Source organism: Zootoca vivipara, chromosome 14 (assembly GCF_963506605.1).
Source record: "Zootoca vivipara chromosome 14, rZooViv1.1, whole genome shotgun sequence".
NCBI classification, from domain to species: Eukaryota; Metazoa; Chordata; class Lepidosauria; order Squamata; family Lacertidae; genus Zootoca; species Zootoca vivipara.
This window is the reverse complement of record NC_083289.1, coordinates 11,691,350-11,748,354: the sequence shown is the minus strand read 5'-3', so window position 1 is coordinate 11,748,354 and position 57,005 is coordinate 11,691,350. Positions and strand designations below refer to the sequence as shown.

General features: G+C 44.5%; 1 protein-coding gene across 2 annotated transcripts; it reads left to right on the top strand.

The window, feature by feature from the left end:
• Positions 1-10,014: 10,014 nt before the first annotated feature.
• On the top strand, positions 10,015-53,188 carry LOC118092615 (tropomodulin-3). 2 transcript variants are annotated; one of them, XM_035130886.2, is made up of 10 exons: positions 10,015-10,127; positions 22,426-22,631; positions 23,935-24,091; positions 35,487-35,609; positions 35,992-36,081; positions 39,164-39,294; positions 40,240-40,347; positions 41,648-41,791; positions 43,429-43,573; positions 48,782-53,188. In XM_035130886.2, exons 2-10 carry the CDS (start codon positions 22,506-22,508, stop codon positions 48,814-48,816), a joined length of 1,059 nt encoding a protein of 352 aa, XP_034986777.1. In that variant the 5' UTR covers positions 10,015-10,127; positions 22,426-22,505; the 3' UTR covers positions 48,817-53,188. The 2 variants fall into 2 exon arrangements, with proteins under 2 accessions (XP_034986777.1, XP_060138669.1); XM_060282686.1 differs by lacking the exon at positions 10,015-10,127 and adding an exon at positions 12,111-13,305.
• Positions 53,189-57,005: the final 3,817 nt, after the last annotated feature.

Here is a 57,005-nt window from a genome sequence, read left to right as displayed (position 1 = left end):
CATTTTTTTAGATTTGCCTTGAGAGAGTCTTTGAACCTCTTTTGTTGACCACCAGCATTACGCTTCCCATTTTAAAGTTTGGAATAGAGTAGTTGCTTTGGAAGACGATAATCAGGCATCCCAATAGTGGTTTTCCCAGTAGTGATGTATGGAAGTGAGAGGTGGACCATAAAGAAGGCTGATTGCCGAAGAATTGATGCTTTTGAATTATGGTGCTGGAGGAGACTCTTGAGAGTCCCATGGACTGCAAGAAGATCAAACCTATCCATTCTGAAGGAAATCAGCCCCGAGCGCTCACTGGAAGAACAGATCCTGAAGCTGAGGCTCCAATACTTTGGCCACCTCATGAGAAGAGAAGACTCCCTGGAAAAGTCCCTGATGTTGGGAAAGATGGAGGGCACAAGGAGAAGGGGACGACAGGACGAGATGGTTGGACAGTGTTCTTGAAGCTACAAACATGAGTTTGACCAAACTGCGGGAGGCAGTGGAAGACAGGAGTGCCTGGCGTGCTCTGGTCCATGGGGTCACGAAGAGTCGGACACGACTAAACGACTAAAGAACAACAAATCAGGCATCCGCACAACATGACCAGTCCAACGAAGTTGATGTTGAAGAATCATCGCTTTGACACTGGTGATATTTGCTTCTTCCAGTACACTGGCATTAGTTTGCTTGTTCTACTTCACTCTGTGAGATAGGTTGGGATGGCCAACTTTGCCCGGCTCCCTGAGCTCCTGTGCCTTTAGCAGCTGCATCAGAGGCAGGGTGTGTGTGTGTGTGTCCACCTTGCTACCTCTATATGTCTGATGGACTGGGGAAGCACACCTAATGGGTTTTTACATTTTTCTTTTAGTTGTATAGAAAAATCATAGGATTGGAAGGGACCCGAAGAGCCATCTACTCCAACGCTCTGCAGTGCAGGAGTATATTTATTAACTTCATTTGCATTACACCTTTTGCTCCAAAGAGCGTACAGGCTCCCTCCCACCTCTCCATTTCATCCTTATAACAATATAACACCACCTTGTGAGGTAGGCTAAGGTGACTGGCCCATGGTCACCTGGTGGCCTTCCCTGGCTGAGAAGGGATTTAAACCCTTGCCTCCTAGCTCCTAATCTTGACAATCTAGCCCAGGGGCAGCCAACTTTGTGAACTCTGCATGTTGTGGTCAAAAACTCCCATCATCCCTGACCATTGGTCCAGGGCCAGATTAAGACCTTTCGGGGCCCCAAGCTCTGAAAAGATTATGGTACCTCCCCCCTCCCAATTCAAAATAAAATAAAATAATTCAGAATAAAAACAATGCTATAAGCCACAACATAAACTTTTAAAACAATAAAACATAGATTTACTGCAACACGTAACAAAATCTGATTTCCTCGCGTTATTTCAATTTGTGTTAAGAGGTCAGGGTGCCTCCATTTCCACCATTCTTATTCTACACCTACTTGTAGCCTTGCAACTGGGGATTATTTTCAGTGGTTAGAGGAACGACATTCTGCATATGCTCAGAGGAGGACAAGGCATGGCTGTCATTCAGCCCATCATGATTCGAGCTGAAGGTCACATTGGGAAATTGCCAGCCCTACTTGGAGCTGCCAGGGCATTCCTGCATGGCAGGGGGTTGGACTAGATGACCCTTCGGGTCCCTCCCAACTCTACAATTCTATGATTCAAGGGATTGAACCTGGCACATTCTGTGTGCAAAGCAGATGCTTGACCGCTAAGCTATGGCTCTTCCCCTATGGTAAGTCAAAATTCAGACTTCATGCCTACAACATCCAGCCTAATTTGTGTTGCTGTTCCCTTCCCCTCAATCCCTTGGTTTGTCGCCTGGCAAGAGTTACGGAAAACTCAGAAAGCTTGCTCACTCTTTTGTGACATTCCAGTTAGCCCCAATATCAAAGTATTGCCCAACTGTGGGTTTTGCAGGCTCATTATAACCAGAGAACTGGGTCCTTCTGGAGGAATAGTACAGTGGCACCTTGGTACCCACACGGGTGGCGCTGTGGGTTAAACCACAGAGCCTAGGGCTTGCCGATCAGAAGGTCGGCGGTTCGAATCCCTGTGACAGGGTGAGCTCCAGTTGCTCGGTCCCTGCTCCTGCCAACCTAGCAGTTCGAAAGCACGTCAAAGGGCAAGTAAATAAATAGGTACCGCTCTGGCGGGAAGGTAAACGGCGTTTCCGTGCACTGCTCTGGTTCACTAGAAGCAGCTTAGTCATGCTGGCCACATGATCCAGAAGCTGTACGCCAGCTCTCTGGGCCAGTAAAGCAAGGTGAGCACCACAACCCGAGTCGTCCGTGACTGGACCTAATGGTCAGGGGTCCCTTTACCTTTACCTTTACCTTTACCTTGGTTCTCAAACAACTTGGAACCCAAACACCACAAACCCGGAAGTAAGTGTTCCGGTTTACGGACTTTTTTTGGAAGCTGAACGTGCTCCGTTTTGAGTGTTACACTTCCGTTTTGAGTGCTACGTTGAGGTCTATCTGCTTTTGTTATTTATTTTGCCTTTTTGTTTTTGCGGCTCTTTTTTGGGATTGTGTGGAACCCAAGTTCAGCTACTGACTGATTGATGTGTGACTATAATAATAATAATAATAATAATAATAATAATAATTTATTATTCATACCCCACCCATTGGGCGGCTTCCAACAGAAAAATAAAACACAGTAATCTATTAAACATTAAAAGCCTCCCTGAACATGGCTGCCTTCAGATGTCTTCTAAAAGTCTGGTAGTTGTTTTCCTCTTTGACATCTGTTGGGAGGGCATTCCACAGGGCAGGCGCCACCACCGAGAAGGCCCTGTAGTACATTGTTTATTGCTTTCATTTTATGGGTCAATGGTCTCGTTAGATACCGGTAGTAAAATTCATGTTATATTTCTGTCTTAGGGGTTGTTTTTAAAAGTCTGGAACAAATCAATCCATTTTGCATTACTTTCTATGGGAAAGTGCGCCTTGGTTTTGGAACAGACTTCCGGAACAGATTAAGTTTGAGAAACAATGTTCCACTGTAATGTCCTAAAACACTGAGACTGAAGGGTGGGGACTGCCTCTCTTCCCCCCTGAACGACACACCTATCTGTCCCAGCCTTTCCTTGTGGGCAATCTTAGAAATTATCTTGATCACAAGTTCTAATTATAGTAGAGCACCATCCATCCAGGTCATGTAGAAGCACTTGTTAAAGAGGAACCTAACCATAAGCAGCAATCATGATTCCTAAGCTGGAACCACAAGAAAAGCCAGTCTAGTGTAAGCATAAAGTAAATCTTCCCCTGTCATTGATGTATAATGAACCATGCGCTCACTTAATTAAACAGTGTGCCTCTTTACAGTGACACATTTTAGGTGACTTAATTATGAGGAAGGTATTGGAACGTGTCATCCCAAGATGCTTAGCTCATTTCTGTCACCACCCATGAAGATATGCACTCATCAAAGGGCATGCATGTATGGGGCTGGCTCCCCACTCAAAAATGCACTCTTTCACTGCACCTTATTCCTACTATTGAAACAGCATCAAGATTCAGATCATGAGTCTGCATCTGTTCACCTAGCAAAAGCCACTGGTGTTTTTCTCATTGTTTGGTTGATATTTTATTTCTCCCAGGCCTTTGGCTAATTAAACAATCTACAGTGGTACCTCGGTTTATGAACACAATTGGTTCCGGAAGTCTGTTCATAAACTGAAGCGTTCATAAACTGAAGCAAACTTTCCCATTGAAAGTAATGGAGAGTGGATTAATCCATTCCAGACGGGTCCGCGGAGTACTTAAACTGAAGCGTTCATAAACTGAAGCGAACTTTCCCATTGAAAGTAATGGAAAGTGGATTAATCTGTTCCAGATGGGTCCACGGAGTACTCAACCTGAAGTGTACTTAAGCCGAAGCATGGGTGTAATTGGTTCCGGAAGTCTGTTCATAAACTGAAGCGAACTTTCTCATTGAAAGTAATGGAAAGTGAATTAATCCGTTCCAGATGGGTCCGTGGCGTTCGTGAACCGAAAATTTGTAAACCAAGGTGTTCATAAACTGAGGTTCCACTGTATATGGCCTTTTAAACTGGAGGTGGGAGGTATTTTTTTGTTTTGTTTACTATGGTATGTATTTTTGTACTTTTATATTGTAAAATACCCTGTGGTGATATTATTATTATTATTATTATTATTATTATTATTATTATTATTCACAGGAAGGGTGCAAGTGTACTCCAACAAATGTGGGTTTAGTGGATTAAAACACTCTATTGATTGCCCTAGTTTAACAAGTCCATCTTTGAAAAGAAACAGACTTTCAGACTTTTTGCTGTTAGGAAAGAGATGGGGAAATGAATTCAAACATGTGGGAGGGACTAATGATTAACAGGAAGACATCTAAAAAGCACGCAGGCAAATCGGGATGAATGTTCTTTGTTGTATAAGTTCCCACAAACAAATCAAGATGAATGCTCAGCAAAGACCAAGCATAGTCTAACCCAGGGGTTCCCAACAAAATTTTCTCGAGGACCCCTCATCGAGCCGCTATTGTGACAAGGACCCCCATTAATTCCTAATCCTAAAATTAAAAAGTGAGAGCCAAATTAAGAGTCTTTTTATATTTTATATTTATACGTTTTTTACAGTTCTTCCTCTTCATCTGTAGCCTTTGTCGTTTTAACGAACCACTTTTTAACCAACGGTCAATTTTTAACTACGCGAACTGTAGCTTCCGCGAAAAACAACGCTTTGTTTACAAACACTACTGTTTTGCAAAGAGGCAGCGCACGCCAGGGAGGAGGGAGGGGAATGGAGAAGACAGGGTACCTGCACAGTAGCTCACAAATGAAGCTGACGCGCGCAAAGCATCTTGGGGAGGTGAGCCTTAGTAGAATGCGCGCGCTGCCTCTTTGCAAAACAGTAGTGTTTGTAAAGCGCCACCTAACGGCATACAGCAGAACTACTGCCTCTATCTAATTCTAGTTTTGCGCTAGACTCTGCTCATGCAGGAAGCGGCCAAAACAAAAAATCTGTTATCATACGAAATATATTTAATATATTTTTTATTCTAATAGCATCTTGCGGACCCCTCTGGCATAGCTCGCGGACCCCTGGGGGTCCCCGGACCACCTGTTGGGAACCACTGGTCTAACCTCTGCATAAGCTTTTTGCAAGCAAATCAGGATGAATGCTCAATGACATATGAGGAAGCTGTAGTGTAGACCTTCATCTGCCAAGGCATATGTATTTTTTTTTCTCTTATCCTCTCCCAAACTCAAGCCATTCTATGATGAGAACTCCAGGTTAGACAAACAGAGCTAGTTCAAGACACATGGAGGCCAAGGATGAGGTCGTTCCCCCCACCACCACCAATTGCCACATATAGAATCCTACTGGATTGACAGCTGGCTCTTCAATTTTGTGATAGAACCACATCCTCCACTACCCCTGAGAGTAGTAGCCCAGGTAAGGGGATGCTGTTACAGCTCTGTGGAGCAAACACCTCTGTTCTCCTAGAGAGGAAAATGGCCCAGAGATATTGGAAGCAATGGCAAGGATGGGATAGGACTACTGCTGCTGCTGCACACGCACTTATTGTGTCAATCAAACAATTTATTGGGTCAATGGGGTCTCCCACCCATTTAGAGAAATCTTAGTCAATTAATCCTATGCTACTTTATTCATCCCTTGTTGCGAGAAGCCAAGTTGCAGGGAACCAGGCAGAGGGCCTTCTCGGTTGTGGCTCCCGCCCTGTGGAACGCCCTACCATCAGATGTCAAAGAGAAAAAACAGCTACCATATTTTTAGAAGACATCTGAAGGCAGCCCTGTTTAGGGAGGCTTTTAATGTTTAATAGATGATTTTATTTCATTTTTCTGTTTAATAGATTATTTTATTTCATTTTTCTGTTGGAAGCTGCTCAGAGTGGCTGGGGAAACCCAGCCAGATGGGCGGGGTATAAATAATAAATTATTATTATTATTATCCGTTAAACCTGCACAAATATGGGTTGATAATTAAAAGTCTTGGGGAAAATGAGAGGGTGGGAAACATGTACGCCACCTTGAGCTCTATGGAGGAATGGTGGGATATAAATCTAGTAAATAAATAAATGAATGGTGGAATGGAGTCTTCTGGAAAGGGGTGTGACTTGCTGGCTGGAATGTGAACAGGAACACGGTGCACTCCTGCGTTTTGTTGCAGCAGGTCCCGCTTGTTCTTATTAACAAATCACAGATTCCCTCTTGCAATGTTTCATTCGGCTCTTTACTTGAGTTTCTGCAAAAAGAGCTTCTTTCTGTCTTTCTTCATCTTTCTTTCTCTCTCTCTTTATATTTCTTAAAGACAAAAGCACTGCCAACTACTCATCTCTTCTGTGTGTGTTTAAAACATTTTGCATTTCCCCGAGAGCTGGTACAATTTAAATTTCTGTTTCAAGGTAGATGTCAGAGGTTAGGCTACTCCTCTGAAAAGGGAGTTTTACTATTACTTTTTTAAAAAATCTCCCTTGCTCAAGCATGTAGTTGCAAGTTTGGGAAAAGACTCGCCTTCTAAGGAGCACTGCAGAATTATAATAGACCTCTGCTCAATGGCAGGCATACTCTTGAGCATACAAAAGCCTCTCTTCATCCAAACCATGGGCAAGGTGCCAGAAGTACTCAACTTGGCTTGGTGGCATCTCTCACCGCTCCCGCCCCCCCCCCCTTCTGCCCATCACACTCTGCGGAAACTGTCACAGCCATTATACAACTCAAGCAGATCAGTAGCAGAAAACTTCCTGGTTTAGCATAGAGGGTGCTTTTCATGGGATTGAACAAAGAGCTCTAAGATAGCATTGTCTTTCATGTGGGACTCTCCCATCCCAAGCCCCCAAGAAGTGGGGAAACAACAATGGACCATAAGTATAGTTAAGGCAAGCGGTAAAAGCAAGGCTACGTCATAGAAAAGCTTTGTAAAATTCTACCCGATGTTCACATGAGGTCTGAAAAAGTGCCAGATTCCAGACTGATCTGATAATAATTGCCGCCGAAGCCACAAGTGACACTTTGGCCTTGTTTTCTCAATTAAGAAAGCATATCATTTATTTAGGGGACGCGGGTGGCGCTGTGGTCTAAACCACTGAACCTCTTGGGCTTGCCGATCAGAAGGTCGGCGGTTCGAATCCCTGTGACAGGGTGAGCTCCCATTGCCCGGTCCCAGCTCCTGCCAACCTTGCAGTTCGAAAGCACGCCCCAAAAAATGTGCAAGTAGATGAATAGGTACCACTCTGGTGGGAAGGTAAACAGCATTCCCGTGAGCTGCTCTGGTTTTGGTGTTCTGTTGCGCCAGAAGCGGCTTAGTCATGCTGGCCACATGACCTGGAAAAAATGTCTGTGGACAAACGCCGGCTCCCTTGGCCTGTAAAGCGAGATGAGCGCTGCAACCCCAGAGTCCTCTGCGACTGGACTTATCTGTCAGGGGTTCTTTACCTTTTTTATCTTTATCATTTATTTATTTCCAATTTTGGGGGGAAACCACTGGTGCGTTTTATTCAGGCTTGTAGTTGACCTGACCTTTTCATTGGTCTGATGAAGTTCTGATCAGCAGTTTGAAAGTTATTAAGGTTTTTCTACCCCATATTAAGACCTATGGCAAAATAGGTTGTGTCTTGGCAATGGACCACCTAGGTATGTAGAACTCTGTTTCCCATGCCTGTTTCCCATGTGGTGCTTCTGCTTATTCTGGGCACCATTCTCTATCAAAAATGTACAGTCATACGTCTAGATACGAATGCTGTGGGTTGCGTACAACATGGGTTACGAACGCGCTGAACCCGGAAGTAACAGAACGGGTTACTTCCGGGTTTGGCAGTTTGTGCATGCGCAGAAGTGTCAAATGACGTCATGTGCATGCGCAGAAGCGCTGAATTGCCATCCGCGCGTGCGCAGAAGAGCTGGCGCAGGTTGCGTACTGCTCTGGATGTGAACGGAGCTCCGGAACGGATCCCGTTCACATCCAGAGGTACCACTGTAATAGACTCTTCCATGCATTATGCAGTTCTTAGTAATACATCAGTTCAGGACCGAATCCTTTTCTTTATGCATCCTTGAACAAGTCGTCTTGCAGGTGTGCCTTCCTGATCATCCTGTGCTTTGATGGCAAATGATATCAAAGGCCTTCCATTTTTGGGCAAAATCTCTCTTGTCCTGCCACCACTATAAACAGATTGATTCATGTGCTAAAGGCATGGGTAGGAAAACTAAGGCCTGGGGGCCGGATTCTGCCCGATCGCCTTCTAAATCCGGCCTGTGGACGGTCCAGGAATCAGCATGTTTTTACATGAGTAGAATGTGTCCTTTTATTTAAAATGCATCCCTGGGTTATTTGTGGGGCATAGGAATTCGTTCATTTCACCCCCTCTTCAAAATCTGGTCCTGCCCCCAACAAGGTCTGAGGGACAGTGGACTGGCCCCCTCCTGAAAAAGTTTGCTGACCCCTGGGCTAAGGTGAGTGGTTGCTCAAAACTGAACCTGGTTTGAGAGAGGTAGTAAAAATGATGACCCTGTTTTTGTCCACTATCGTGGATGGTGGTGGTGAACTGAAGTTGGCAGTGCTCTGGGTGGATACAGAAGACCTGGCATTTCAGTGGCAGAGACATTTCTGACTGTTAAGTCAAAGATGCTGCTTTATTGCTTTGCTACACAAGTTCCAAAATTTCTGTTTCTAACTTGCAAGGCTAAGCAAAACGTGGAGGCGGGGGGGCGGGAATGATGGCTGGCTTCTTTTTAGAGCATAGTATGAGTACTAAGCTGAAACTATTTTTTTTAAAGAAACATGCACTTTAAAATGTATGTTTCTTCCCTGTTCCCCTTATGTCAGCTCAGATAGCCAGTAGAGCATAAGACACTTACCGTAATCTCAGGGTCATGAGTTTGAGCTCTAGGTTAGGTAACTTTCCTGCATTGCAGGAGTTGGGACTAGATGACTTGCATGGTCCCTTCCAACTCTACAATTCTGATTCTATGAACTTTAATTCAGAGAAAGGGCTGTAAAAGTCACTGCTTTGTAGGTTACAAGGGGGCAAGGGTCCTACCTCCCCCCCCCAATCCCTGCCACTCAAAAAACCTTTGTTTACACCTCCACCCCAGCCTGGATGAATTGGTGGGAGAATGTGGAAAGGAAATGACTGGCCTCTGGGTGGAGTGAGTGCCCATGATAAGAGTGTCCATAAGGCACTGGAATGGGAATGTCTGCAGTACTCTAAGGTGAGACATGGATGCTTGAAGGTTGAGTCTTGGATCCAAATGACTGGAAATAAGATACATCATCTGGAGCATGTGGATGTTTCGCATACTACTTTTTTATTTCTGCATTAGGCAGTATTTTCTCTCCCATCTAGTTTTAAGCTGTTAAATTGTTTTATTTGTATTGTTTTATACAAACGTATGGATTGTGGGTGTTTTTTTTTTTTTACATATATTGGTTGACGTTGTTGTTGCTGCTGCTGCTGCTATTTATTTTGAGTTACACCAACACCTTCCCAGGCAGGAAGAATACACCCCCCTCTAATCCATTTCATAAAACAATGTATTTTAAAAATAACAATAAACACAGGCACTCAAAATTTGCAGACAAAATGACAGTATTATTATCATTAAATTTATTAATCCGCTTTAGTGATTTATTTTTAATGGAGCAAGCAAGCAAGCAAATATTACATTACAATCATATCATATTAATGGCCCGCAGAAGTGGAATGCTGAGGGTAGTTAATTCGGTGGAGCGCGAGACCCTTAATGTCGGGGTCGCGGGTTCAAGCCCCACGTTGGGCAAAAGATTCCAGCATCGTAGGGGGTTGGACTAGATGGCCCCCATGGTCCCTTCCAAGTCTACAATTCTATGATTCCTGCAAAAGGATATGGGGCGGCGGCATCACGCCCGGGATTCTCCCCTCCTTCCGCTCCATCGCTCGAGCGAAAGGCTTCCGGACTACAGCCCAAATCAATGGCGGACTACGCCTCCCATGATCCCACGCGAGCGCCTCCTCGGAGCCAGTCCTGGGAGGGGCGCGCAGGCGCAGTGGCCGGGCGGAGAGTCGGTAGCCGCAGCCTTATACGCTTCCTTTCCTTCGAGAAGGCTGGGAGAAGTTCGCCTTCTGGCTGGGTGAGTCCTCCGGGGGCGACGAGGGTGGTCGGGGCGGGAAGGGCGTGGTGGAATTAGCCGGACCCGGGTGAGGCTCTTGCATCTGGAGGGGACGTCTGTCACTTTGGCCGCCCTTTGGGAAAAGTTGGGGGGAAAGATTCCTGCCTTGCCGGGGGTTGGGCTAGATGACCGTGGGGGACCCCTTCCAACTGCACAGCTCTAGGTGAGGCGGAAAGAGGAGGGAGCTAGCTGCCGTTGTGGGAAAGCAGGCGTAGCTTATTATTATTGATTATTTAAAAGGGTCGTATGCACAAGGACAAAGAGTCAGTTGAAGCTCTCTTCTGGTGGGGCAGTTGCTCTGCAGATCCAGCACCGCGGAGTAAGATTTGGAGTCGCTCCGCTTCCACACCAGCTTCAGTTTTTCCTCTGTGCCTCCCTTCCCCACAGCTCTTTTCCTCTGCAGACTTGATAAACTCACACCCAGGAAGCTCAGCTCCACCCCTTGTCGCATCGTGAATCTTACCCACCCTCCCTTCTCCGTCTGCAGGATTTCCTCCCTCTCTGACTACATGCCGGCTCCCCAACTCAGGGAAACTTCCTTCCTCTATCTCCTGGGGGGGGGGGGAGAAGCAGGGGGGAAAATGTTTTGCAAGTGGGGTTTGGTGTTTTGTTTGATGCTTTTGTCTCCCCACCCCACCTTGGGCATTTCTGCTCAGGGCTGTAGCGTGAAGAGTTTAGGATTGTTGGGGGGGGGGGGGTTGTCACCAATATGATTTCCCCATAAAGAGGGCATATGTGTCACTTCTGGTCTGCAGCTGATTAAAAAATGGCCAAGAGTTTAATGGCAGGTGAGGGTGAGCCTTGTTTTGCCATGGTGCCTGCCTCCCCTTCACTGTGGAACATTTTGTACTACGCCCAGCAGTTTGGTACAAGCGAGTTCTCCTTTGCTTCTCCGTGTTTTTCTGTTCCTGTTGCATGCAACAAAAGATCGCTCTTTGGTTTACATCTGTACTAAGTGTGCAGGATGAATGGAGAGGGAATCCTTTCTCACTGAGGTCCAGAGTGAACAACTTTTATTTTAGACTCTGGACTTTCTAACCTTATGCCCTCCCTGCTTCCCCAGTCCCGGCTGAGGTGGTAATGTAGGAACTAGGAAGTGGCCTTATAGTGACTCACACTATATCTTTGAAACACATTCTTTCCCTTGAAGAATTCTGGGCACTGTAGTTCTCAAAGGGCTGCTGGGAACGGAGACTCTGGAAGGGGTAAACCACAGGGCCCAGAATCCTTTAAGGGAAAGCATGTGCTCCGATTGTGCTTTAAAGGTACAGTGTTTGCATAGCCTCGGTTTGGACCACCCTATAATGGTCATTCGGATTCCACCAAATTTTCTGGGCACATCTGCAGGTGTGGATTGACATGCCCATCTGGGGGTGTGAGGTTAAACAACAGGGAGCTGCCCCTCTCAAAGAAGTACATTATATTTATTTTTATTTCATTTCCCGTTGAGTGGAGGGCTGTCCTACAGGCCTGTCTGAATGTTTGAATTGGCTTTGTGCTAGCATGCCGTTGAAAATGCTTTCGGGAGAGTAGGGTGCTAGAAATGAAAATAATACCGATGATCCATGATAACTTGCGTAAAGAATGTTTCTTTGAAATATGGTCAGGTGGTCTTAAAGGGAAATGTGCCATGGAAATCCATCATGTATGCCTCGTTGGCATCAGACCTTTCTCAAGCGGCTCACCAGGCTGAGGAAGGCTAGAGGCTCATTGCATGAGGCGACTAAAAAATACAGCAAATAAACAATCCAAGCCTATGGCTATCGGGCCAGTGCTTAAATAAAAGGCTGGTATATCATGGTGGTAGGGACCCAGGTGGTGCTGTGGTTAAACCACTGAGCCTAGGGCTTGCTGATCAGAAAGTCGGCGGTTCGAATCCCTGTGACGGGGTGAGCTCCCGTTGCTTGGTCCCAGCTCCTGCCAACCTAGCAGTTCGAAAGCACGTCAAAATGCAAGTAGATAAATAGGAACCGCTACAGCGGGAAGGTAAACAGCGTTTCCATGTGCTGCTCTGGTTGCCAGAAGCGGCTTTGTCATGCTGGCCACATGACCTGGAAGCTATACGCCGGCTCCCTCGGCCAATAATGCGAGATGAGCGTGCAACCCCAGAGTCGGTCACGACTGGACCTATGGTCAGGGGTCCCTTTACCTTTATATCACGGTGGCAGTTAAACAAACAAACAAACATCCTAGAATCATAGAATCACAAAATTCTGGAGTTGGAAGGGACCATGCAGGTCATCTAGTCCAACCCCCTGCAATGCAGGCTTCTTTTGCCCACGCTGTGCCTCGAACTCGCAACCCTGAGATTAAGAGTCTCACGCTCTGCTGATGGAGTTGCCATTGGCATCCGTTTGGCAGACTAGAAGAGTTCAAAGAATGTCAACAGTGTCTATTGAAGTATTCCCATATTTGTAACTGAGGGGGAGGTGTTGCTTTCAGAAGTTGGGGTTACCGGTATATCCAATGCTAGTCCAGACCCCATCTGCACTAAACATTTAAAGCAGTATCATGCTACTTGAAACAGTCATGGCTTCCTTCATTCTTGGGAACGGTAGTTTGTTACGGGTGATCAGAGCTGCTAGGAGACCCCGATTCTCCTCACAGAGCTGTAACTCTCAGAGGGGTTTAACAGTCAATCCCTCTTCCCAGGGAACTCGGGATTGTAGCTGCTTGAGGGGAACAGGAGTCTCCTAACTCTCAGCACCCTTGACAAACTAAATTTGAAGTGCTGTGGCAGTGCTTCAAGTGTATTGAACAGATGGGACCAAAGTTAATGAACATGACTAACTTCTGTTTAAGCAGATGACTAACTTAGGTCCAGGAATTTCACTGGGTGTACTATGAGCAGAACCTGGTTCGATACAACCTCGAGATCTTCTACTTATCCTTTTCTTCTGCTTGTATTATTGTGCTACAGTTTCAAACGAGCCGTTCTACCTTCCATGGGACTTTTTAAAAAGCTGCACAGGTATGTGTTGTCGTCGTCCTCCAGGTATCTCGACTCGGGAATGCTCACCTGATGTGCTGTGCCTAATAATAAAATGTTAGGTGTGCGCCGTCACTCTTATTAATGCAAAGCAGTTCCGGTGCTGAACGGCGTAGCTGCGTAGAAACAGGAAATAAGAGCATTTGAAAGGTATGTTTGGCTTCTAGAAATGGTACTTGAATGGCAGGGCTCCCTTCGGTCTCTAGGCTCTGTTTGCTATGTAAATGTGTACATACTCAAATTGTTTCCATAATGCTTGGGGCATCTCCTAGACCAGTTTGTTTGCTTTGGCCTCTGGGATATAAAGTTCAGCAGCGGGACGGTTGTGGAAAGCAGAGCGATTGTCTTTCTTCTTTTAAAGATAAATAAACAGTGGGAAGGGAACGGGGTGGCAGGCGAACCACCCCAACCTTAGTCCTTGTGATGCTGGATGTGTCCCTCCCAAGACTTTTTTTTTTTGAGTGGTGCATGCTTGGGATATCTTATAGCAAAACCAGATGTTGGCGTTTCGAGCTGATTCCCAAAGGGGACAAGTTGTCGCTGCTGGAGGAAAGGGAAGAGGGGAAAATTGGCTCAGGGCAAAATACAAATTAAAAAATAAATAAATCTGGCTTGGGATACCTAGAATCGCTGAGTTGAGAGGGAACAATCATCAACCAGAAATATCCATTAGGCTTACACTCTCCCCCAATCTACCTGCCTGGCCCTTGTGACTCTCCATGGACCCGTCACGCACCCGTTTGAACACTCGGCGAATGCTTTTCCTCTAGATGGAATGCATCTCTAAACCCTGATAATACTTCATTGTATTGTATTATTGAAGTTTTCACAGCACAATTCAAAAGAACAAACCAATCTACAAAAATTAAAGAAAATAAACCAAGGAAAGAAGAAACGGAAAAAGAAACTACAAAATCCTCTTTAACCCCTGTATCTTAACTTTCATCCCCTACAGAGGAAGGTGTGCTCTCCCTAGCTCTAACCTGGGCTTGTCCCTGTCTTCTAACAGCCTCCCACCCTGTGAGATCTCCCCTTACCCACCTCTCGCACAGGGTCCTCAAACTCCTTCTCCATCTGTATACAGTTCTTACTAAAATACAACGAGAAAGACAACAAGAACAACAAACAATTACCAAGGGAGAGAAAAATAGAGAGAGAGAGAAAGAAAAGACCACCAGCTAGCCATTTGTCAGTTGTGTATACAGTGGAACCTCGGTTTATGAACACCTCCGTTTACGAATTTTCGGTTTATGAACGCCGCGGACCCATCTGGAACGGATTAATTGACTTTCCATTGCTTTCAATGGGAAAGTTCGCTTCAGTTTATGAGCGCTTCAGTTTATGAACAGACTTCCGGAACCAATTACACCCATGCTTCAGGTTAAGTACTCCACGGACCCGTCTGGAATGGATTAATCCACTTTCCATTACTTTCAATGGGAAAGTTCGCTTCAGTTTATGAACGCTTCAGTTTAAGTACTCCGTGGACCGTCTGGAACAGATTAATCCACTTTCCATTACTTTCAATGGGAAAGTTTGTTTCAGTTTATGAACGCTTCAGTTTATGAACAGACTTCCAGAACCAATTGTGTTCATAAACCGAGGTACCACTGTACAATATTTCTTCCAAATCGTCAAATGCTCAATCTAGGTTATTCGATTGTTCCTTTGTTGGAAGTTGTTTTTTCAGCCTTCCACCTGGTACTGTCCAGTTCGTTTACGAAAGTGTAAAGAAGATTCTCCAGTTACTGCTTTCAGCATTATAAAAAATTCCCTCTTTATTCTTTTATCTTCTTCTCCAAAAAGAAAAGCTGTTGTTGTTTTTTAACCTATGTTGGTATATTAACACATAGTTGTTCAGTCACTTTTAAAATCTTCGTTCGTCTCCCAATCAATTTCCTGTGTCCTTTCCATCCGAATATCAGTTCTGTACCTGCTAATGCCTTCTGATGGGTGGCTGTGTGTAGGTACTAGCCAGCTGTACCAAGATAAAATTTCTTCCTCCACCCACTTGTGCCCCAGCCCCCAACCACCACTGGCAGGCGTCCCCCAGAAGGCAACACGGCCCCCAGGCTGAAAAGCCTTCCCCATTCCTAGCCTGCGCAAATTGAGCAGAGAACAATTGCACCACAACAGGATTGGGCCATCTCTGGGCCTCCCAATGTTGCCGGGCTACAACTTTTGTCGGCCCCAGCCAGCGTAGCCTGGCTTCTTGGACCTGGGGGGCGGGGCGGCAGGGGGTGGGGTGGGTAGAAAATGTGTCAATGTCTGGAATATAATGGAATGGAGAGTCGCAAAAGAATGCTGGCAGACTGTGGTTAGAGAGAGGAAATGGAAAACCACTGCGGGTGGGAGGGAGGATGCAATGGAGTGTCCTGGGAAGGGGATTGCAGGCTGGCTGGAAGACCGGACAGGAGAAATCCATAGGGGAACATTTTTGTTGAAATCCATAAGGCAGATTTTTATGGCACAACTGGAGCAGGGATGTCCGAACTGTTTTCCCGGCTGGTGAAGAGTTAACGCCTGCTGCCAATGTGAGGGTTCTCTGGTGAGAAGGTTGGAATTGGTCTCCCTTAAGCAGCTGGAACCGTTTCAAGCCTATGATTGATGGTGGAAAACTGATAAACTTTGCCTACAAAAGACCCTCCCTTCTCCCGTTGAGGTTCATCCAGAGGCTGATTGGAATAAGAGGCGGACCCAAAATAAGGACAATGTTTTAAGGCTTCTTAGCGTCCTGTTCCAAACCAGCTCTTGTTTATTTGCCTCTGATGTCATTTTCTATTTTGAAACATTAGCAATGGGGTTTTGTTTCGCAGAGATCCTCAGTAAATTTGGAAGCCCCACCCGCCTTCTAAAGAGAAAACAATTAGGACTCTAACTTTGCAGGTCACTCGTCTCCAGTAACCTCTTTGTAGCCTTGTTAGCGCCTGAGGTCAAGGGGTCCTGAGTGCATGTATTTTGCATGCCTCTGCTAAAACATTTATTTAGGTCTTAATTCAGGACAAATAGCAGCATTTCCGGTGCTGCAGGTAGGTAGCTCTCAAGTTTGCAGGCAGTTTGAAACTCTGGAGCATTGCTGCTAGTCAAAGTTCACTCTACATGAGTTAAATCATGGGTAGGCAAACTAAGGGCCGGGGGCTAGATCTGGCCCAATCAGCGTCCAGGAATCAGCGTGTTTTTACATGAGTAGAATGTGTGCTATTATTTAAAATGCATCTCTGGGTTATTTGTGGGGCATAGGAATTTGTTCATTTCCCCCCCCCCAAAAAAATAGTCTGGCCCCCCACAAGGTCTGAGGGACAGTGGACTGGCCCCCCTGCTGAAAAAGTTTGCTGACCCCCGAGTTAGATGGACTAATGATTGGTCTGGTATAAGACAAATATGTTTATCTAAAGCAAGTTTCTATCCCTCATTGTTGCAGAGGAATAGCTTGAATGTGCTATGCATGCAGGCCTCTGTTTGAATCTCTGGCATCTTTAGCTTTTGGATGAAAGGCCTCAGATGGATCACATGCTTTTCACGCCAGAGGTCCCAGGTTCAAATCCTGGCATACTCTGTCATTATTATTAGCGTTTTCATTGATGAATTGCTTTCCATAGTGTTTTAACAATGAAGTCATTGATGCTAAAAGCACATTAAAAAAAATATAAATCAAGTCTGGTACAGACAGTACTGTAGGATTTGGAAAGATCACAGCTTCCTGGGGAAGTGTAGTTTACTAAGGATGCCGAGAGTTGTTAGGTCACCTCTTTCCCTATCACAGAGGTACAATTCCTCGAGTGGTTTAACACTCAGTCCCTTTCCTGCTAAATGTTAGGTCCTTGGATTCTTGGAGGTGGGGAAGAAGAAGAGAAGAGTTTGGATTTGATATCCCGCTTTATCACTACCCGAAGGAGTCTCAAAGCGGCTAACAATCTCCTTTCCCTTCCTCCCCTACAACAAACACTCTGTGAGGTGAGTGGGGCTGAGAGACTTCAAAGAAGTGTGACTAGCCCAAGGTCACCCAGCAGCTGCATGTGGAGGAGCGGAGACGCGAACCCGGTTCCCCAGATTACGAGTCTACCGCTCTTAACCACTACACCACACTGGCTAATGGCCATGACTAATACGGCTTATAGTCAAAACAAAAAATAAAATAAAATAAGTTCGTCATTGGTATGAGCTTTTGTGTGCATGCACACATGCACACGAAAGCTCAAACCAATGACAAACTTAGTTGGTCTCTAAGGTGCTACTGGAAGGAATTTATTTTATTTTATTTTGTTTCGACTACGTCAGGCCAACACGGCTACCTACCTGTAACTGATTATAGTGCAGAGGAGCCCTAAGTTCCTGCAAAAAACTTGTAAGCAAAGCATCACCTGATCAGGGTTTTCGTGTGTGTGTGTGTAGGGGATGCTGTTGGCTGCATCTCAGTGTGACATGCAACCTCAACCAGTCTAGCGTTTGCAGTGTGTTCAAGCTGGTCAAATGGGCATCTCATAGGATGGGATATGCGGACAGACGAGGCGCATGAGGGAGCAAAAATGATGGCAGCATTGATGGCCAGATCACGTTGCAGCACAAGAGATGCTGTTATTCTACCTGTTTCCAGGTATATAAAAAAACAGTGCGGACCATGACTCACTTTGGGACGTTTAGTGATTCTTTGGAAGAGATGCAGGTGTAAGATTATGATGGAGCTCAGAAACAAACTAGCTCCTGTGATAGTCTGGCTTATAAACAGCCAGCTGTACCAATGCTTGATAAGAGAAAATAAGGAGGCCACAAATATCGATTGTGGCAACCTCCCTTTTTTCAAGTTGTCGGCTGTTTGTCTCCAGCCACCAGCACTCGTATTGGAAAAGGTTCCCTCCTCCTCCTCCCAGAGTATTGTGGTCTGGTCTGATTATAAACAGATTTGCACTACGCTGGGAGAGGGAACAAAAACACAGCATAGTGTTGACTTGGCAGATGGATACGCAGCTTGGCAGCCAGCTGCAGGAAGCCATTTCCCTTTTAAGATGCTGGCTCACATTGGAATGGGGGTTTGCTCGTCTGATGGGAGCAGGAACTTTTGTTTGCTTCCTAAGCTGTCCCGTCCCCCCCCCCCCCGAAAAAAAAATCTGGCAGGGATGTTGCAATGGCAGCAGCACCACAGTGTTGCAACGCTCGTGGAGAACAACCGTGGCCCAGTGGTTAGTGCATCTACTTTGCATGCCGAAAGTCCCAAAAATCTGGACGCTGCCTGTCAATATATAGACCAAGCGTCAGCAAACTTTTCCAGCAGGGGGCCGGTCCACTGACCCTCAGACGTCTACAAGCGCCCGCAGTGAGGATCCAGGCCAGGATCCTGGACTCCCCAGCTTGCACACAGCTCAGAAGCCAGCAAACGGGTGCCTTGCAGTGCGGTATCCTAGAGAGGGAGACAGAGTAAGGTGCCGTGGGACTCTGTGGCGATGTTGAAGTGTATAACCCAGTCTCCACGGCCGCAAAGTTTTAAGAAGATGGTGGGAAGGAATACAGGGAGGTTGAACGAAATAATTCCGAGTCTCACTGATCTGAAAAAGAGACCGCGTGTTCCTAAGAGAGGAATCACGCGGATGCCTTGACTTTAGACCTGTCGTTCATCGCAGATTCTCCACTGGGTGAAAAGAGGCGATACCTAGCGAACATGGAAGGTGATGAAATGCAAAGCAGGGATGTGGGACCTGTGGCCCTGTAGATAATGTTTGACTACAGTTCCCTTTAGCCCTGGGCATCATGGCCAGTGGTAAAGGATGATGGGAGTCGTAGTCCCCACAATATCTGCAGGGTCCCTTGTTGGCTACCCCTGGGTTGAGGCATCTCCAAAGGCAGGAATGTGTCCTCAGCTGCTGGAGTGACTCTGCCCAACCACACTGGCCATTGGCTCTCCTTAACAGGAGATGCTATAACAGCTTCCTGTTCAGACTAGGATGCTGCCTGAGCAGTTATCACTTTGCTTTGACTTCGGGCATGCTCACCAGCTCTTTCTCCCTGCATAGACCGTTGCTTCCCACTCAACAGCTGTCTCTGGTTCAGACCTGTTTGTATGCCAGCGACACTCAAATTCTTGTTTATATACCTGACACCTTTTTAAAGAGCTGCCGACTTTCACTTTGTATAGAAATTGGACGCAGCAATGTTTTATTTTTGCTGCTAATGGAAAAGTAGCAGAATGAATAAGCACATGTCTGTCACAAAGATGTTAGCTTAATGCTGATCCGTGGCTTACGTTCTTAACTGGTTTTTGACTTGCAAGGAGATGTCACAATCTTGTTATTTCCTGCCCCCTTCTCAAAATATAAAGAATTTACCGGCAACCGACACAGTTTTTGATATTTGCTTTATGTATGTTACGTTGATACGAATTCTATGTTTCGGAGCAAGCAAATGAAAGCTCCAACATTTGATCCCTGGAGTCAAAGAGAACGTGGCCCAGTGGGTGACATATTGCCAAGATCAAATAGTTAGGCACTTCCTTTAAAGTAAACAATGACGTTCAAAGGAATCTGTAAGCCGAGCTCTAATGGAATCTAGTAAGAAAGCAGCTTTGGACTTGAGTGAGCAGGATGTAAGAGAAAGTGTGTAATCAAATAAGAGTGAAGTGATAAAATGATGAAATCCTCCCAGATCCACGTTAGGGCAATGCCTTCATTAGGCCAATCAAAATGCCACAGAATGATTTGCAAGCTTTTGAGTTCTCCAGGACTCTTAATCAAGAGTAATTAAAATGGGTGGGGTTAGAGCAATGGAGTCTTGCCTGTAGCACTGTGCTCTGCTGTGCAAGTTTCATGTTGCACCTGGGGTCCCTGGGGAGGAGAAACACACAGTGGTTGATCCACCATCTTTGAACATATAATAAATTCCAGGTGTTGTACCCAAACGAAGTCCTGCTTGGAGCAGACCCACTGAAATGAATGGGTCTTCCTTAGTTGTGTCCACTCACTTCAATGGGTCTGTTCTGAGTAGGACTAGCATTGGAGACAGGCACAGCTAGCTGTTGCCCAGATCCGTCTCCATCCTTAGGCTAAGTGCACAGGTTCTTTTGTAGGTGAAAAACAGGAATAAAAAGAAGGTAGGCAGCTTTTAACACAAGCTTGTGTGTGATCTGCTTTGAATGTAGCCAGGGTTTCCTTTGTGCACGTTCCAGATTCAGACTGTGAAGGTGACCTTGAGCACGAACAAAATTAATAACTGGTTTCACGAAGTTTGTGTATGCGCAGCTGACTCCAAGGTCTTGGGATCTGTAACTAGTGTTTGAAGAGTAGATAAATTATCTCCTACCTGTTTTTACCTGTTGTTGTTTTAACAATGAAAGTTGTGTGTTCGGTTGCTGACCTAAGCAGCAGTATGATATGGTAGGGGAAAGGGGGTTGTGCATTTTCTGGGCAATGCATGCCCAGCAATGTAGATAGGTGCTAGATTTTAAACAGAAATCTGAGATGCGACCTGAGTTAAACTCAGGACAGCAGACCTCAGAGTTTACCCTTAATCTTCCTAGGGTCATTTGTCACTTTACCTTCTGTACTCGAGAGTATGGATGTCTGAATACAAAATGCATGAGCCTCTCAAGCGAAATGCGCACTTCTTGCAGGCGTTTTATCAATACAGTATACATATACTGTACTGCTTTTCCTTGTATATCACCCTGTTCAAAGAAATTTACTTCAAAGCAGGATGAACGTAACATCAGTTTGTTGAGTTTTGCTTTTACTGTATTATATTTTTAAAAAATAACTTGCTCTTCCTCCCAAAGGATCGTTTGATGGCTAAGAACAACCAGTAAAGCAAACAGATCTTAAACAACATATGAAAATACTTACAAATGGGCACATTTAAATGCATGTCTTTAAAATCTGAAAGTGTGCGGATTTAAAATATTACGACATCATAGTTGGGAAGGGATTGGACACCAGCACCTTCTTAATCCTTGGGACAAGTGTCAATAGAATAAGAATAATAACCATGACAATAACACTGCTATTTCCCTTTATTTTTTCCCCCAGTTCTGATTTGAAATTAAAGAGCAAAAGGCAGAAGGCGGGAGAGGAGGCAGAGGTGTAGATTTAAAAGAAAATGTAAGAGAGCTGTGTTTGGGGTATCCCCTGGCTCTTTCAAGAAGCATTAATAGCAGGTGCATTGATGTGCAGAAGGCGGCGGGGGGGGGGCGCGCACACACACACACACACACACCAGACTATGGGGGTCCTGATTCTCCCCTTGCCCTGGGCCTTGTTTTGCTGATTGAAGCTGCCCCTCTCAAGCTTCTATTTGCACCACGGGGAAGAAAGTGCAGATATCAAGCCTGAACCAGCGTCTTTCAGGTTCACAGCTTGGGGGATGTAGAAAGGTTTCAGTTAGGACAGTATTGTAGAAAGAAAGGTCTAATTGCCTCTCCTAGTACTGCAGTCTAACTTGGGAGGAGGGTACATGGCGGTAATTGATATAATAATGATGATGACGACGACGATGATGATGTAGAGGTCGAAACAGGTCTTCAGCATCACCTCCTGTAAAGTCCTTGATTGACTCTGAATTTCCTTGTTCAGGATGTCCTCCCCTGCCAAATGTAGAACCTGAGATGGTTGATATTTGGGTGGTGGGGAGGCACACTTTTCGGTGCTTGGGTCCCAAGCCATTTAGGACTTTGCATGCCAGCCCTAACAGCTAGAATTTGCCCCAGTATCTCACTGGCAGCCAGGGCACCAGCAATAATAATAATAATAATAATAATAATAATAAGAAGAAGAAGAAGAAGAAGAAGAAGAAGAAGTATTAGTAACAGCAATACAGGCAATTCTCTTTTTGTGCAGGGGTTATGTTCCGGACTCCCTCGCTCATTGGCATAAGAGTGTGCATAAGCCTGCCCCTTCCGCACCAGCCATGCCCCCGTTCTGCCCTGTTTCGTAATGTTTTTATGACGTTTGGTGGTCGTGGAGTCTCCTTCTTTGGAGGTCTTTAAGTGGAGGCTTGACAGCCATCTGTCAGGAATGCTTTGATGGTGTTTCCTGCTTGGCAGGGGGTTGGACTGTATGGCCCTTGTGGTCTCTTCCAACTCTGTGATTCTATGATTCTACTTCTGGGTTCAGCTTGTGTGCGCCATTCGGACGTGCCTAAATCGCTCGTTGCCTGTAGTTTATATTCTGCCATTGCAGTTGGAACGGCTGCTCTGCACCATCCTAACTTGCTTGAACGGCCTTCCATTTGCACACACCGCTGCAGAACAAAATGCCCTTGTTGATGAGTTCTTTGTCCCTCTTTCCACAGTCCCGGTTAAAAATAAAACCCAGATTGCCAGCCTTGCTGTACACTTGACAAAGCTGCTTGCCGCCTCGCAAGCCGAAGCGATGGCTCTCCCCTTCCGAAAAGACTTGGACAAATACAAGGACCTCGATGAGGATGAACTCCTGGGCAAGTTATCGGAAGAAGAGTTGAAACAACTGGAAACCGTCTTGGATGATCTTGATCCAGAGGTGTGTTTTGGGTCAGCGGGACGATTCCCTCTGTTTAAAAAAGTGCTTATCCTGCTTTCTCTTGTACAAACTTTCAGGGTAGCTAATGTTGCAAGATAGTGCAAAAAACAGTGGCTTGACTCCACAAGAAGCCTGAATGGAATGAGTCCATGTGTTAGTGCTGTTGGACAGACAAGCTGCAAGTCCCAGTGACTGGAGCGCAAACATCTTTTCAATGGAAAGCAAATCCTGGGGGAACCTGGGGCATCTTGGCTGTTGCTGGATTCTCCACTTCCATCAGCCCCAGGCAGCACGGCCAATGGCTGGGGATAAGTGCCATGTGGACAACCCGGCCGGTCAGGCCAAATGCTCACCTGGTCCAGCATCTCACAGTGGCCAACCAGATGCTTGTGGGAAGTCTTTAAGCAGAGCATGAGTGCAACCGTGCTCTCCCCACTTCGTGATTCCCAGCAACCGGTATACAGAAATGGAGGTAGAGCAGGGTTTCCCAAATTTGGGTCTCCAGCTGTTTTTGGACTACAATTTCCATCCCTGACCACTGGTCCTGTTAGCTAGGGATGATGGGAGTTGTAGTTCCAACAACAGCTTGGAGATACAAGTTTGGGAAAAACCGAAGTACAGCATGGTGAGAGTTGTAGTTCAGTAACATCAGGATGGCCACATCTGGAATTGCATGTGCCTTGGATATGCAGGCGAAATGGATGTTAAGATACAAGCATTAACAGATGTGGATTGCAGAGGAAAAAGTCAGCAAATTGTGTGCTGCAACATATATATATCTGGTTCACTTTCCACACGTAGCACTCTTTTCACACCCAGAAATGGCCTATCCGTGAGCAAGGGTGCTTGCAGAATGGATCCAGTTCAGTAGAAATATGCCAAAATAAAAACAAATTTGTTTCAGAATAAACCCAGCACAAAATATTATACATGTATGGATATATCAGCATCGGGATGTATCCCAGTTCCTACCAAGTGGAACAGAGTCTTATATGTGAGTGGGCAGGGAGGGGTCTAAAAGTACATGCCCCAGAAGTAGAAAGTGATGAATGAATAAATGTAGATATTATCATTGCGTTAAAACTGTACTCAAACTTGCAAGTCTCATCCTGTCCCAGGAGATAGGGATGATGCAAGGAAACATGATGGTAGTGATGGCTCTGCTCCCGGGACAGGATCCAGGAGGATTTGGCCTTTTCGACCCCTTCCTAGACACCTGCGTGCATTTTAGTAGATTGCTTCTGCAGTTTGTTGTTTTTTGACGAATAAGAGCGGTAGAAGCCTTGTCGTTTTCGTTTTGCAGAATGCACTGTTGCCCGCAGGGTTCCGGCAAAAGGACCAGACTTCCAAAAAGCCCTCCGGTGCTTATGACAGGGAGAAACTTCTTTCGTATCTGGAGAAGCAAGCGCTGGAGCAGAAAGACGTTGAAGATTGCGTTCCGTTCACCGGAGAAAAGAAAGGTAAGGACGCCTCTCCCCCACCCCGCCGCCACACCGGGCACAATGGTTTGCGCAAACTCGCCCTGAGAGCTAACTGGTGTGAGTTTACTTCTTCACCTTTCTTCCTTGCTTTTTCTGTAACTGGTAATGCTTGGCTTGGCAGTTGTACATAAAGATCCAGTTTATTTATTTTTATTTTCTAAATAATTTTTTTTTTTGGTTTTTCAAAGTAAAATTTTGCAATCACATAACAGCATACAATATAAAAACAAGAATCCTCAGAATCTCCTGGACTTCTCCCTCCTCCCCTTTGTGGGTCCTATCGTTAGTCCTTTCCTCCTGCATCTTTTATAATAATCCAAATCTTCTGCATCTCCATTATATCCCAAATTCACCATTAAACTACAAGTGTTATGCCAATCCCACTAACGATTTTAGCTGTTTACAATGGTTTTTAAGATAGATTATAAATCCCCTCCCCTTACTAAATTTTTGGTCTTCCTGATTTCTGATTTTTCCGGTCATTTTGGCCATTTTGGCAGAGTCCATCAACTTGATCTGCCATTCTTCTTCGGTATCTTCTTTCCCTCTCTGGGCTAGTAGCATCTGCACAGCCGTGGTCATGTACATAAATACATGCTCCCTTGTACATAAATTCTGCTCCCTTGGGAATTCGGCACCTAGAATTTCTAAAAGAACGGCTTAGGGTTTTTTTTAAAAGAAAAGGTTATTTTAAACATTTGTAAAGATCCAGTTTTAGGGACCCAGGTGGCGCTGTGGGTTAAGCCACAGAGTCTAGGGCTTGCTGATCAGAAGGTCGGTGGTTCGAATCCCTGCAACGGGGTGAGCTCCCGTTGCTCGGTCCCAGCTCCTGCCAACCTAGCAGTTCGAAAGCACATCAACGTGCAAGTAGATAAATAGGTACCGCTCCAGCGGGATGGTAAACGGTGTTTCCATGCACTGCTCTGGTTCACCAGAAGCAGCTTTGTCATGCTGGCCACATGACCCAGAAGCTGTCTGCGGACAAACGCCAGCTCCCTCGGCCTGTAGAGCGAGATGAGCACCGCAACCCCAGAGTCGGACATGACTGGACCTGATGGTCAGGGGCCCCTTTACCTTACCTTTAAAGATCCAGTTTAAACCTTATAGCCCTGTCTGTCTTCCGAGGAATGAGACGAAGGACCTACTCTGTAACAGAGAGGAGGTAGTGTGTGTGTGTGTTGACTCCTTCACATGTATGAACTGGGCCTCAGATGTGCCCTTGCCTGCATGAATTTTAGGTCCTCGGAAAATGCTGCTTTTGAATTTCGAAACGGAGAGGGCTGCTTCTCCAAAATGAATAAAGCACCCCTCTGCCCCTGTCATAAGCGGTTGCTAAAACTTGAAAGTCTCACCCTACCCCAGCTGTTGGCGAACATACAATGAACCACTGTTGCTGGTGGAGAGGGCTGATGCGAGGAAACTTTCTTTCGCAGAATGACATTTGGAAAGAAAATACAGATTTCATCCACATAACAATGGGAGCTTTGTGGCCCAAAAGCATTGTGACTATCAAGAAGGCATGCAAACAATCGTTGTCTGCTGCAAGCACACAGCTCGAGGACCCAGAAGGGTTGGGGAATTGATTCCCTACTTCAGAGGTGGTGAGCTTGGGCCAAGCGGGAGTCCTAAATTGACCCGCAAGCCTTCTTTCCAAAAGCCACACCCACCTGCCCTATATATATGCTGTCAGGTGTAAGGCAGTTAAAGATGTGACTCCTGGCCAGAAGCAGGCTTTGCAGGCACTGCTTATCACCTGTCCCTTTGCCTGTGTGGCTTGAGTTTGCATCATGCTGGTAAAGGGAGTGTGGTTTTGCAACTGACCGTCAGTGCTTGCAAACCGTTCTTCGTTTGCCCACATGCCAATCCAATCCAATCCCTTTATTTCAGCTTTAAGCTCAGAGACATAACAAGAACAAGGGCACGCACGGTTTAGTTTACAGTTAATAACAATAAAATAAGTTAAAAGATATACAGAATTAGATAAAATTATAATAAAAGAATTTCGAATTACATATAGCAAACCATTACGTCTCTTGTATGACAGCACGGAAGTTAGAAATTTTGCCATTTGTAAAGTTGCAAACGGATTTGTGTCTTGCGATAAAAAAGCAAGATGCGAATCTGGATTTGCCCACATGGTTTGACTCATCTGATTTCACCTGCCTGAGAACCCCAAGCCTTTGTGGCTTGAAGTCTACTTTGCCTCTTTTTCTGACTTTCCTGTGCCACCTTGGGCAAATCACTGAGGGTGTATTTAGACTCAGCTGGAATGGAAATCACCCATGGACATCCACAGGGCGATGCAGTGCATTTTGCATTGATTGCCTTGTTCTGCAACCCAGGATAGCTCAGCTGCAAGCCAGTCCGTTGTAAGCCAGCATCTAGGCAGTGGGTTCCTAGGATTTTCTCCTGCACAGCCCACTTGAAAACTGCTGAGGGTCATGAAGAACCACTTAACGATTCTTCTGCCTGTTCTGGCAAATGTAATGCACTGCGCTAGATGCTATACGATTCTCTATTGCTTCTGTTATTTCGCATCTGTTGTATTTTTTTGCATTACAATTTGATCTCCATGTAATTCAATCAGCTACCAGATGTTGTGTTTGCTTTTGGCACAGTTCCCCCCCCCTTTTTTTGCACAAGTATGTGAAATAAATTGATTGAACTGATTGCCTTTTCTCCAAGGATCTCAAGGTGGTTCTCCCTCTCCTCAGTTAATCCCCACAGCAACCTTGTGAGGTAGGTTAGACTGAGAGGCCGTGACTGGCCCAACGTCACCCAGTGAGTGTCGTGACTGCATGGGGATTTGAACCCTGGTCTCCCAGGTCCTAGTCCAACATTCTAACCACTGCACCACAATGGCTCTCTATGATTTCTGATACATAAATGTATCATGTGGTTCATCTCAGGCTTGATTTCATTCAGTTTTTCGTATCAGAACTGCAGTCTGCCAGCACCTGGAAAACCATAGTTTTCCCACCATGGTTTGTATACATTTCAATGATACTTAGCACACATAACCATTTTGACACCCTTATGCCAAACTGTTGGGTGTGGAAGTGTTTTGATATGTGCATTCCCCCCCCAAAAAAACCCCCACTCCACCATGTGATCTCCTCCTCAGATAAATAAATGTTCACAGATTATCAGCAAAAACACTCCTGTCGCCCTTGCAGCCTCAAGTGCAGATGTGTCCTTTTGACGACGTTTGTGTTGGTGCACGTCGAGCAAGAGGAATCTCGAAAAGCTCTCACTTGGCTCTCTGCTTGTATAGTTATGTCATTGTTTCCAAAGGCTGTGCAGAGTTTTGCCCTCACAGTGACTGAACAATGAGCTTTAGTTTTCAGAGTATTTGCTCATTACCTGGAAAGGAATCTCAGAAGTTTTCTCAGAACAGAAATAAGGGTGGGACTGCGCAAGACGAGACTCGCTGGGAGCTCCAGTGAGACCTAGTTTGCATTTGTGTGAGGGTCTTTTTTGTTGTTGATGATTGCAAGAGGTAGCAGCTAAACCAGCTCACTGTGGCATTGATCCCAGTGTATAAAAGGGAAGAACACAGCAGTGTTTAAATTTGGGTCGGTTATGGGGACGCCATCAGCCTCAGCCCACACAGCCAAGGGTCAGACATGGGGAGTTGCCGTCCGGTGACTCACATGCTCCTTATTTTTGAGTACTTCAAAAGTTCTTCAGAGCTGTGTGAGAAAGTTTCTGTGTATGTGCTTTGGCCAAAGTGTACCCCTGGAGCTGCAATGGAAAGGAAATAGTGCAAACTGTGCTCTGCTCCAGTGGCTCAGGACCGCACTACCTCAAGGACTGCCTCTTTCCATATGAACCTACCCAGACCCTGAGATCACCTTCTGAGGCCCTCCTTCGTGTGCCTCCTCCTCGAGAGGTCCGGAGGGTGGCAACATGAGAATGGGGCCTTCTCTTCAGTGGCTCCCTGTCTGTGGAATGCTCTCCCCAGGGAAGATCGCCTGGCACCCTCATTATACACCTTTAGGCCCCAGGCGGAAACGTTCCTTTTTAACCAGGCCTTTGGTTGATCTGTTTGACATCCTATACCCTTTTAAAATGTGTCTCTTTTCTTCAGGGTGTGTTGTTGGGTTGCTGTTTTTCTTCTGATTACAGTGGTACCTCGACTTACGAAGGCGATGCGTTCCGCTGCGCTCTTCGTAAGTCGAAACCTTTGTATGTCAAAGCGTCCATTTTGTGCATGTGCAAAGTGCGCTTTTGCGCACGCGGCGAAAATACTTCTGGGTTTGCCGACTTCGTAAGTTGAAACCTTCGGAAGTCGAGGTACCACTGTATATATGTTGTGATCTTTTCTGTGAACTGCCCTGAGACCTCTAGGTATAGGGTGGTATATAATAATATTATTATTATTATTATTATTATTATTATTATTATTATTATTATTTATACCCCGCCCATCTGGCCGGGTTCCCCCAGCCACTCTGGGCGGCTTCCAACAAAATATTAAAATACAGAAATCCATCAAACATTAAAAGCTTCCCTAAACAGGGCTGCCTTGAGATGCCTTCTAAAGGTCTGGTAATTGTTGTTCCCCTTGACCTCTGGTGGGAGGGCATTCCACAGGGTGGGTGCCACTACCGAGAAGGCCCTCTGCCTGGTTCCCTGTAGCTTGGCTTCTCGTAGCGAGGGAACCGCCAGAAGGCCCTCGGCGCTGGACCTCAGTGTCTGGATAGAATGATAAACTCAACAAATAATAATAAGGCCATTGCCCGGCCGTCCAGGCTTCCGCTCTCACAAGTATGCTATTATTCATATTCTACCTCCACTCCAGAGGCGGTGTGCTTCTGAACTCCAGTTGGTGGGAATCCCAAGTGGGAAGAACACTGTTAACAGCCAGGTCCAGCTTGTGGACTTCTCCGAGCCATTCATTTGGCCGCTGCGAGAACAGGATGTTGAACTAGATGAGTTGCTGGGCTGAGCCAGCAGGGCTCAGTACGTTTATGGCTCTTCTGCAGAGTCTGCCAAGGGAATCCAGGTTAGGTGCTCACAGTGAATTTTGGACAGTACCCATTTTGTGCTTTTCATAAGAGATTTCATCGCCTGTGTAGTGTTGCGGCCTTTTGCAGAACCCAGAATGCTTTGGGGCTGTGGGAGAAGGCTGAGCTGCTGCCTCAGTTCTTAACGTGCAGCTCTGCAGTGCTAGGTTTAATAATGGAAACAAATGGACAGGAAAGGCACAAGAATGGGAGCTGGCAGCTTTTCCACTGGAAATAAACCAGGAGGGAGGTGCTTTTCTCCAGTTGCACGCTTGCTGGGGGGGGGCGGTGGCAGCTTGTGCGTTTTCGCCAGATTGCCTCAGAGCCCTCTTTTGTGAAGCCAATTCTGTTTTTAATAACTGGGTTATTTTCCTGCCACATACCATGAAGAATAATGCTCATCAGAAGGAACAGAAATGCAATCGTGAAGGCTATAGCAGGCCGAGAAAAGTAAAAGAGAGGAGGGAGCGTGTAATATATATCCATTGCTTTCAGCTTTTTCAGACTTGCTATATAATTGGGGAGCATTCATAACTCTGGTAGAGCACTGTCCTTGTGTGAAGTCCTCAGCATGGGAGGCAGTGATGGCCACCAACTTGGAAGGCTTTAAAAGAGGGTGAGAGAATTTCTTGGAGCGCAAGTCTGTCAAGGCTTCTAGCTATGATGTTCTACCTCCTCCAGGGACGCGGGTGGTGCTGTGGTCTAAACCACTGAGCCTCTTGGGCTTGCCGATCAGTAGGTCGGCGGTTCGAATCCTCACGATGCAGTGAGCTCCTGTTGCTCTGTCCCAGCTCCTGCCAACCTAGGAGTTTGAAAGCACACCAGTGCAAGTAGATAAATAGGTACCGCTGCAGCAGGAAGGTAAATTGCATTTCTGTGCACTCTGGTTTTCGTCACGGTGCCCTGTTGCGCCAGAAGCGGTTTAATCCTGCTGGCCACGTGACCCGGAAAGCTGCCTGTGGACAAACGCCGGCTCCCTTGGCCTGAAAGCGAGATGAGCACAGCAACCCCATAGTCGCTTTTAACTGGACTTAACCGTCCAGGGGTCCTTTACCTTTTCTTTTACCTTTCTACCTGCTCTATTGTCAAATGTCTTTCAATGCCAATTGCTGGTAGTTGCAGACAGGCAGAGGCTGTTGTATTCATCTCCAGTTTGCAGGCTGCCCCCCAGGCATCTCACGCTGTGAGAACAGGATGCTGACTAGATGGACCAATGGCCTGATCCATCAGCCTCATCTTACGTTGTTATCTGGAGGGCATCATGTAGATAGATCTGTGGCATAAGACAACTTCACATGCTCCTGTGCATATCCAACCAGCAGCATGAGGCCTGCTTTTAAATGTACATGTTTGCTTTTCAGCACTTGTTTTCCTATTGTCTCTTTTTTAAAAAAAAGAAGGCAGCAACCCATTAAAAACAACAACGCACCACTAAATAGTGGTGTTGCCATTGGTGCAAACCACTATAGGCAGCGTTGTGGCCCAGTTATGTGTTCCAGTCTACCAGTTGAAGATGATGATATACTCCATCGTTGATGAGATCATCCCTGTAGGTATATGAAGAAAGCAGCTCTCAATTAGTTGTGATAAATCTTCTGTCTCCCATTTTGGTTCTGAAAACTTTTGGTTCGTAGGATCGAACCCATTGTCAGGGCTATTCAGAGCACACCCATTGCAATTAATGGGCACGACTGGCTATTGTCCTTTGATTTCAATGCACTTACCCTTAAGTAGGATTTAATAGGCTACCACCCACAGGCCCTATTGTACATGGTGTGTCAGAGGCTTGCAAAATCAAGTCCAGTATCAGTCGTATTTGTTTCAACATGGACCTCTAAAGATTATAAAATGAGTCCAGGCAAAAGTGGGTCTTGAGTCATCCCATCAGATCTACGTCCAAGTTTTCTGTGCCATGAAAACTCTGACCCTTGAGTCTTGTGCGGGCTTCCATTGCTTGTAATATTGCTAAGATGGATTCCAGACATATTTGATTCCACCCCCCACCCCACCCCATTTCATTACCTTTTCTCTTGAAGATCGGAGTTAGCTCTTGCCAAGACTTGTGACGACCTGAAAGTGAATTCAAGGAAAACAGAACCAGATGGTGACGAGCTGGAAAGGGAGGCTTGACACTGTTTGGCGAGATTCACTTTTCAGCAAAAGATGCTCCCCTTTCTTGTTTCATTACGATGCCTGTATCCCAGACTGTATCTCAACCTTGGGTCCACAGATGTTGTCGGACAACAACTCCCATCATTCCTGACCACTTGTCCTGCAAGCTAGGGATGATGGGAGTTGTAGTCCAACAGCATCTACAGACCCAAGGCTGAGAAAGGCTGCTGTATCCTGTTCTGTCTTCTTTTTTAAAATATACAGAATCCACAATGTAAGTTTTAAAATAAAAGCGCTTGGTCCAAGCAAAATGGCTAGGAGAAGTAGGAATTGCTTACCTATATTTACTTACGGTGTCAGGACAGGTTGCAGCATGGTAACCATACAGAATTATTTTTAAAAGTCAAATTGTTCCAACTAAGATGATGATGATGATAATTATATGTCACCCATCTGATTGAGTTGCTCCAGCCACTCTGGGTGGCTTCCTACAAACTAAAAACATTAATAAGTATCAAACATAATAAGTATAGATTCATCAGAAAGGATTGTTCCACAAAACATAATACCTTAACTATCAAGTAAATAAGTGTGTCTTCAGGGTATAGGGGAATATGCAGTGAAGATGCCTCTGTGAAGATGGGTTTCTACAAATTAGGGGCTGCCACAGCCCATACCAGGGAACGTGGGTGGCACTGTGGGTTAAACCACTGAGCCTAGGGCTTGCCGATCAGAAGGTCGGCAGTTCGAATCCCTGCAACGGGGTGAGCTCCCATTGCTCGGTCCCTTCTCCTGCCAACCTAGCAGTTCAAAGCATGTCAAAGTGCAAGTAGATAAATAGGGACCGCTCCGGCGGGAAGGTAAACGGCGTTTCCGTGTGCTGCTCTGGTTCACCAGAAACGGCTTTGTCATGCTGGCCACATGACCCGGAAGCTGTCTGCGGACAAACGCTGGCTCCCTCGGCCAATAGCGCGAGATGAGCGCCACAACCCCAGAGTCGGTCACGACTGGAACTAATGGTTAGGGGTCCCTTTACCTTTACAGCCCATCCCGCCATTCCCCACACTTATAGGAGTGGTGGAACTACGACAGAGCCCCCTCTGATGACCTTTACACCCAAGAGGTTCTCTAGGGATGAAGACAGGCTTTCAGAACCTTCTGGAGTCTCCTTCAGGGTCTGCAGAAGCCCTCAGAATCACAGCTTTTTCTGGGATCTGAAAGCCAAGAAGGGATGGAGCAGAGTATCGGTCCCAGAGCAAGGGAGTGCCGTAATCTCGGTGCCTGCGTTGCCACTCTCTGTTTCTCATATTGTGGAGAAACACAGAGCAGGGGCCTTGACTATGGCCTGGAGGTATGGTCCAGTCTGCTCCAGTGCAGTGTCCTACAACTCCCATCATCCCTGACTATTGGACATGGCAACTGGGGCTGCTGGGAATTGAAGTTACAGGCTCCTCAATTCTGTTTCGATAGCTCATTGGTAGAATATGTGCTTTGCATGCAGACTGTTCAAGGCTTCATTCTACAGTAATGGGGATCAGGTTAGCAGGGCGAAGGGGAAGAAGACCTTTTCTTCCAGGAGAGCTGCCGCCAGTCAGAGTCTGCGATATTGGGCTAGATGGGCATGAGTCTGAGGTGGCTTAAGGCTTCTTCTTAGGTTCCAGCACATCTCTCAATCCTCTAGCCCAGGCATCCCCAAACTTCGGCCCTCCAGATGTTTTGGCCTACAACTCCCATGATCCCTAGCTAAGAGGACCAGTGGTCAGGGATGATGGGAACTGTAGTCCAAAACATCTGGAGGGCCGAAGTTTGGGGATGCCTGCTCTAGCTCAAGGGTAGGGAACTACAACTCCCATCGCCATTGACCATACTTGCTGGGGGTGATGGGAGTTGTAGTTCAGCAACGTTTGGAGAGCCAAAGGTTGCCCACTCATCCTCTAGGTTTTCCTGTTGTACAGGTTGGTTGTATCTATGTGCATTTACAACTTTCTCGTTGTGTTTTTGTTCTCGCTTCATACTGAACACACACATCCAGCTCCATGGTTGTTCCTATGTTTGATCTCATAGGAAGCAGCAAGCTGGGATAGGAGTGCCACCTATTGAATTACTCAGAATGCCTTAGCAGAGAAATAATTCAATTACTGCTGTCAGGCATCCATCAGAGAGACGTCTAAAGCACCATTTCCAGCTGCCTTTCCTAACCTGATGTCCTGGAATTTGACAACCAATCAGCCTGGCTCTGCCAATCTGGTGCCATTAGGCATCCATACAGAACATCTGGCAAATGCTGATTTAAGCGGGCCGAAAATCACTCAGATGCATTGCAATCAAAAGACTGAAGCCAATTATGTTGTTGGATTACTGAGCTACTCACTGATCTCTATCTTGATGTAAAAGCTGGATTTTCATGTTCAATTTGGCAAATGCAATTGGAGACACTCCTATTGAACTGGCAGACAGGCTGACGTGTTTGTTGTGGAATACGGCCTTTGTGATGTATGGAAACGGTGATAATGTTCTAGGCCAGGATCCAAGGAAGTACTTTGGGGGTAGTTCCTGAGGACTCGGCCATGCTCTTTAGGTGCCGTGTTTAGAATCATAGAATGATAGAATTGTAGAGTTGTAGGGACACGGGTGGCGCTGTGGTCTAAGCCACAGAGCCTAGGGCTTGCCGATCCGAAGGTTGGCTGTTCGAATCCCCGCGATGGGGTGAGCTCCGGTTGTTCGGTCCCTGCTCCTGCCAACCTAGCAGTTCGAAAGCACGTCAAGTGCAAGTAGATAAATAGGTACCGCTCCGGCGGGAAAGTAAACGGTGTTTCCGTGCGCTGCTCTGGTTCGCCAGAAGCGGCTTAGCCATGCTGGCCACATGACCCGGAAGCTGTCTGCGGACAAACGCCGGCTCCCTCGGCCTATAGAGCAAGATGAGCGCCGCAACCCCAGAGTCATCCGCGACTGGACCTAATGGTCAGGGGTCCGTTTATCTTTACCTTTAGGGACCATGAGGGTCATCTAGTTCAACCCCTTGCAATGCAGGAATCTTTTGCACAACATGGGACTCGAGCCTACGACACTGAGATTAAGAGTCTTGTTCTTTACCGACTGAGCAATTCCAGTACAGTGGTGCCTCGCTAGACGAATTTAATTCATTCCACGGGTCTTTTCTTATAACGAAAAAATTCGTCTAGCGAATCCCATAGGAATGCATTGAATTTTTTTTGAATTTTTTTTTGCCCATAGGAACGCATTAATTGAATTTCAATGCATTCCTATGGGAAACCGCGATTCGCTAGACGAAAACGAATTCGTCTAGCGAGGCAACCTCCGCTAGAAAAAACCTTTCGTTAAGCGAAAATTTCGTTAAGCAGGGCATTCGTTAAGCGAGGCACCACTGTAATTTAAATAAATGAATAAAGATTCCCTTGCTGTATATTAACAGTGGGGAACCTCTGGCCTGGGGTGGGGATATCTAATGTCACCCTCTAGGCCTCTCTGTATGTGCCCTTAGGACTCTCCCAGAGCCACATACGCTCCTCATTCTTTCATCCTCCTTGAGCGCATACCCTCCAACATTCCTCTGATGAAAATAGGGACGTCCTATTCAATAATACTCATTAGAATAATTTTGTTATTTATATCCTGCCCATCAGGCTGGGTCGCTGCAGACACTCTGGGTGGCTTCCAGCACATATAAAACATAACAAAACATCAAACATTAAAAACTTCCCTATATAGGACTGCCTTCAGATGTCTTCTAAAAGCCGAATAGTTGTTTATTTCCTTGACATCTGATTTGAGGGTATTCCACAGGGCAGGTGCCACTACCAAGAAGGCCCTCTGCCTGGTTCTCTGTAACCTTGCTTTTTCTCAGTTAGGGAACCACCAGAATGCCCTGCGTGGTAGATCTCAGTGTCTGGGCTGAGCAATGGGGGTGGAGACACTCCTTCAGGTATACAGGACTAAGGGATTACCCCAGGCATCCCCAAACTGTGGCCCTCCAGATGTTTTGGCCTACAACTCCCATGATCCCTAGCTAACAGGACCAGTGGTCGGGGAAGATGGTAATTGTAGTCCAAAACATCTGGAGGGCCGAAGTTTGGGGATGCCTGGATTACCCCTTTAGTGATGTGGTTTGGTTTGGTGAGTATTGACTTTGTAAGCTACTGATCATCATGCAATGCGATCTCAAGATCCTGCAAGGTTGTCGGAAGCTGAGCACTGATACTATCCTAAAACAACTGTCCTCCTCTTTTGAACAGGGAAAGTGTTTATTCCAAAGCCAAAGCCAGTACAGTCTTACACGGAAGAAAAAGTGAGTCTTGATCCTGAACTGGAGGAAGCATTGACAAGTGCTACAGACACTGAACTATGTGACATTGCAGGTTGGTGTGCATGTGTGTGCTGAGTTTGATATAGCTTTCCTAAAAGCATGCTACTTGATATAAGTATTCTTAAGGTTTCTTCCTACAGCAGGGATGGGAAGCCACAAATGATTGGATTCACCATGTTGGCTGGGGCTGATGGGAGTGGGGAGTCTCAACAATATCAGGAGAGCTATAGGTTCCAGTCTCTGGCATAGAGGATGCTGGTATGACTCTGAGCCATATCTCAGAAGCAGTGCCTGCATTGTTAGTGGCACTGTACAAGGAGTCGTAAGAATGACTTTGGTCTTTGAGAAATTCTGCTGCAGATTCATGTTTTGGTCGCGTTAAGGGCCCAGCTGCAAAACCTAACTGCTGTTTGTTTCTCCTTTCTCCCGAACAGCTATCCTGGGAATGCACAACTTGATAAGCAACTCTCAGTTTTGCGATATTGTGGGAAGTAGCAATGGTGTCGCCAATGAAAGCTTCTCAAGTGAGTTTTCATGCTGAAAGTCCGGAAATGCAACATTGTGGGTTGGACTGAAAGTGAGCCTCGCTGAGATGGGTTTCCTAATGCAATTCAGCACATGCAGAGTGACATATGCTGGATTATCTATGTTTGTCATTTTTATTTTTATTTTAAAGTGTCCTAAGCTATTGTCCCAGACAAGGCAGCAAGGTGGCTTGGTAGGTCTCTTTTGCCTTTGTTAAGGAGGTCAAAGACTCTTCTTGTCATAATATTCCTGTGAGGTTGAATTGCACAGTTTTATGCCCCATCTGCACAACAACAACAATTTATTATTTACACCCCGCCCATTTGGCCTGGGTTTCCCCAGCCACTCTGGGCAGTTCCCAACAGAATAATAATAATAATAATAATAATAATAATAATAATAATAATTTAAAGTGATAAAACATCAACATTGGTCCAAGGAGCATCTTTAAAAACTGGGCATGTGGCGGGGGCACGAATCTTCAGGATGTCTCCCCTCTTTCCCATGACTTTACCTTCTGCGCAACCAGCAGCATATTGTTCCATGGGGGTAGAAAACCGAAAAGGTCCAGAAAGTCAGTCGATCCATTTGAACAGCTTTCAAGACAAGAACAGAAGAATGGCTGCTTTCTGGCTGCTAACTGCTCCAACTGACTGGGCTTTCAGCTCAACCAGGGATCCTTTTAAACAACTCACCTGGCCTCCTAGGAAACAAAACATTCCCCAGGATTCCACAGCTGTAGGGCGACTGAGGGAGAGGCAGTAGGCAGATGCAAGAACCTGCAGGCCCTAAGCCACCACATCACTCCTAAAAAGTCATTTTGTGTCGTCGTCCCGGTGCGGACCGCACCCCACCACCCCCTTCCTCCGCCACTGTGCCTCCCCTCTTTCCCATGACTTTACCTTCTACGCCACCAGCAGCACATTCTGCAAAAGGTCAGTCAAACAGTTTTCAAGACCACAAAAGAAGGATCGCTGCTTTATGGGCTGCTAACTGAGCCAACTGGCTTTCAACTGACCCGGAGATCCTTTTAAACAACTCACCTGGCCTCCTAGGAAACAGAACATTCCCCAGGATTCCACAGCTGGTTGTGAGGTCAGAGCCTGGCCAAGGACTGGAGCCAATGGGCTCTGGGCTCCAGGAACACTCTCTCTGCCAGGCCTGTGGCACCACTGGGCAACGTCAGGCAGGTGCCAAGCATCTGACCCACCTTCTTTCCCTCAGAGAATCCCGGGCACTTTACCTCTCACAGAGTTACAATTCCCAGCGACTGAACAAAAATAAGAATAAGAATAGGTTACTTATACCCCGCCCATCAGGCTGGGTTTCACTCTGGGCAGCTCCCAACAGAATATTAAAACAGAATAAAACAGGCTTCCTCAACCTCGGCCCGCCAGATGTTTTTGGCCTACAACTCCCATGATCCCTAGCTAGCAGGACCAGTGGTCAGGGTTGATGGGAATTGTAGTCTGAAAACATCTGGAGGGCTGAGGTTGAGGAAGCCTGGAATAAAACATCAAACATTAAAAACTTTCGTAAACGAGGCGGCCTTCAGACGTCTTCTAAAAGTCAGATAGTTGTTTTATTTCCTTGACATCTGATGGGAGGGCGTTCCACAGGGCGGGCACCATTACCGAGAAGGCCCTCTGCCTGGTTCCCTTGACTTCTCGCAGTGAGGAAACAGCCAGAAGGCCCTTGGCGCTGGACCTCAGTGTCTGGGCTGAACGATGGGGGTGGAGACGCTCCTTCAGGTATTCTGGGCCGATGCCGTTTAGGGCTTTAAAGGTCAGGACCAATACTTTGAATTTTTCAATCACCCTCACCCCCACAAACACTATACATTTAAAGCAGTGTCATACCACTTTAAATAGTCATGGCTTCCCCACCACAGTGCAACAGAGCTCAGCGTGATTTAAAGTCAGTCCTTCTTCCCAGGGAACTCTGCTCAAGATCCTTTCTGTTGGAGGAAGGGTTTTTTGGGAGCTCCAGCCCATAATACACATAAAGGGATTTGTTTGTACGGTTGTATTGGACTCATCCAGCTGGTCTACTCTGAGTACAATTTAGTGGGAAACAACCTGTAATTTATCTTTTTATCGTTCCAGATTTTTCATTTAAAGTTCTCCCAATATCAGTAACACATAACATCTTGAGGAAGCGGTGGAGCATTGTTATGAATTTTGTTTTCCAGTGAAGGATTGCCCTTATTATTATTATTAAAATTTATATACCGTCCTAAACCCACAGGTCTCAGGGCGGTTCACAGGATAAAACCACAATACAATATAAAAACACAAAATACATAATCAAAATAAAAACAAGAACAACTCAATAACCTCCTGCAAGAGACGGAAAATTTAAAACACACACGCACACATGCGCACGCACACAAACAAAATATTTGTAATAAAACATATAAAAATAAGCGCCCATCAGATACTTTCAAGGAGTAAATTAAAAGATCAGTGTAACTGTCTTTCAAATCAAAACTTTTTAGCCATTGGGGTTTTTTTTACAATTGAATTGGAATAGAATTGAGTTTTCTTCTGCATTGCATTTGCATGGGCTCTGGCATATATATATATATATATATATATATATATATATATATATATATATACACACACATATACACACACACATACATTCATACATACATACATACATACATACATACATACATATATACATATATATTTTAAAAAAAACAACACAAGATATGGGAGGCTTGGTTGTGTACTTTGGTTTATCCCAGGCGTCCCCAAACTGCGGCCCTCCAGATGTTTTGGCCTACAACTCCCATGATCCCTAGCTAACAGGACCAGTGGTCGGGGAAGATGGGAATTGTAGTCCAAAACATCTGGAGGGCCGAAGTTTGGGGATGCCTGGTTTATCCCTATGCTTCCATACTACAGACTTCTCCCTGTGGAATTTTGTTGATGGTAGTTGAAATTTTGCCATGATAGAAAAATGTTGCAACACCTGAACCTGCATTTTTAAAACTAGTACCGGCACCATTTGGGGGGGGGGATTGAAAAATTCAATGTTTATGTTTCTCACATTCCCTGTCTCTTGATTCAGATGTGGTCAAAGGCGAAAAGATCATGCCCGTCTTCAACGAGCCACCAAATCCCACAAACGTAGAGGAGAGTTTGCAAAGGATTAAAGACAACGATTCGCGCCTTGTTGAAGTCAACTTGAACAACATAAAGGTAACTGCGAAGCATACAGAGAACAGCAGGGATTGGAGAGCCAGTGGCCCTCCAGATGTTGCTGGACTACAACTCCCATGATTCCTGACTTAACCACGTTGGCCAAGGCTGATGAGAGTCGCATCCAGTGGGGTACAGGTGCCTGTTTCTGGAGTCCAGAAATGTAGCTTTCAAAATGACCGGAATTTTTTGTGTCCATGGCAATATGGCGCCAGTGTTTTATGATGGCAGATAGTGTGCTTTACTTACTACAATTCAAATTGTTATTTAATTACAGTTGTACCTTGGAAGTCGAACGAAATCCGTTCCGGAAGTCTGTTCGACTTCCAAAATGTTTGAAAACCAAATTGCGGCTTCTGATTAGCTGCAGGAAGCTCCTGCAACCAATCAGAAGCTGCAGAAGCCCCATTGGACGTTTGGGTTCCAAAAGAACATGCGCAAACCGGAACAATCACTTCCGGGTTTGCAGCATTCGGGAGCCAAAGCGTACGAGTTCCAGGGCATTTGGGATCCAAGGTAGGACAGAATTGTTTTTATTTTGGTTTTTTGATCTGTGGATATTTACAGTGGCACATGCTGTCCTTGCTGAGAGTTGTTAGGAAACCCCTGTTCCCAGAGTTCCCTGGGAAGAAGGATTGACTGTGAACCACTCTGGGAATTTTAGCTCTCTGAAAGGGAAAAGGAACCCCCTAACAACTCTCAGCACCCTTAACAAAACTACAGCTCCCAAGATTACTTGCTGGAAGCCATGACTGTTTAAAGTGGTATGATACTGCTTTAAATGTTTAGTGCAGATGGGGGCAGCTCTCTTTCTGCTGCCCTCTCCCCTCACTTTCCTCCCTCGTGAAAATAGACTGAGGGCCCCACTGCTCCCAAGTTGAAGGAAGGAGGCAACTGCCATCATAATATTAATTGTGTCTTATTCTCTTTTAATTTTGATGGAAGAACATTCCTATTCCAACACTGAAAGAATTTGCCAAGGCATTGGAAACAAATACTTACGTGAAGAGCTTCAGCCTTGCAGCTACTCGGAGCAATGACCCTGTTGCTGCCGTAAGTGAGATTCCAGGGTTTACTGATCTTGTCATGACATACTCAGAACAATTGAGTTAAGGTAAAAGGTGGTGCATGAGGGAGAGATGCTTTCAAAACCTGTCATGCCTTGGATGAGCTCAGACTAAGGCTGATACTAGGGGTCTGAAGAAGTGTGCATGCACACGAAAGCTCATACCTATGACAAACTAAGTTGGTTTCTAAGGTGCTACTGGAAGGAATTTTTTAATTTTGTTTTGACTAGGGGTCTCGTTCTGGTGCAAGAGCCAGAATGCTGTAAGCCAAAAAATGGCTTATCTCCTGAGTTAGCCAATAAAACTCAGAGACAAGAGGAGTTAGGAGTCCGTTTTGTTTATTGCAAAGCAATAAGGTTACAGTCGAATCTTTTCGCAAAACTGCAGCCCCGCCCAAAGGTCGGGCAGGAATTTATAACATTTCAGACAAAGGATTTTGATTTAACCAACCACATAAAGCATTACATCATTTAATATTTTAATATTCATCATTATCTCATTTCATATTTAATACGTATGTCATTACCTAATCTAATACGCATGCGCAATAAGCATTGCTAACTAGGCCAAGGATCGCTAACTAGGTCTTTGATTCTCAATAATATGTTACATTGTGAGATAGTATGCGTGTTGGGAACCTGTGTTACGTGTACTATGTAACAATTTGTGTTCTAGCTTATGAATTTTATCTTTGTGATTTGCGTGTTAGCTGACCTTCTGTTCTGGTAAAAGAACGGCATCTTGCTAGATCATCAGTTTCTTAAAGCAACAAGTTCCCATAATTCACTATTATAAGCATATTCTAGGATTTATAGGGATTTACATTATCACCTTAATTGGGGCCCTTTGGGCCCCTCCTACATTAGGACATAGTCAGGAGGGTCAGGGGCACAAAAGGGGGAGATGAGGCAAGGCTGGTCTCTTCAGCAGCTTTTCACAATAATGAGTTGCTCAATCTGAGAAATTGACTTGGATGTTTGGGTTTTTATAGGGCCTGGTGGGCTCGGCTTGGCCAGCTGACAGTGTTCCAGGAGTTTCTGAAGCCTAGGCGGTACCGTTGCGCTGTAGAATTTAGCCAGGTTTGCAGGATGAGGCAAGACTGAAAGCATTGTAAGATGTTGGTGGGAGGGAAGTCTTGAAACCAGGACACCGTCACCCTCATCGCCTTAAAACACCTTTTGAGTACTGACTGTTATGGTGTAGGCTTTCATTCATGTCTGACATGGTCATACTCTGTTTTGGTTTTCCATGTGGGCTGCTTTCATTGACACCTCTTGTACTTCAAGGCTTTTGCCGACATGTTGAGGGTGAACAAAACACTGAAGAGTCTAAACATTGAATCCAACTTCATCACCGGTGTGGGAATATTGGCATTGGTTGAAGCGCTCAAGGAGAACGAAACCCTGACCGAAATAAAGATCGATAACCAGGTAACTTCAGCTGCTTCTTATTCAAAGTCAACAGTCAAAATGCAGGCTAGCCAGAATCCAAAGCTTTGTTGTAAAAAATCAATAAATCTAGTTGGGGGGGGAGGGTTGAGGCTGAAGGTTGAGCTGTTGGTCCACCTCTCAAATGACACTGTTTGGTGGAAGCTGTAACTGCATAGATAATGCATTCAGACCTTCTACTGAATACTCAGAGGGCAGAGAGATTGAAAGTGAGGACCTGTTGGCCGCATTACACATTTCATATGTCTCCTTTCAGCCTGAATGTTGTACTTGGACAAATTGGGCAATTTTATTCTTCAGAGGAGTGATGCCTTTGGAGTTATTAATCCTTTCCCAAAGCAGTTTTTAAATCTACAACATGAATTTAACCCTCTGTCTCTCTCTCTTAGTTCTGTGTTGGTCTTGAACAGCCACCTTCCAATGACAGTAATTGTCCTGTAACTTTAATTGCTGAGAGTAAAAAGAGCTGGGTTTTTTTTTAAAAAAAAAGTTAGCTACTACTTACATACTAGTTATTAAACAAATTAGTTTTTTGACAGTTGAGATAGGGGTGTTGTGGTTATTGTTTTTAACATGTGGTTTGCAATCTCTGCACACACATAGTCCATATCTGTCCTGTGCTTACAATTTTTAAAAAATAAGTAGATATGCTCTGATATCTTATGTTTTACAAAATGGTTTGTCTGTTCTTTTCTCTGTGCATTTGGACGCCGCTTAAGATACCGTAACCAAATACGCGTGATGGTTTCCGAAAGCTGGTTTTCATCTACTGTATGTTTGGATAAAACTGAGCACCATTCTGAATCAAGATGACAGGCCGAACCTTTCAAAATGGCGCTGACTTTTTAAAATCACTGGAGTTTTTATTAGTATCTTAAAATTCCCAAGCAGTGTCAGTTCATAGAATGATAGAATTGGAATGTACCTGAGGGTCATCTAGTCCAACCCCCTGCAATGCAGGAATCTCAGCTAAAGCATCCATGACAGATGGCCACCCAACCTCTGCTTAAAAATCTCCTAGGAAGGAGAGTCCACCACCTCTCGTGGGAGTCTGTTCGACTGCCAAACAGCTCTTACTGTCAGTTGTGAGGCTGCCAGTGCAGTATAAAAGCATTAATAATGATAATAATAACTTTTACCCTATCTGACTCTTAATGAAAGCAGGAGACTATTTGCCTTGAGGTTGGATTTGGTACCTGAAAGTTTAATAGTTTCTGAATTTGAAACAGGTAGGTAGCCGTGTTGGTCTGGGTCGAAGTAAAATAAAAAAATTCCTTCAGTAGCACCTTAAAGACCAACTAAGTTTTTATTTTGGTATAAGCTTTCGTGTGCATGCACACTTGCACACGAAAGCTTATACCAAAATAAAAACTTAGTTGGTCTTTAAGGTGCTACTGAAGGAATTTTTTTATTGAATTTGAAACATAACTCTTCTTACCTGAGAGATGGGAAAGCCCATCGCCACATATGCCGTGCTGTGCCTCACCCTTTTAGGGTCAAATCACCCATCTCAGTGTTCCCACTACTGATCTAAAAATCCCAAGGTGCTTAGGAGACTTTATTTTGGGCAACCCTGGACCGACGTTTGCTGATTTCTAATGTTTTGCTGATTCCACCAGAGGCAGCAGTTGGGGACCCCTGTAGAAACAGAGATCGTGAAGATGCTCGAGGAGAACACTAAGATCCTCAAGTTTGGATATCACTTCACACAGCAGGGACCGCGTGCCAGAGGAGCGGATGCAATTACGAAAAACAATGATTTGGGTAAGGCATTCTTTGCTGCAGAATGAGCAGGCCTCAGTCACACTGAGTGTGGTGGCAGCTACTTGGCATAATTTCTATAAGGAAAACTGACACCAAAGGTTCAGCCCCTCCAGCTGGTTTGCTTCCCCTCCACACTGATTCCTCTTCAAGAGCCTTGTTGGGTCAGGCCTAAGGCCTGTCTCATGGGTGGGGAACCTCAAACTAAATGTGGCCCTCTAGGTTGCCTCCTCGTGCTTTTGCCTGACTGGAAAGCGTCCTTCAACTCTGATCATGCCTCTTACATGCCTGGATGGAGGTGGGTGTGAAACTGCTGGATTTGTGTGATTAGAATATAACACGCTGAACAAAGATTAAGAGTCACATCCATTTTGCTCCATCTTTTGGTTGCCTCAGGACCCTACATACTACTCAAGGCTGCCTGCTGTGGAATGTGGTCTTCTGCCTGCAAAATGTCCCCCACCTCTGGCCTATTTAATCCCGCATCTAGCTTCCCATCATGGCCAACCAGATTGATTTACTTAGTTAAAGGATAATAATAATAATAATAATAATAATAATAATAATAATAATAATATATTCTGCCCTTCATCCGAAGATCCCAAGGCAGTTCACAACAGAAAAATACAAAATGAGAACACAAAATACAGTGGTATCTCGGTTCTCGAATGTCTCCATTGACGAACGTTTCGAACCTGAACGCCGAAAAACAAATGCTTCCATTTTTGAACGCACCTCGGAAGTCAAATGGCTTCCACTGCGTGTTTTTTTATTTTCTCTCTTTTTTAAAAAAATAATGCTTTATTAGTTAATAAAATACAGTTAACAAATGACAATAATACAGTTCTTGTTACTTGTTGTACAACGAGCACAGGAAGACATAAAATAATACAAAAAAATTTTTCCCCAATTATGTAGTGAGAATTAACTACATGTAACCTTAAATGCTGTTTGTTACTGTACGAACAAAATATTTTTGTTGTATTTGACTTCCAGGGTGGGTTGTTTTCGATTTTCTCAATGCAATTTGCAGGCTGCCCTTTGCGCCTCGGTTTTCGAACGTTACCAAAGTCAAACGGTCTTCCGTAATGGATTACGTTTGAGAACCGAGGTACCACTGTAAGTAATAAGACAGAACCAAACAAGTAATGCCCCCTCCCACAAATCCTGCTATTTAACTGTAAAGTTTTCCAGAGCGGCTCCCCTGAGACTTATTATAACAAACTCAAGGGAAGAGGAATCGGAGGGAATCGGGAGGAAAGGAAGCAAGTTTAATCACAAGTGTCCTTGGTAGTAGATTTTGCCCATTGGGAGTGGCAGGGCCAAAGGCCAAACAGTCTGTTGTGCCTGAGCCACTGAAAGGGAGAGCCACCCCCAAACTAGTTTTGGCCCCGTCCTCTTCCCTGCTGAGTTCTACAAGGGGCAGCACTGAGGCTAAGGAGGAGCTGACCAGCTGTTTGTAAATCGAAGGTGGTTGGGTAGCGAGCTGGCTGAGGGCATTTTGCAATGCAATAATCTTTTTGCCCGATGTGGGGCTCAAACCCATGACCCTGTACAGGTACTGAGATTAAGTGTCTCATGCTCTACTGGCGGAGCTTAAGAGTTGCTTGAACAGCTACCAACAAAGAGTACATGCAAGGCACCTGTGGGATGGAGAGCAAAAGGAATCCTCAACACTGCTGGAAAAGAATCTAGGTTTCTAGAGGAAATATAACTTGGCCTCGTCTTACTTTCGTTTTCAAAAAGCCGCTCAGCACATAGTAAACTTTCCTGTTTTCCACCACTGCCCCAAATTCCAGCTGTGATATGTCATTGCTGGATGGTATCCATCTTTTCTCATCTATTTATATCTTGCTTTTTTATTTTTTTATTTTGCTTTCCTAGTCTGGCGTAAGAGTAAAAATGTCATCAAATGCCCTTTCATCTCTTCAGCCCTGAAGCTTCTGAGACAGGTTATTGCAAACGCCCAATTGGGTACTGAACACTGCAAGAGAAATTCGCCTAAAAACACTCCTTGTCTCTGTATGAGTCTCCTAACAACTCTTCGTTTGCGCACTGTTGCTCCATGTTTCCATCACACTCTTCTGCATGCTTTTTTCATTTCGTGGAGGCTCTCGAATTCCTTTCTAATAGCATGATTAATTAGGGAGGCATAAATGAAATCCTGTACGATTCTATTCTTGAGCCAGTTTCATGCAGCAATGGGTTGCAATATATAGTGTCATAATGGGTCACTGTTTTTTAAGAACAGGCTCAGAGCCGATTGGGCTCAAAAGCATAGGGTGTGGAATAAAGAAAAATACAAAATAAATGTAACAAGTGGACTTTTCCACTTGCATCCCAACACATTTGGGTGCTGCTGTTAACAAGGTAGTTGTTAAAAGATTTCACTTCCTTTGGGATACCCTCCTTGATCCAGTTAAATAAAATCAACGTTGGACTAAGTTCCAGTGTAATTCCCATAATTCATGTTATTGTTATTGTTGTTGTTATTATGTATTTATTACCCACCCTTCACGCTAAGGTCTTAGGGCAGGTTACAGAAATTAAAACACAATGTTAAAAACAGTTCAAACCATCTTGCTAACACAGAATGAGGTGGGTCCTAAATATATGTCAAAGGGTGAATACCAAAGTTTGGTATTTACTGAAAACTGTACAATGGAGAAGCCTGGGGCACCTCTTTTGGGAGAGAATTTCACAACTTTGGGGCTGACACAGAGAAGGCCGTCTTCCGAGTTGCCTCCGCCCCAAGCTTCTGAGGATGGGAAAACAACCAATAGCATCTCCTCTGTCAATCTTAACACCCAAAGTGGTCAGTAGGGGATGAGGCAGTCTTTCAGGTATTTGAGGACCTGAGTCATTTAGGGCTTTAAACACTAACATGGGCACCTTGAATTGGGCCTAGAAATAAACTCGGCAACCAGCGCACTTGTATTAAAACACGTTAGGTAAGATCTAAACAGAACCGCTGGCAGTAATCTATCTGGCCACGACTGTATCCAAGTCGTCTCCAAAGTGGAACGTGTTGCAATAATCCAATCCTTTTTGGCATTTTGTTCTTTCCCAGTTTGGACGCTGCAATGAAGAAAGGTGGAGAGGGGCATCAGATTTTGAAGTGAAAGGACCTGTGGACTAATTTCCAGTACCAAATTAAAAAATGTACTGGGCCATGTGCTCAGAGGCTCCTTGTTCCTTAATTCTGTGGACTTTAAGTTGGGGGTGGGGGGAACAGTTGTCCCACTAACCCAGGCATAGGCAAACTCGGCCCTCCAGATGTTTTGGGACTACAATTCCCCTCAACCCTGATCACTGGTCCTTTTAGCTAGGGATCATGGGAGTTGTAGGCCAAAAACATCTGGAGGCATTGCTGTCAACTTTCCCTTTTTTGCGGGACATTCCTTTATTCAGCGCCCTTACTTTCATATCCGGGAGTTGACAGCCCCATAGGATTCCTTATCTTCAAATCCAGGGGTTGACTATGTCTAGAGGGCCGAGTTTGCCTATGCCTGCACTAACCTAACTGGACCCAGCACAGGTCCCACTTTTGCCTGTGAGGCTGTTTCCCACAAGCACAAACTCCTGGTGTCACATGACGTCACTCGTAATTGTGCATTGGTAAGGGAGGCTTGCTGCCTCCACCAAGCAGCTGAGCAAACCAACTGGGATCAACTGCACCATTGAGTTCCGCATTGGTTAGAGTGAAGAGCTTTTTAAAAACACAAATTGCCTATGCAGGACGTCCAAAGGAGGATCCTAGTATAAGCGGGCTTCAACTCGTTTACCTTCTTCTGCTGTGGTCTCCATTCAGATCAGCTTTCCCTAGGCCTGCAAGTTGTGGAATCAAACCAGCAGCTGCGGTAAAAAGGCACAGATATATAGTTAATGTCTTACGTGGTATCTAAATTTCATTAAATAAATAAGTGCCTCTAAGCTGCTGTTTTGCACTCCAGCTGGTTCTAGAAAAAGCAAATTGGATTATTCAAAGCCTAGGTCTGCCTGCGCCAATGGAGTAAGCTTCTTAGTTACCGATTCTTACAAAACATGAGTTTTCAGTACATTTAAACTTAGAAATTTTGAATAACTGTTTCCTTTCAAAATACCACGCTGATACATATTTTTTCCCTCCTTGCTTGATATACATGTTCAGTAACCTTCTGAAAATATTTACAAGACTGTTTGAATTCTCTCTACTGTTGACTTGATGGACTAACATGTTTTCTTAACCTAGCGAAAAGGCCAGAGAATTGTGTGTGCAGAATTTGACCAGTTAAATCTTTGGCTTATCAAATTAACTGTTTTGGAATGAATATTTCCCTGCCTGGTTTGAAAAAAAAAAAACAAGGTTTGCAGTAGGAGACCTTCCTGAACTGTTCCAATAATATGCTGTGTATTTAATCTCTTACCAATTCAGGTCAACATTACCTGCTTGCTGAGAATTGTGTTTTCGTGCTGTGTTTCTGTAGTTGTGCCGGTACAGCAAAGACCCCAGACCCGTTTTTAAAAGTGCTGAATAGCATCAAGTATCTTTGCCATGCAGGCAAAAGGCACAGGAAGAGTAATTGCAGCAACAGCTCTGCAATACCAATGTGTTGCAGCATGGATGTGGTTTTTTGTTAACCACATCATATACCCCAGGCATCCCCAAACTGCGGCCCTCCAGATGTTTTGGCCTACAACTCCCATGATCCCTAGCTAACAGGACCAGTGGTTGGGGGATGATGGGAATTGTAGCCCAAACATCTGGAGGGCCGAAGTTTGGGGGTGCCTGATATACCCACTGCCACATTACAAACTGTTCTTCAGGTTCGCTGGGGCTTTTAAAATTTGGCTTGCTGGATGGTGAGAATGGACCATTCATCAGTCATGGATGCTTTGGAATGACATAGGATGTGGTTTGGGACAGTAAAGCGGGAGAAAGAGGCATGGGTGGAATGCAAGATGGGGTCTAGTTGTGTAAGCAGAAGTGCGTTTGTGCTCACTCAAGGGAACTTTGGATCCAACCCATAATAAAGAATTTTTTAAAAAAATTGCTAAAGGGTAGGAGAATTCATTCATGGCCACCGTTTTTAATGTGCATGACAGATGCTGCAATTAGTCTTCCTAGTTCTTGCCTGTTAATAGACATCATTCCAGTAACAGAAACATGATAGCCTTACACCAGCATTGTCTCATGTCTTGTTTCTCTTCCCCCACATCTTGTGGGCGCAGTTCGCAAAAGAAGAGTGGAAGGAGACCATCAATAAACCTTGCCGACTGCCAGATGTGTGTGGCATGGAGAATTTGGAGCTCCTCCAGGTGCATCTGCTTAGATGGTTTCTTCGGCAACCTCAAGATTACTTCTTACCTGGGTAGAAGGGAAAAGACTGGAATCGCCATTCCTCCTGTTGTCGGGTGTTCTGTTTTTGTGTGTCTGTGTTGTAAATGTATATTTGTATGCGTGATATCCAACGCATGTATGTTCAAAGCCTTGTAACTACATCTGCCCAAGATCCATTCTTGAACAGCCTTTTATTTCAGAACTTGAGTGTGTGTCTTCCACAAAGATAAGTACCAATTCTAGCATCTGCGGAGTATCTGCATGGCATGCAGTCAAGGATCAGCAGATAGTTTTAAACCCACAAGGAGCAAGTTTTCACGCAGGAAACCCGGAGTCCTTATTTAAAATACGGACTCCATATTTTTAGAAAACAATTGTTTTGCGTAGGGTGGGGGAGAGAAAGATACCCTTCCAAGAAAAAACAAAGGACTTTGACCACTTACTTCAACTTTGTATGGGATGCGGATGAATCGCTGCTTCTGGAGTTAGTCCTCTGTTTCTTAACATGCTTTGACCATGTAGAATGCTTTCTTGATATGGAGATTTAAGCTTGAAACTTCTTTTTATAAGAGATTATTATCCCACTTTTAAGGGCTGCTTCTACTCTTTTACCTCATTGGAGGTAAGTTAAGCAGACAGAAATGGAGAATGGTATTTTAAGCCCACAGCCTTTGCAATATCTGGTGTTTGGTTGGCTTTCTTTTCTGTCAACTTACAGAACATGACATTTTGGCACCTTTTTTCTGTTATGTCTGAACTGGATGTATTTATAGACCTTTTGGTGTTTTTGTTTCATCCGCGTCATGTTGTTATATTCCTTGGAATCTGTGTGTGTGTGTGTGTGTGCGCGCACACACACACACACACTCTTCAGTGAGTCATAGCACAGCATCAAGTAGCGGTCCTCTGGTAAGCTGTTTTGTATAGGCCAAAACACATGGCAACCAAGTTTTATGCTCTTTGGCTGTGAGTTCTGACCAATGTGACACGGCACGTTTTTAGAAACTTTAGGCTTTCTGTACTTACCAGCACCCACAGACAACTGCTGTGGCCTTGCAGCCTCTGAGCACCACATCAGGGCCCACTTTCACCGATGCCTCCCGTAGGCCACCATTTTAAATTACCCACAATGCCCCAGGGCAGCCAACGGAGCATCACTTGGGCATTGTGAGGAATTAAAATGGCTCCCAGTTGGGCATCACCACTTTTAGTTTCCCACGATGCTCTGGGGCAATGCATTGACTGCTCTGAGATGCTGTGGGGATTTTTTAGTGGAGCCTTCTCAGTTGTCCAACCTTGCCACTAGGGGTTCGCTGACTTAAAATACCAAGTGGTATTTTACTGAGCCCCCACCCCTGGCTCTAGCCCTTACTCTGCTACATCCATCATGTGCATAGGAATTTGTTTTATTCTTTCCTATTTCTGCTGCAGCTGGCAGCTTGCAAGTAAAATCCAGTTTTCAAACATCTGTTAATAACAACAAACACTTTTAACCTTACAACAGCTACAACTAACAGGATGGTTTTGTGACTCGAGGTTGGTTCCTACTGTGAAGTAAGGACCGTGTTAATGCCACTATGTTAATGCCTGTTGCTGACTTACAGCTCCAGTTTCACGTAGCATGGGGAACAATAATGCATACTGGACACAATCCGTCAAGCTTCTCTTATGCAAACCCTGATAAAAGTCAATGGAGCGCAAGCAATAGTAGCATATGGAATAGGATTCACAGAGTAAACTCCAGGTTCATTTTTTTAGTTCAGGGTTCTATCTTTAGCAAAACTAGGAAACAACTCTGGCCAGGTTTGTTCTTGTTTTCCTTCATTTTTCTGACATCTTTTGACTCTTTGATTTGATGAGTGCAAAACTAAATGGCACAGAGCAGAGCATCAGGCCAGGACACAAGCATTTTGATTAAAGTTGCAGGATATATGTATATGTATATGTATATGTGTATAATCACTTGGTGCCCAACTCTGATGTGCTCTTTTTAACATCATTGTCTCTCTGAATATGGACCATGACTGCAAACATTTTACCTTAAAGGAAGTTGTGTTGAAATCAGTGATACGTTTTTCCGAGCCAGTGCACTGAGAACACCAAAGCTAAAGTTGTGTGTTTCTGTAGGGCAGTCATCCTAAAACAGGTGTCTTCCTGATGTTAGGACTACTACTCCCATCATCCACGATAGTGAAGGGCTGATGGGAGTTGTAGTACATACTATCTGGAGGCTGCTATAGGGCAGAGGTTTGTTTGCTTTTTTGCATTGCATCTTGATGCAGAGACTGCATTAAAGAAACCATATTAATATGTTTGTTTCTGTTGGCACTTAGGTGTGTAAAACAGAAACGTGCATTTTTTAAAACAATTTTGGGAAACAAATCCAAATCTCTTTTCTCATTTGCAAAGCTTTAAAACAGTCCCAACAACAAGAAATAAAATGGGGGGGGAGGTAGTTGCCTCTGTATAAACATATGCATTTTAAAAGTTTCAGTGTGTAAATACGATGCACCTATTTAGTAGAAGATAGTGTAGATTTGTTTTGAAAAATCAAAAGATTAAGTAGCTTTATCTCCCCCTTTTTTTTTCTCTCTTGGCAAAATGCCTGTCAGGTTTACAGCCTGCCAGGTGGCTGATACACCCAGTTTAGTTTTTTATTGGGGGGGGGGGGGCTTCTGAAACAGCCTGCTTCAGACATATGGAGAGCCACAAAACAGGACTGGCTTTTTAGAAGAGAGCTGAGGCTGCAAACTGGCAGGCTTTATTTAGAGGTGGTTTTTTTCCCCTTAGAGAATGTGCTCAAATCATCTGCATGCATTTTTTATAAAAAAAAAATCTATCTATTAAGACTGCAGCCCTGCACTTCCTTGGGTACTTGGCTCACACAAGCCACATTGCATGGGCAGGAATACCCCAGGGGTGTTTTTCAACAAGTGGGGCTATACTAAGTTAACCAAAACGTAGTAATAAATACTTGTACAGTATTGCATTGTCTGAAACTTGGAGGGTGGGGTGCTACTACTGCATGACCTCCATTCAGTTCAATGGGGCTTGCATGGGAGTTTGCCTGCATCACATTAGGATCAAGAGGTGTTGTGGAGTGGATGGTTTTCAATTTCTGTAGTGCCTAATACAATATAAAAGTTGTCAGAACACACATATACACACACAGAGTAAATGTTTCTCTGTTTTTTCTGTTACCGGGAGGGTTCTGTATTTCGTTTCATATTTGTCAGATCAGGTGCAGAGTTCATTGGTGCCTCGATGACCGCCAGAAAATGTTCAGTTAAAGATGAAGGAAGGCAGTAAAGTGTGTGTGAAGCTCTCTTGTGCTTCAGACCAGGAGTGGTCAGTGGGGTGGCCTGCTTCGGGCAGGACCTCCCATTGATGGCTGTTGACCATCCAAAATGACCATTGACTACCCTGGCTGGAGGTGACAGGAGTTTAAGAAGCACCTGGAGAGAATCACGTTGGCTCCCCTTAGTCCATATGAACCATCAGTATTATGGTGATCTGAGCATTTAGCAGCACCTAAATTTAGAGGTGTTTGAGAGCTGGTAACTAGCCTGGAAGAGTTCAGTGATCATTGTCCTAGTGGAGAGAAGCAGGCATCCTTTTAATGCCAAGCAAGCTTCTCTATGAGTAGAGAAAAGAGGCAGGGAACCTGCTTAAAGCCATCAAATTGTCCCTTTGAGGTAGGACTTCTGAGGATACTTTAACTCTTTCTAGTTCTGTATGCATTCCTGTTTCTACTCCTTGGAACGTAAAGCTTTCTGAGTTGCACACTATAATACAGTGCAATCGTCTGACTTTTCATACTTCATTCCAGTTCGCTAAGCTTACTGTTAAGGGCACATATCATGAAAGTACATACAATGATGGTTCAGAAATGACTGTAGAACTGGGCCATTTCCCCAAAAGGTGAAGGTTTTGTGCATTTTTAGCCTAATGGTTCTTGCTGAGATGAGAGACTGCTTTATGTTTTAAAATATATGCACTTATCCTTTTCTTAAAACTACAACAACAAACAACCCTTGGCTTTAGGCTCCACTTTCAAGATCTTGAACAGAATGTTTTCATACTATATGACAAAATAGTGTGTTTCCACTTAATACTGTTTACAAATGTTATCTTCTCTTACTATTTTTGATACAGATAATATTGTTTGTAAGCTATAAACTTTCTCGAGTCTTTGGGCAAAGTTTCTGCGGGGAAAAAACATGAATGGGAATATATAGGAATGCCAGCGCTGTATGCTGCTGTTATTGTAATAAAATTATCCAAATGATTTTTTCAAAGTATAATTACAAGGTGGTTTTTCTCCTGCTTTAAGTAGGTTTATTGTTTCATGTGATTTGGAAGGCAGCCCTTTATATCAGAAATTGAGGTCCAAGTAAAAAAAAAAGAAAGAAAGAAAGAAAGAATTTGAGGTACATGGTCTGCATCTTGGTGTTTCCCAAGTAGTCACTGCAAATTGACGTGCTTTTCTCACCATGAAATGCTCTGTGTACATGTCACTCTGGTGACTAACTTGGTTCAGTTGGGGATTGGATGAGTCAAAAAAGATGCACATAGACCTTGTGGATGGTCTTGTGTTCCAACTCCACTATGCCTTTGTTCTTAAATTGCTAAGGGAGATATTCGGCATCTATTAAGTCAGACAAAACTTTCATAACCAACTATTGGGACTCCCTTACCATGCAGAAAGAAGACATACATTCCCTCTTTATCATAGAATTTGAACAGACCCCGAGGATCATCAAGTCTAACGCCCTGAAATGCAGGAATATGCAGTTGTCCCATTTGGGATCAAACCTGCAACCTTGGCATTGTCAATGCCATGCTCTAACCTGCTATCAATGCTTTTATAACAGCCCCCTCTCTGAGGCAATATTGTTGTGTAACAACCAATCATTGCCTCACATAATATTCTCCATTTCCCAGGTGGTACATTGGCACAACCTAGGGGTATGTGGTGGCGGCTCAAAGGGGGGCTTGGGAGAAGCATTTTATAAGAAATGGTATATGCCTTACATTACCGGGAAGGTCCACCAATGACTGAAAAATGCAGTTTCCTTGGAGTTTGCCTTTTGTGTGTTCTCAGGTGTCAAAGTTAGCTTTCTGGTCCCACACCTCCATCATGGCACAGCAGCAACAATCCCTGGTGAATCCCCTTAGGGCTTTCATATTGACCATGTCACCTGGCACTCACCATAGCTGCCACAGGTTTGGACATGTCATGAGAGAGATGCCTTTGCCTTGGCCTTTCTATGGGATTTTTTATTATAGGCTCTGGTCTTGCAGTGTAGGGAGTTGCTCTTAAAGGGAGAAAGCTACTTGCACCTTGGATACACTTGCCCAATTAGAATTGACCCAATTATAATTTATACAGCCCCATAAAAACCATGCTGAAAAGGGCACATGTCCAAATTGGTCAATTTAATTCTATAAGGAACCATTCCTGGTAAATCAAGGCATATACACCTTCTTGTATCTGCTGGTTTCATGGATCCTGAAACTGCTTCTTGGTAAAAAGAAGGCTGGCACACTACAAAGTGCCAGGTGAGATAAGGAAATGTGGTCACAAATTTATCTAAATCTAAATAATGGACTATGCAATAGCCTGATCTATTAGAAAACACAAAAATGCCCCCCTTTGTGGAAATAACATATACTTGTCAGGCATAGGTCAATGTTTCTGCATAATATCACGTAATTATATATCAGTTGCATATCTTGAGGCCAACTCTTAACAGGGCACAGAGTCTTGAAGTCAAAAGAGAGTATATGTCCTTGCAATTCACTTTCCCCCCTTTGTCAGCCCTCCACCCCCCTACATAATAACACATAATACACAAACCCTACAAATTGGTAAATCGTGGTTTTGAGGCAGTTCTTGCTTTTTCTCACATCCTTAACCATTGGGCACATGGGCTTGAGGTCAGAAAGGGAAAGAAAATGTCCTTACAATTCAACTCCCTCCCCTTTGTAAATTTTCCCAATCCCCCCTTTTGTCAGTCCATATCCCTTTGGAATGAGATTGTTGTGGCCAGTTTGAAAACTCTGGTGTCTGTTGTTGCAGGTAAAAGTCTTGTGGTCTGGAGGATTTGGGTTCAAGGTTTTTCCATCATTGATCTGTAGTAACATCTGTAGAAGGAGTATGCTGTAAGGGGCAGTGTTTGGGGTACTTAAGGGCACAGTTAGAAGAAGGAAAGGGCAAAGGCCAAAGGGAAGAAGAGGGAAAAAGGGGAAAAAACATCTCCTGGAGTTTTCTTGGGAAGCTGCAAAGAATAAAATCTTGATGCATTAAGTATTTTTTCTATATAATTACTACTGTTGTTAGCTGCTAAGTCTGTTTTCCTTTACCTAGGGGTTTATTATTATCATTATTATTATTATTATTATTATTATTACCACTACTACGGAAAGAATGACTTAGATGTTACATTCACATGTACAGAAATAAAGAGTAGAAATACAAAAAAGTAGAAATGCAAAATAAATCAAAAATAAGAACAAAATAATATTTAGATTACCACTCAACAATTTTTTCAGATGGACTTGACACAAAAATCTCAGATTAAAAAAAAGAATTATTATCAAATAATATGAAGACATTATAAAGACCATACAGGTTAATATTGGACTGTAACCTAAAGATTTGAAGGTGAATGGTAAAATAATGGGGAAAAACCTTAAAAGTCATCATGTGCTATCTGATAAAAGAGAACTCTATGGGGAAAAACACAGATGGTACCTGAATAAACATCAGTAATAAGTTTTGGAGATGCAGTGAATGAAAGACCTCATTCCACGTGATGGACTGATGGACATGCCCCAAAATATAACAAAACAAAACACTGACATATGAGGAACCAAAATAAATAAATAAATGCTAAAACACACAATTTCTAATAATGAGCATCTCAAATGAAAATAAAGAGCAGCAATCTAAAGTTGTGCAAGTATGGTTAGATTAATTTCATAGACATAATGGAAAAACTGATTTAATAAATGAAAGCAGATTATTTGTAACCTAAAGAGAAGCGTCAAAGTAAAGGAAATATATAAAACTATAGCGGGAAGTAAACTAATACAGTAGGGATTTAAGCTCGTTTTGCAGACTGTAAGGAAAGAAATTACTGTCTTTATCTCTTCACCTCCCCCCCCCTTTTTCCCCTTTTTTTGCTGTGGGAGAAAAGAATAGACACTTGTTACTGGGGTTTAGTCCTTCACATATCCTTTAGAAATGTTCTTCCTGGGAAAGCTGTGAGAATAATTTTTGCATGTTAGGTTGGAACTTTGCAAGGGGGGAGGTTATGCAGGAGTTAATGCTTGGGGTGAAATGCAAATGTGAGATAAGTATCTGAAGGTGCTTCCTGAATACCCATTGGAAAGGGGGAGCAGACCCTTGGTTTGCATAGTCTGGAGTTTTTTTCTAAGCCCTTGACTAAAATCACAATCAGTATCCTGTTGAAAGGGGAAACAAACAACAACAAAAAGTACTCAAGCGATGAACTCAAAGTGGGAGTGCTGAGATATTTACCTCTGGAAAGAATTTTGCATATTAGATTTGGAATGATGGTCCAACACTTGACCCTTTTGTTTTCTCAAGTGACCCCTGGAGTCAAAGACGCATAGGGAAATTTAAACAAATTTCCCCCTGCAGGGCACAGGCCCTTCAGCATTTGGTTGCTGTTTTTGTTTTGTCTTTTAACCTTTTTTCCTCTATTTTTCTCTTCAAGCTGGCATAGCCTCTGTGCATGTACAGAGTTTGTGATTCAGAAATCTATTGTACCACTTGAAAGTGTTGCAGCTGTTGGCTAAGTCACCATTTGAAAAGAGGTAGGGAAGGGTGAATAGGTTAGATTTTACACAGAAACCCAGCAATTTACACTCCCACCAAACCAGCAACAAAAGTGGTCAAATTAAATTCTTTGGTCAGTTTAAATCCATTTCTATAGCTTTTGTATCCTGAGATATTTCTGACACCTCTTATTTCCTGTTCCTTGCTGCTTTGGAAGCAGACTTATAAATCTTAAACTTTTAATATATAAAACTTCAACATCCAGACAACCCAATATTTTCATAAGAAAGCTGCAATAAAAGTTTGGT

Excerpts from the sequence above, each read along its gene's own strand:
- LOC118092615 (XM_035130886.2), top strand. The coding sequence starts at position 22,506 with ATGGCTCTCCCCTTCCGAAAAGACTTGGACAAATACAAGGACCTCGAT. Across the intron at positions 22,632-23,934 it reads TGGATGATCTTGATCCAGAG|AATGCACTGTTGCCCGCAGG; the intron begins GTGTGTTTTGGG and ends TTCGTTTTGCAG. Across the intron at positions 41,792-43,428 it reads AAATAAAGATCGATAACCAG|AGGCAGCAGTTGGGGACCCC; the intron begins GTAACTTCAGCT and ends TGATTCCACCAG.